Here is a 70,974-nt window from a genome sequence, read left to right as displayed (position 1 = left end):
TGAGGACCCCTCTCTGACTGATTTCCCTGGTGAACAGGAAGACAATCATCGCCTCAAAGCAGAGTAAGCAAGAGGCAAGAGGAAACGTGAACTTGTTTTCACTAACCTATTTCTCCCTGCCAGTCGAATGCCCCAGGCTATGGCCAACATGTGCCCCCACCCGCTGCAGGTGCACCACTTCTACCTTCCCAGCACTTCTGAATATTGACGTCATTAGTTCCTGGAATTCTTCTTATCCCCTTTAAGCCTTTCCTCATTTGATTCTGCAGAAGGGAGCCAGCAATCTGTGCCAGGTTTCCATCTTTGCAGGAAGCAGAAATTCTATTTGATTTCTAAAATTAACAAGGGAAAGGGGTATTTATTGTTTTAAAAGAGAGAAAATATGGGGAAACTCTGGTTTATCATTTCTTTCAAATACTCTATGAAAACATCCCAGAAAGATTGAACCTGATTAGGATCCAATTGAGGAAAATAGGCATGCAGCAAAGCTGGGAATCGTGTGCTGGGTGGGAAAATAAAATATTGACTACTGCTAGGGAAAAGAAAGTATTCTTTGTGAAGAATTCTTATAATATAAAAATTCTGAAATCCTATGTGGTCAAACATGTATGATGCCTCCTTAAGAGATATTTCCCTAGTCTTCAATATGCAAGGGGGAAGATATCAAAGTTCAGCACAGACGATTTTACAGAAAAATTGCAATCAATGTTAAACCCGATCGCCATTAGACTATAAAATTAAACTATGTAACATAATTGGAGGTTAATAAAATTTAAATAGATATTAGAAGTATTTTGATAGAAATTAGTGCCTAGGTTTTCTATAATTTCTCTTGATTGGCCCTATGTTTCCTTTTTTCTTTTCTGTTTCTGCTCTGGTGGCAATGTTAACTTTTAAAAAAAATTTTTTTTTTTACAGAGAATATACACTTGTAACTCACGAATATGAGTGAATATAGTCAAAAGTGAAAGTCGCTCTGTAACAATACTCTCTCTTCATGGATGCAACACAGCATACCTCTCAGAGATAACCATTTTTGACAGTTTTAGATTTATTTTCATATCTTAGTCTGTTTGGGCTACTATAACCAAAATACTATAGATTGAGTGGCTTATAAGGAACAAAAATTTATTTCTCACAGTTCTGGAGACTGAGAAGTCCAAGATAAAGGTGCATCATATTTAGTGTCTGGTGAGAACCCACTTCCTGGCTCGTAGACAGATGTCTACTTGCTATGTCTTCATATGGCAAAGGGGTGAGAGAGCTTTGTGGGGTCTCTTTTATTAGAGCATGAATTCTATTCATGAGGGTTCTGCCCTCTTTATATAATCACTTCTCAAAGGTCTCATCTCCAAACACCATTACCCTTTAGGATTAGGTTTCAATATATGAATTTTGGGAGAACACAAACATTCAGTCCTTTGTACTTTTATGCATACGTTAAACATTTTTATAGGTACTCACACATATGCAGAACCATTATATACATATATATATGATGGAATGGTGAATATATTCTTATATTAGTATATTTAGATCCATGTCATTATTTTAAGTCACTGAAGTTCATTTTGTACATATATTAATAAATTACATTTTTTGAAATATATTTTTAAATTTAAACAACTCAGTAGAATAATGGGCAAAAGATATAATTAACAATACTCAGAAAAAGCAGCACATAAGAAAAGAAACATTTGAAAATATTCTCAACCTCACTAGTAATCAGTGAATTACATACTGCCTATACCCCCCTCTCTCTTTTTTTTTAAAGATGTTATTTATTTGAGAGAATGTGTGTGCATAAGTAGGGGGGCAGGGGGGAAAGGCAGAGGGAGAGGAAAAAGCAGGCTCCCTGCTTAGCAGGAAGCCTGCCAGGGGCTTAATCCCAGGACCCTGGGATCATGACCTGAGCTGAAGGCAGACACTTAACTGACTGAGCCACCCAAGGCACCCCTGCATATACCCTTTTAATTAGCAAAAAAGAAGTCTTGGCAATACCACATGTTGGATTCTTTTGCACATTGCTAGTGGGAATGATATTAGTACAACTACTATCAAAAGCAAGTTGCTATTTTTAAGTTTTCTTTTTCTTTTTTTTTTTAAGTAGACTCTATGCCCAGTGTGGAGCCCAAAGTGGGGCTTGAATTTATAACCCCAAGATCAAGACCTGAGGAGATATCAAAGAGTCAGACACTTAACTGAGCCATCCAGACGCCCTTAAATTTTCAAATTTTAAATTATGGTACCATTGTACATTTGCATATCCTTCAACACGTCAATTCCATCCCTAGGTATCTATTCCAGGAAAACTTTCCCACAAATACAAGAATGCTTACAGCAGCACTTATATATGGGAAAAATATGGAAACAACCAACATATGTTAACAGAAGAATAGCAACACAAATTATGATACAGTCACCCAACAGAATATTGTACAGTAGGAAAAGTGGTGAAATATAGCTACATGGATGAATCTTTGAAATATTTTATTGAAGGACAAAACAAATCCAGAAGATAATGTATGTGTGATACCATTTTCATAAAATCAGAAACAAGAAAAATTAAATAGTTGTTTAGGCATATATCTACGTGTATTAAAACATTTTCATAAAGTAAGGAAATCGAAAGGCAATCTTCAGTATATTGGTTATCAGTTGTGGGAAGCAGAGAAATAGAACAGAGAAGAAACACATGGCTACAAACGATTGGGAATGTTTTAGTTCTTGGGTTGGGTATCAAGTTCATGGATGACCACTAAATAATTACATTTGTAACATATTCTTATATCATGTATTCCTTTGTATCAAAATTTTGTTTTGATGTATAGTTGACATACTGTATTATTACTCAGTTGTGGTGTCCAACATAGGGATTCAACATTTACTCATATTATGAAGTGCTCACCAAGCTAAATTTAGCTACTATCTGTCACCACAAAGTTGTTATATATTATTAACTATACTCCCTATACATACATTGTATCACATTGTCTTACTTATGTTATAACTGAAAGTCTGTACCTTTTAATCCCTTTCCTCTATTTTGCACACCCTTCTCCCATATGTAATGAATTACATTTTTATTTCATTGAAATGACACACAAAAGACACAATTAAATGAATCATACCCTTCTTTTATTCTTTTAAAATGAAAACATTACACATAAAATCTGAATAAGTAGTACCTGGTTATTGGTCCTAGTTGTATCTATTCTCTAAATTGCCAGGGTTTTGTTTTGTTTTGTTTTTGCTTATTCACTAAAAGAGAGAACAAATCCACAGATCCAAAGGCTAAGATGTGGGACGCCTGGGTGGCTCAGTGGTTAAGCATCTGCCTTTGGCTTAGGGTGTGATCCTGGAGTCCTGGGATCGAGTCCCACATTGGGCTCCCTGCATGGAGCCTGCTTTTCCCTCTGCCTCTCTCTCTCTCTATGTCTCTCATGAATAAATAAAATCTTAAAAAACAAAACAGAGTAAAAGGCAAGAAGTAAAGGCAATACATTTGTAACAGAAGCAAATGGACTCCTGCATCCTCGATCTTTAAGCCAGGGGAGTGGAGGAAAATATATTCAACAATTGCTCAGATAAGAGAACAGAACTGCAGGACTAAAATTAAGTCTTAAAAAAAAAAAAGAATTTGTAAGGGATTTTATTTTTAAGATCTTATTTATTTATTCACGACAGACACACACACACACACACACACACACACACACAGAGGCAGAGACACAGGCAGAGGGAGAAGCAGGCTCCATGCAGGGAGCCCAACGTGGGACTTGATCCTTGGTCTCCAGGATCACACGCTGGGCCAAAGGCGGTGCTAAACCGCTGGGCCACCGGGGCTGCCCTTGTAAGGGATTATATGGGATAGGCAGAAAAACATGCAAAAATCCTTTCTTTAAAGTGTTTTTTCTTATTTAGGGCTGGTCTAGTAAAGAAGAAAGGCTCTCCATTCTTAGAAATGAAAACAAAACTGGGTTCTTTAAGGCTAACAAGAAAGGGAAACAGAGTTCTGTGATGAGATAGGATAGGTACAAGTAACTCTAGGTACATTCTCTTCTCTAAAAAAAACCCTTCTTGATCTTCAAGTCTCTGCCAGTAGAAATGGACATTTTCAGCTTTTAGAGTATATACCCAAGGTCTGTAAAGATTTAAAGCTCATGCATTGAGAGAGAAAAGCTTTTTGAGAGAAAGGAGGAATTGGCTCCATAAAAAGCCTTCTCTCTAAGGAATGTGAGGTTTGATTGCTGAAGGAGAAGTTAATGTCAATGTAAAGATCTTGCACTGGGAGACAAGACTTCATATACCTACGGCAAAGGGTAGGAGGGAGAAAGAAATATATTTTTGATAGGAAAGAACAAATAACTTCAAGTGAAATTTCTTGAGAATGCTATCTTGGATTTCAGGCATGTTAAGGATTGCCTTATGGCATGGGGACTAAGTCTTGTTCCCTTATGGCTTTGGAAGGGGGCATTACTATTGCTGGTAGGGGATAATTTCAAGCAGGATTAAATTAACTGGGGAGTACAGAAGCAATTCTTACTCTATGGGGGTTAGATTTGCAGACCTCTGAAATCCTTTTTCAACACTGAGATCCAATATTATTAAAAGAAACAACCCCATACCCTCAAATCTCCTTCAGCAGGGTTGGCACTGGATTTGGGGGTGGGAGTGAGGTGGGGTTGCTCTGTGTGGCTGCGAGACTATTGGTAGGTTTTGGGGTGGAAGTGTTGTGGGGAAATATATCTAGCAGGGCCTCATCAATTTAAACAGTTTGAAAATATTTTGGAGAATTCATGGGCATGTGGGTAGGGGCAGGGTCAAAGAGCTCCCCCAATGAGAGAAAAACAGGAGCTGGTAGGAGCATGCTCCACCTAAATGGTACTGCACCCACTTGGTCCCAGGTACTAGGGGTACTTAGAACATTTCAAGGAAGGTCTTCAAACTGGGCATGCCCTGAGCTGTAAGGCCCAGGATAGAAGCCCTGTCTGCCCTGGTGTGAAGGCTATACTTACTGCTCTTTTGTCTGAAGTTGTCATTCTGGAGTTACTTAGAAGGCATGACATTAAAGTTGGTAGATGAATAATGCCAGAGGTAAATACATGGAGTGGGATTAAGATTAAGATTTGGGCAGCCTGGGTGGCTCAGTGGTTTAGCGCCGCCTGTAGCCCAGGGTATGATCCTGGAGACCTGGGATGGAGTCCCATGTCAGGCTCGCTGCATGGAGCCTGCTTCTCCCTCTGCTTGTGTCTCTGCCTCTCTCTCTGTCTCTCCTGAATGAATTAAAAAAAAAAAAATTAAGTAAAGTTGTTTATTCCATTATAAACTCTTCTTTTTTTTTTTTTTTTTTTTTGCCAAATTTTCTCCTCTATTCCTTCATTCAAATGAAAACTTGAGAGCATGTAATTTACTATGTACCAGGAACTGGAAATGATATATTATCAATGAAATTAATATTTAAAAACCTGTATAATGATGTAAGAGAAGACAGATTGAAAATTAAGTTGTTATTTCACTTGGAAAAAATTATACAATATAAAGCCAGAGAGTAATACATTCTCCAGTGTCTAATATTTCTAGTGCAGTTTCAAGGTGAAAGAGAGAAGATGCACACAGATTTTCTCAATAAGAGAACAAAATAATAAATATTTAAGGCTGATAAAAAAAAATTTGTACTCTTAAAGAATGGGTTGACACTATGTGACATGTCCACTATCAGAAATCTACTTGTCAATGGCACACAATGAGATGAGCACTGGGTGTTATACTACATGTTGGCAAATTGAATTTAAATTAAAAAGAAAAGAAAAGAAAAGAAAAGAAAAGAAAAGAAATCTATTTTAAGAAGTAAGTTTTATGTAAAAAGATAAAAATCAGCATTTTTCCACAGGCATGAGAAAGTAGATTCATGTGCAATCTCCTGAATAAAAAAATAAAATCTTATCCTGCAGGGGAGAGGTTAGAATGAAAACAAAGCATTGTTGATGATAATAAGAACATAGTTTCATGTAAATCTAAGAATCCTACTTAATAGTTTGTAAAGCAATTGACAAGGCAAATGACAACAACAAAAAAATCCAAAGTCTTGAACTCCAAGGTAAAAGAAAGAACGAAGAATAGAGAAGTTTAATTTCATGCAAGAGTAGTCCCCATATGCTATTATCTCTCTAATAAATCCTAACTTGTTTATTTTTAGGCTCTTTCAAAATTGGGGCCAGTGCCCCATCTCAGCTAGACTGCAGCTTGATGCTTTTGACCTTGACAGAGAAATTTCAGATACTAAGGGCAGGAGGCCACCAGAGGATTCCACCACATTTATGACCTTTGTGACTCCTGTTATCGGCTGAGGAGGTCTTTCTTAAAGCTTCCAGGGGCCCTTGGCCCAGATTCTATGAGAACATGGAAGAGAAAGGGCAACTGAGTGCCTGCAGGCATGACCTGGAGACTTTTTCAAGGAGTAGGACTGTTTTTCATTCCATATATTCCTTTGCTCAGAGCACATACTGTGGGCTCATGGAGATAGCCCATCATTTCCTCTACTTCATTTGGGTCTCCAAGAGGCATGTTTACTCCTGTCCTCCTAGATGTATGAAAAGATACAAGCATGTTTTCTCCATAAAGAAGGGCTTTAAAAAACAAAGTTGGAAAAAAAAAATCCACCTTCCTCTCTTTTGTGTCTGATGTACAGCCCAGCTTCTGGGAGGCGGTTTATGAACTTTGCAGTACCTTGTTTAAGAACAATAATTAGGAATGGTCTGTTGATCCCATCTGCTCCCCATTAGAAGAAGGAATCACTACATGGCTGGATGAGGATCTGGGTCCATGTCAAGGTATTTGCAGCTCCTATAATAGGTGTTAAAAGCTGAGCTAAAGAAGAAAGTAGTCCAGGAGAGAATCTTTCTAAGATAGGGCTAGAAGAAGAGGAAATAATATCATTTGGAAAACATAGTATAAGAGAGCAGACATTCACACCTCTCAGGCAGAGATATACAAAAAGAATATTTGTGACTGTTGAAGGTTTGGAGGATAATAAATTAATACCCATTTTCCCTGCATAGCTCTGACTGAGCTGAGGATAGATCAAAGGGATGAGAAGATAGATGGAGATAAAAATATCAGCTTCACTATTAAAAGAAAGCCAGACTGAGTGACATGGCTTAGATCTGTGGCCAAAAGAGCTTGCAAATTCTTTGAGTTAGACTTATCCAGAAGGACAACTGCAGAGAGTAGACCAAAATGTATGCTCTGAAAGTAGGCAGATCACTCCTAGTCTATTCTTCCTTGGTCTCTCTGCAGCATTTCAAACTCTTCATTATACTCCCACCCCACAAGAGATGTTTTTCTCTTGGCTTCTGGGACACCAAATTCTACTGGTTATTCTCTGATCTCACTGGCTGAATAGCTGGTTTGCTTTGCTGGTTCTTCCCCCTCCTCCAAGAACAGTGAGTGTTGAAATGCCTCAGGGCTCACTCTTCCCTCCCCCTCTTCCCTCTGTCCTCCTCCACACTCTCTGTTTGAGCTGATCTCCTTGAATATGGGCTCACAACTCCCAAATTTACATCTCCATTTAGGACTTCTCCCCGAATTCCACTGCCTAATTGTTTCCATTTGTGTATCCAGTTGATGTCCAATTTGGCACAGCCCCAACCAAACCATGATTTCACCTTTCATCCTAGTCTTCCCTGTCTTCCCTTCACTGTTTTCCCAGTTGCTCAGGCTAAAAGCCTCAAAGTCTCCTTAATTCCTCCTTTCACAGCTCACATTTAATCATCAGCAAATCCTATGGGCTCTATCTTTAAAATAAATTAAGAGTCTTACCACTTCTTCCCAATTCCTCTGTTACCATTCTTGTCAACTACTGTCAATTCTTTTTTCTTAATTAATAATTTATTTGATGGGGGGGGGGGCGAGTAGGGACAGAGGGAAACTTTAAGCAGACTCTCCACTGGGTACAGAGCCTAACTTGGGGTTTGATCCCACAACCCATGAGATCATGACCTGAATGGAAACCAAGAGTCAGACACTTAACTGACTGAGCCACCCAGGCAGCACCTCCCCCAACAATTCTCACTGGGATTATTGTAGTAGCCAAAAGCATTCACCACCCCCACCATCCCCACAGTCTGTTCTCAGAACAGCTAAGTGATCCGAAGGAATCCTGAAATCTAAGTCAAGCCAACACTTCTATGCTCCCAAACTTTCAAAGGCTTCCTATTTAACAAAGACTAAATGCCAACAGGTCTTCACTTGGTCCTACTATAGACTCTACATACTCTGTTTCTGCTTTGGCCATATCTGATCTCATCTCTTACTGATCTTTCTCTAGACTCACCCTTTCCAGCCATATTTTTGCTAATCCTCAACAGGCCAGGCTTCTGCCTTTAAGACTTTTCACTTGCAATTCATCCTGCCTCCCTAAATCTTTGTTCAAACATCATCCTCTCAGTGAGGCCTTCTCTAACTATCCAATTTTAAATTGGGCACCCTGCTCCCTTCATTGCCTGCAGCTTCCATACTTCATTTCCCCTTCCCTATTCTTTTTTTTTCTACATAACATATATCAACATTTGACACAGCATATATTTTATTTATTTATCTACCTTGTTCTCTGGATGATTCCACTGCTCCCACAAACACATATAGCAGAGAGCAAGGAGTTCTGTCTGTTTTGTTTGATCTTACCTCCCGACCATCTAGAATAGGGCCTAGAAAGTAATGGTCACTCAAATATTTGTTGACTGAATAATTTATGAATGAATGAATGAATAAATGAATGAGTCCCAAAGGGGAAGCAGCTATGTTAAGCATGCTCTCTTTCTTCTGAACTCACCAATCAGAAAACTCCCTTCTTCCATGATGCAGAAATCCTTCCATATGGAAATCTGAGCATTGGTGAATAAATGCCCCCCCAAAAAAGACAGAGGAAAATATAACAACTTATTATAAAACATCTCCTCAAGTAAGACCAGCACTAGTTTTTAAGATTGGGGAAGTGGTGGAAAGATTAGTTTCATGCAAAACCTTCCAGGTAAAATAAAAACAAAAACCAAACAAAACAGGACCTTCTAGATGAAGAATAAAACTCAAATTCCTAAGATTAACCCAAAAGATGAAATAAAATGAGACAATCTGTGTTAGGAGGGAGGACGTGACTTTATGCAAAATTTCATCCCTAAGCAACCCACCTATGGTCTTTAAAATTGTGGTAAGGAAATAAAAAGTAATTACTCAGATGAAAGAATAAAAATTCCCAAGTCTGGAAGATTATGATGTAAAAGAATAATACTCATGATAAGAAAGAAGAAAAATAAATGAATGTGATTTTATGAACTGGATAAATAAAGAGCAGCTTTATATAGCATTCTGGGAAAATTTCTCAGAGCCTTTTAAAATTTTTTATGATTATTTTTTGAAAGATTTTATTTGAGAGAGAGAGAGAGAGAACACGAGTGGGAGGGGCAGAAGGAGAGAGAGAGAGAGAGAGAGAGAGAGAGAATCTCAAGCAGATTCCATGCTGAGCATGGAGCCCGACTTGGAGCTCAATCCCAAGACCTCGAGATCATGACCTGAGTTGAAACTAATTGTCAGATGCTCAATCAAATGCACCACCCAGGTGCCCCAAGAGCCGTTAGTTCTTTTTTTAAAGATTTTATGTATTTATTCATGAGAGTCACAGAGAGAGAGAGGCAGAGACATAGAGAGAGAAGCAGGCTCCATGCAGGAAGCCTGATGTGGGACTTGATCCTTCCTTGATCCTTGATCCTGGGACTCCAGGATCACATCCTGAACCAAAGGCAGACACTCAATCGCTGAGCCACCCAGGTGTCCCAAGCCTTTAGTTCTTTAAGAACAAGCTCTTGAAAAGAAAATGAAATAAAAGAAGAATGAATGAAAATATTTGTGGTGGCAAAGGCAGAGTAGACGTATTTGTTTCACAACCTTTGCATGTTTGTGGTATGTATGTCCTTTCAGCTCTGCCAGTGTGATTACTCCTCTCAAAATCTCAAAGAACATGCTAGAGACAAACTAAGCATCACATCAAGTACTATGCCATATTAAACTCCAGTTTGACCAGATAAGCTCTCTACCAAACCCAGAAAGCCAGCCAGAAGTAAATGGTAATCAGGGTTTTATTAGATTATCTTAGATACAAGATTATAATGAAAACTATTTAAGAAATGAGCTTTAGATAAGATTATAATGAAAAATACTTAAGACATAATTTTTAGGTCAAAAGTTTCAGAAATAATTTTTAGGTTTAACACTATTCATTAAATTACATTATAATGATGTGCTTCAAATAAGGAAAACTAAAAGTGTTAACTATATAGGAATGAAAATAATGGATGTTATTTAATATAATGGTGTGTTAAGGAGAACTAGCTTTGTATAGTATATCTCATATGGGGTTGTTCACCTCCTCTTCGTGGCAGATTCAATATAGAGGGAAAGAGCTTATTTCCATATATTGCATGATGGTCTGTTGTCAAGGCAATGTTTCCGCATGGCCCAGTGGCATCACTCAGGGTGGAAGAGAGCCAGGGAGCCTGTGACTGTGTGTGACCAGTGCTCCAATGGATGCAAGCTGCCTGTGGCATGGTGAGCTGGCTGCCAATGGCAGACACATGTCAGGCAAGGTGTAGGTAAACTGTCCCATCTACAGTCAGGCTCCCAGGAGAAAACATAGGACTTCTGTAAGGTTTGTGTAATAGTTTGTGTAATAAGAGGAAAATCAACACCATCCATATTTTCTTTCTTAGCAGAATAGGAAGACAGGTAAAAAGTCAGAATTTGTGCATACACTGTGTCTGAAAGACTAAGCATCAGTAACTTAATCCACCATGACCTCTGTTACACCTGCTCCCTCTGTCTGCCTTCTTGCCTTTCTCCAATTTATTCTCCACATTGCAGCCAACAAGATCATATCACTTTTTGGTCAGTCTTTCAATGCCATGGCCTTCAAGTCTTCAGCACCACCTGGCTCCTATCCCCTCTCGCTCTCACCACTAGCTCTTCAAAACAGTCTTCCAGGTGCACTGGTTTCCTCCCTAGAACCAAGCTCCCCTCTGACTTTACACAGCCTTTACCCAGACAACTTTGACCATGCTTCCTTCAGGTCTCAGTTTCTCAGAGAGCCATTTCCTGCCCCATCCCCACCGCTGCAATGTTCTCCTTCATGTTCTCTCTCATAGTACTAGCTTCTTTTCCTTCTGAGTGTGTATCATGATTTGTAATGATACATTTTTGCATTAGTAGCTTAGTGTCCATCTTTGCCAATAGATTGTAAGGATCTTACTGGTTTTGTTCACTATTTTATTATATTCAGCTCTGCTGAGAGAACTGGCCAGAATGGCCCCTTGAGAAGGATATAGGATGGGGACTCCAGGAGCAGGGCACTTGGTACAGATGTCAACGTTTCTTTTTTTTTTTTTAATTTTATTAAAGATTTTTATTTATTTATTCATGAGACACAGAAAGAGGCAGAGACATAGGCAAACAGATATATTTGGTAAAATGCCATGTGTACCTTGTAAGTAACTCCATCCCCTCACCCCCCTTAAATCTTCAGGAGAACTACACAAATCACAATATACTTGGTTCTCTGGATTTTTTTGAAAGCCAGTGAAGGGCTGAGTTTTGGATCAAGGTTGGCAAGGATCCAAAACAATGTTCTCTCCTGTAGGAGTTCAGTGCTCAGTAAACGGTAACTGTTGGCAGGCCTATTTACTACAAGTACTTTGGTACACATAGGAATAAGCTACAATGAAGGCCAGAGGGATGGGAGCCAAGTTGTCCTGGGCAGGTCTGTCCTTAATTATACCGTCATTCTTAAATATATGTTCCAGTCAGAGACTTAAGAAAAAGCTTCTGTTTAAATCTCAGGGCCCAGAGGACATTTTATAATCTAGACTCTGGTAAATTCTGTAGACTGGAAGTCTATATGAATTTAAGCTGGATGAGCCTTGTGTTTTATTAAAGAACACTCTGAGAACATAAACCTGTTTGTCTTCACAATAAGCCACTCAACTCCTGATCATAGAATCAAGTTATCCGTGGTGAGAAGTGAATATACCACACGTGCCCGCCCTTTTAGAACTTCCTGATCCAAATGTAAGGCTGAATTTTTTTTTTTTTTTTTTTTTTTATGATAGTCACAGAGAGAGAGAGAGAGGCAGAGACACAGGCAGAGGGAGAAGCAGGCTCCATGCACCGGGAGCCCGACGTGGGATTCGATCCCGGGTCTCCAGGATCGCGCCCTGGGCCAAAGGCAGGTGCCAAACCGCTGCGCCACCCAGGGATCCCGTAAGGCTGATTTCATAAGACTCTCGACATTGGATTGACCCCCAAAATCATCTTTGCTGAGGACCTCTTTTGCTCTTTTCAAACTCCTTGCTCTCATTGCTATTTGCTTTTCTTTTTGCTTTTTAAATCTTAATATTGTTTTCTGATTCAATGTCTTCAGCAACAGTGTAGCAGACAGTAGTACTCTGAACCTGTTATGGGTCTGCCAATGGTTTCAGATTGGCCATGCCCTGCTGACAGATGTTGGAATAGCCCCCAGAAATCCATCTGTGGAGAGTTTGAGGAGCCTCCTGGGAGAGAGGCTCACCTTACACACAGTGGAAAGTCTTAACTCAGGACAAGCTCAGCTCAGGAACAAAGCTTTAGCCTCTAGAGGAGAAGGGTAATTCTTTTTTTTTTTTTAAGATTTTATTTATTTATTTATTTATTTATTTATTTATTTATTTATGAGAGAGAGAGAGAGAGAGAGAGAGAGAGAGAGAGAGGCAGAGATGCAGGCAGAAGGAGAAGCAGTCTCCATGCTGGGAGCCCGACGTGGCACTGGATCCCAGGCCTCCAGGATCACACCCTGGGCTGAGGGAGGCGCTAAACCACTGAGCCACGTGGGCTGCCTGAGAAGGGTAATTCTAAATAGAGCAGGGTTGAACCTCCTCTCCACTACCAAGAACTCAAGTCTATATCCTAGAAAGATGTAGGGTATCTACTATAGCACAGACTGAACGGATGCTCACTAAACGGTTTCCTTTTCTTCCTGGGCTCATACCTTCCTGGCATACATGTTCTGTGTCTGAGTTATGGACAAATAGATGTGGGCAGAAGTGACATATACCACCTCCAGGCCTGGCACATAAAACTTCTTGCATGACTGGGGATGCAAATAATCCAGCGGAGGAATCCAAGGACCTAAGGATGAAGAAAGAAGCCCTAGATGGAAACCCTGAATAACTGGGAGGAATAGAACCCCATTGCTGCCTATCTCTGTTCTCACTTCGACTGTGACATGAGCTCAAGTGAACATTTACCCTCTAAAACCATTGATATTGGGCAGCCTGGGTGGCTCAGCGGTTTAGCCGCCTTCAGCCCAGGGTGTGATCCTGGAAACCTGGGATCCAGTCCCATGTCGGGCTCCCTGCATGGAGCCTGCTTCTCCCTCTGCCTGTGTCTCTGCCTCTCTCTCTCTGTCTCTCATGAATAAATAAATAAAATCTTAAAAAACAAACAAACATTGATATTGTGAGGTTGTTTGTTAAGAGTACTAACCTTGCGCTGATTGACTAAGTAAAAATGGAAAGTTCTGCTTAATGAAAACAATGCATTTGACCCTGAAGAAGAGGCAGCATAGCATTTATATTTTTTCTAATTAAGAAACACAGAAAGAGGTAACCTTCCCTGCCCTGAACAGCTTTGCTAACATACAAAGTGGCATTGACTGCGGAGAGACAGAGGAAGAAGGAGCAGTTTTAAAAGGAAGTAGAAATGGCCAAGAGGCCTGGAAGTCTCAGTGGTACCAAGAGGAAGGGTGGTAGTAGCTGCTTGTGGACACAGTGGTACTGTTTCCAAGAGGAAGCGGTGAAAGCTAGTCAGAGGGTCAGAACCAGCAGAAGTGATGACAACAGTCACAGAATGTTACAGATTAGATGACCAGATGTTTTTTTTTTTTTAAAGCTTTTATTTATTCGTGAGAGACACACAGAAAGAGGCAGAGACACAGGCAGAGGGAGAAGCAGGCTCCCTGCTGTGAGCCCCATGCAGGACTCAGTCCCAGGACCCCAGAATCACACCCTGGGCTGAAGGCAGACGCTCAACCACTGAGCCACCCAGAAGTCCTTACATGACCGGATTTGATCATGAACCCATGTAGGACGCTTAGGGATTCTGAGCAACACTTGGGAGATCACAAAGGTAATCAGAACCAGCTGATATCTGTTCCCTCGACCAAGTATTAGAAAACTTGGAAGGTTGGGGAAGAATATTCCCACTGCAGACCAACATTAGAAAAAGAAAGGGCTCTTCTGGCTTCCCTTATGACTTTTAGAAATAGAATTTCTGCTCTTCATAGCAGGCACGGCAGTCAGCTTAGGCTTTCCGTGGGCAGCTCTCCCCAGCCACTGTTGTGTTACTCCTCAGGGAAGTAAGCCAAGTTGGGAAGTTCAGAAGCCCAGAGTATTTGCATTTTCCGCAGAGACCTCAGTGGGTGTTCCAGCAGTGAAAGAACTCACAGGCTGCCAGGTAACTGGAGAGGAACTCCTGGGTTTTTTCCATGTAAAAGGCAAGGATTTTGATTCATTTGGTGGTCTCTTTGAGTTTTCTTCCTCTCATTGGAAGAAAAGCACATTGAATTTGAGAAACACCGTTCTCAGCCAGAAGTCCTGTGTTAAGATGCAAAAAAATGTGGAAAGTGGAAGCACCTGGGTGGCTCAGCGGTTGAGCCTTTGGTTCAGGTCATGATCCCAGGGTCCTGGGATCAAGTCCAGCATCAGGCTCCCCACAGGAAGCCTGTTTCTCCCTCTGCCTGTGTCTCTGCCTCTCTCTCTCTCTGTATCTCTCATGAATAAACAAACAAAATCTTTTTTTTTTTTTTCAAACAAAATCTTTAAAAAGAAATGTGGAACGTGGAGATTTCTGGAAGGGCCAAGGAAAAAAAGAGGAGGGCCACTTAGGGAGCTGGGAGGCAAGGAGTCCTCAGCAGCTGCTTCCCCTTGAAAATCATCTGGGTAAACCTGGGATAATTATAGAGTGAAAATGTTACAAAGATTAAGCATGGAAAAAGCTGAGGGGCTGGAGATGACATATCTATGGGATGTGTGTACACTCACATGTAGTTATGTGCTTGCACATAAGTATGTATGTTTATCAGTGCTTTTGGTGGCTACACTATGTGAAACAAAATTTTAATCGAACTTTAAACTGTACAATTTTATTTTACTTCCATCACATAAGAATATACCTTTTCACTATGAAAAATGGGACAGATTTCCTCTTTTCTTCCTCTTCTATGTAACCTGGCTGTCCTCTTCTATGTAACCTGCAGTCACCCAGAAACACAAGTTCCTGTTCTTCTGCAGCTGAAACTGACCTATCCTACATCCTGCTCACTTGAAAGTTATTTTCCTCAGTCTCCATATCTCAAGAATGTGTTCCAATTAACTAATCTTATATCAGGCAAGCTACTACTGGCTTCCTGTGACTTGTAGTGCTGCTCCTTCTGAAGATGACCTACATAGATGTAAAATATGGTTTTTAATCATACCTCCAGAGAGGTGACAAACAGTAAAAATTTTAGGTATTATAGAACGTTGGAAGAATAAATGAATAAATTATTAATGCCTTATTATAAAATTTACTATTTGTTATTAAATTGTCAAAATGAATAAATTATTAATAAAAAGAAGAGCTAAGGCTTATAAAACACGGACTAGGTGCCAGGTACCTTCTAACACTCATTCAAAGCACTCTAAGTGCTTTGCATGTATCCATGTAATTCCCAGGACAACTCTGGGGAACAGGAGCTATTTCAACCCCCATTCTGCAGATGAGAAAACTGAGGCAGAGAGAGATTAAGCAAGCAGCCTTAGATCTGGCAGCTAGGAAATGGCAGAGTCAGGATCTGAGCTCAGTGGCCTGTACCAAGACTCTGTGCCCTGTCGGAGTCCCCGGAGTCCCTGACATATTTTCCACCGGCGGGGGGCGGGGGGGAAGAGTGTGATAGGATGGTTTTAAGAGTCTCTTGGTGTGTGCCTATTATAAATAAATAAAAATTAAAAAAAAAAAAAAAGGGATCCCTGGGTGGCGCAGCGGTTTAGTGCCTGCCTTTGGCCCAGGGCACGATCCTGGAGACCCGGGATCGAATCCCACGTTGGGCTCCCGGTGCATGGAGCCTGCTTCTCCCTCTGCCTGTGTCTCTGCCTCTCTCTCTCACTGTGTGCCTATCATAAATAAATAAAAATTAAAAAAAAAAAGAGTCTCTTGGATTACACCCCCAGGGTAGTCCTACTGGTTTCTCATGGGAATGAGGCAGAGTGCAAGACAGAGGTATCTTAGAACTTTTGCTTGATATTAAGTCCCATTATCTTTCTAGATCTGCTTTCTCTTCAGTGAAACAAGGAGGTTGGACTAAAGGGCCTCTAAGACCCACTCCAGCTCTAAAGTAACATCCTTAGCATTCCTGCACTACAATGCTGATCTCTTGGCGCCGGTGGGGAAGAAGCAGGTCGGTTCCTGTTCCTAGACCCTTCGAACTGGAAGCTCCAGGGTAGTGTCCAGTAGATACCTGGAAAGAACTAGCAACACAGCAAGAGGAGGTTCAGAGCTCTAGGAAACCTCGCCCTTTACCCAAGAAACATAAAAATACACTTACTGGGTGCCTGCTGTGTGCCGTGTGTCTGAAACAGGTTATCTCATTTAATCCTTACAGTGAGCCTGTGGACCAGGTAATGTCTCCATTTTAAAAATGCGGCTGAAGCTTAGTCATACCAAGGGACTCGCCCAGGACGGCCCAGCTAGGAAGGGATGCGGGCAGCATTCAAGTCCCGTCTGCCTGACTCCAAAGCCCACGCTCATTTCACAACCGGCGCCTCCTTTAATACCTGCGATCTCATTCCTTTCAAACGGCAAGCCTCCGGGGTAGTTCTTATTTCCCCATTTCGCTGAGCAGGAGCGTGAGAGTCAGAGCGGCGGGTCGGTCCCGAGGGGAGCGCGCACGTGGGCGCGGACGGCGCAGCGGGGGCCGCCCCCGGGCCGCTCCGGCCCGCAGCTCCCACCCGCCAGGTCGCAGCCCCGCGCACCGCCCGCGGCGAACTACACTTCCCGGCAGGACGCGCGCGCGCGCACGCGCACCGGGGCCTCCGCCATGGCGACTGTGCTGTCCAGGGCGCTCAAGCTCCCGGGTAAGGAGCCGCAGCCTCGCGACCACCCCGCCCCCCGCGCGGGCCGGGGGAGCCTGCGAGGCCGGGCTCCGGGGCGCCGCGGGTCGGGGCCTGGCCGCGGCCTAGCGCAGCCTGCAGGCGCACGGAGGCGAGCCGGGGCAGCCCCGCGGGCTGGGGGTCCGTCGCCAGCAGGGGGCGAGAGGGGCGCGCGGCCGGTCGGGGGTCGCGGGCGCGGGGCGAGCCTGGGAGACTCCAGGGAGGGACCGCTGGAGGCGCGCGGGCCGGTGGCCGCGGGCGGGGGCGACCGTCGGAGCGCGCGTGGCCGCCATCCCCAGGGGAGGGCCGGTGAGCCGAGCATCCTTCGCTGAGGAGCGGCGGCCCGCGGGGGCCCGGGGCGGCAGGACAGCGGGCCACCCCGCGGAGCAGCCTCTCCGCTTAGAGACCTCACGTGAGGTAGGTGAGGCAGGTGCTTGCCCCTTCTGGTTTACAGAAGAGGAGAACGAGAGTTACTCGGCCGACTGCCCAGTCCAAGGTCGCGCAGACGGTATTGGAAAAGCCTGGACCAGAACGTCGCGGGGGGGTGGGGGGGGGGAGGGTGTCTTTTGAGTCTAGATCTTGGACTTTTAATTCCTCTTGGCCAGCCTCTGGCTATCGAGGCCGAGCATTTAGGAGGGAGATGATTTGGCACCTGCAAACTGCAGATAAATTGTGGAATATTCTTCTAGGAGGCACTGGTGGTGATGACGACTTCAGAGCTAATTCAGTACTTTGGGCGGCAGCTCCAAGTTTAAAAAAAAAATTTTTTTTTTTTTTCCTCTTAAACCTCCGGAGTGAGACTGTGCTGCTACAAACTTGTTATTTTAATAAAAGTATATTTATTCTGCCCAAATAAAATTTAAAAGTAAAGGCTTTAAAAATGTTATGGTTCTTGGGGCACCTGGGTAGCCCAGTCTGTTAAAGGTCTGCCTTGGGCTCAGGTCGTGGTCCCAGCCTCCTGGGATCAAGCCACATGTCAGGCTCCCCCTGCTCAGCCGAGAGAGCCTGCTGCTTCCTCTCCCTTTCCTGCTCCCCTGCTTGTGTGCACGCGGGCTCTCCTCTCTCTGTCAAATAAATAAATAAGTCTTAAAAAAATAAAAATATTATGGTTCTACCTAAATAAATTTTAAACATTAAGCTATAAACATTTATTTGCTGATAGCTCCAGGTGATAGTGGGAAAAGCAGGTGTTAGTAGGAAAAGCAGTTGCTTTCACTGGCATCATTAGAAAGGGCTAGTTAGGTGTCTGGTGGATATGTAGCATGAGGCTGCAAGGGGATCATAGGGACCTTATTTGCAAGGAGCATCCAGTATGCTACATTGTGCCATGGATGACACTGGGTTGGATATGAATTTGCATTTCTGTCCCCAGACTTCATGACCTCAGACTTTTTTTCCCTCCCCACTAGGCTCATTAGAACTTTGGAAGAAACATTGATGATATCTATCTTGGAATACGTATGTAACATTGGGATGAAGTAGGGGATGTGTCCCTTTATCAGCAGGGTAAAGAGAGGACCTTTTATGTCCTTAGTGTAGGATGATGTTCTTCCCAAGGGGGTAATATCAGACAGATTTAGCTTTATTTTTTCTTTTAGATTCATTTTTTTTTCTTGGCATAGATAATTGTTCTTCTCTAAGGATAGGAATGCAAGAAAACCGCATTAGAAACTCTTGAGCTCTTTTTCGTTTTCACATCCTAAGGCTGTGGCATTATACCTCCCTGGAGTATTCAGTTGCAGTAACTTGGTCAGCTGACAGGGTAGGGAAAGTACAGTCTGGTCCTTGGGCCTGTGTTTGGACAGCATCTTGGGCCTGAACAGAGAGGTATGTTTGATACTTTTTAATGGCCATGTGTTCTTTTCTGTGATGTGGGTTGTATTTTTTTTTATTTGTTTTTGTTTTACTTTTGTCTGCCTCCCCTTTGCCCTTTCTCCCCACTGCCCAAAATGCAATTTTTCACTTTTATATTGGGTAGAAGTTGCTTTCTTACAGCACTTTTTGGATACCCTGTAATTGAGACTGTGAGGCTGCTATCCTGTGTGGGCTACTGTGTTATGTTACTTCAGTTAACATCCTTTCTCTCTCTCTTTTTTTAATTGAAGGCTAGTTGATATATCCTATTAATTTTAGGTGTACAGTGTAATGATTCGATATTTGTATATATTGCAAAGTGCTCACCACTGTGACATCCTCACTATTTCTCTGTATGAGGAAGCAGACTAGAATGGAGTGGCTAAGAGCACGAGACAGCTTTGGGTTCAAGTCTAATCTTTACCAGATTAGTTACTTAATCTCTTTAAGTGTTAGTTTCTTCATGTGTAACAGTACTGTTATTATGGAACTTTCACTATATTCCACATGCTCTACTGCATATTTACCTTATAGGCTTATTTGGCTCAGTAGAAGAAATGGATGTACTGAAGATATTTGTTTCCCTTTGACACATGTTAATTATTCAGTGTTAGCAGTTATTATCATCTTCATTAGCACAATGCCCGTTTATGAACCTTGTACCCAAAGGAAGGCCTGATGTGATCATGAGCTGATGACAGATGTCATCAACCTTGTGAAGAAAGAGCAGTTTCTTGGAGTCTGTTTCGTGGTCTCATATGCTTCCACTAAGCTCAAGATGGAAAAATATTTGGTTCACATGCATACAATGAAGTTAATTAGTAACAGAAGGACAATGTGACATTCATAAAGCAGCCCTTGGAACAACTTATCTTAAGTATATATATATTTTTAGTCCATTTTAAAGTTTGAAGGTCAATCACTGAAGGGAACATCCGAGCACAATATTACTGTAATGATTTGTTTTATTATGTGTAATTTGGAAACATTATATGCTCTTGGATAATCTAATCCATGAGGTGAATTATTTATCTTTAGTTGCAGTAGAGAGTATGGTATAGTGTATGTATAGTGTGTATTATATAATAGTATATACTATAGCATATTTTCCTAAACATTGCATCTCTTTCCTGTTTTCCTCTGTACCATTGTGGGAATGTTATTTAGCAGGCATCCTCAGTCTTCCCAAGAGGAAAAGTGATAGCTATGGAAAGTTCCTTTATATTGATATGTTATGAAAGTGGTATCCTCTCCTTTATTCTTTGAAAACCTTTCACTGAGGGTCACCTGGGTGGCTCAGTTGGTTAAGCATCTGCTTTCAGCTCAGGTCTTGGTCCCAGAGTCCTGGGATCAAGCCCCTCCCTCATCGGGCTCCCTGCTCATCGCAGAGCCTGCTTCTCCCTCTCTCTCTGGCCCTCCCCCTGCTTGTGCTCTTGCTATCTCTCTTTCTCTCTCTCAGATAAATAAATACAGTCTTAAAAACAAAACAAAACAAAACCTTTCATTGATTAAAAATGTGGGTGGTGGCTGAAATCGTTAAAGAGTGCTAAAGTGCCCAGGGCTTTGAAGTGTGGATTTGATGTCCAGCTCCTTAGCATGATCAAAGTTTTAGGCAAATTAGTATGCTTTGTACTTCACAATCACTTCTCTTTCTGTGAATAGATAGCAAAAATATTTGCTTAAGAGTTGTCTGATCAGATTTTGCAGTCTGGAATAATTAAGCTGACGTTTGTTTCTGTAATGTCTGGGAAAATATACTAATTTTTAATAATATATGTTACTGCAGGGAAGCTAGCCTGAGTTTTGTTCCCATCCTTAGTGACTTGACTTGATTTCTTTTTCCTTGGCTTGGGTGCTCATATGGTTCTTTTTTTTTTTTTTTTTTGTCCTTGAAGTTCATTCAGTACCCTTACTGCAATGTGTTTCAATATTGATTGTTCTGTAGGAGTTGTTCTTGGGATTCCTTTGTACCCTTTATTTTACAATTTTAGGTCTTGCTATGTTATGGGAACTTTTTTGGTATAGCTTTTTTCTGTTCTCTTCTTCAGTTCTGCACATACTGGATCACCTTTGCTCTCTCTGTCCATGCCTCCCTAGTCTTTTTAAAAGCTTTGATCTTTTCAGTGGGTGACACACAGCACAGACTTCCATCAAAGCCAGACTGCCTGGATTTGAATCCTTGCACTATGGCTTACTTGCTCTTAAGTAATTACTTAAACTGGGCCAGTTACTTAAACTTCCAAACCTCGTCTTGAAAATGGAGATAATAGTGTATCTAGAGTTGTTATGCAGATTTGTGGAGATAAGACAGTAAAAGGATTTGGAAGAGTGCCTGCAGAGGAAGTGCTTGGAACTGTCAGCCCATGTCAGTTCCATTTTATTTTGCTTGATTTTTCACCAGCCTGTCCTTTCTGTCTCTGACTCTTTTTAGCCACATCTGCTCTCTGCTCATCCCGCTAAGAATATCTTTTCTAAAATTGTTTTATTATTTTCTTCCTTTGTTTTTCTGGGCCCTGCTTGTTTACTTCTGATCATCCCTACTGAGTTGTCATTTCTTCTTGGAAATATTGTATTTTTTCCGTGAGCTCTTATTTCAGAGAAAAACTGTTCTTTAATTTCTTGGATTCCATAGGGAAGCATCTGGTCATTATTTCTTCCATTTCATGGCATCATTTGCCCAGCATTGGTTCCTTGGCAGATTTTGTTTGCAATGTTTTGTTGTGACTTCCTTCTTGAATATTTGTAGAACTTTGTAGTATCTTATAGAATGAGTACTCATGGTGGCTTCTTTCTGATTATAAGTCATATTTAATGGTCAGTTGTTTTACAGCTAGCTCTTGGCTGACATATAGACAGAGGTTAGGGCCAGGGGAGTGAGTGAGGGCAGTTAGAAGCTAGAATTTAATCTAATGGGACCCAGCCTGTCAGAGAGAGAGAGAGATCCCTCTCTTCAGGACTGATTGTGCTACAGCTACTTTTTGTAAGTGCCATGCTGACAGCCTGCTTTTTATAAAGCCTTTCTCATTTAATCTTACCTCCCCTTTGACTCTGTGGTGTTGAGTTGGGCTCATTGATGCCTCTGGGATGCCAGACTTCTATTTCTAAGCAAGAGATAGTGGTTTGGCTATATATCCATGGAAGAAGGGATGGAGGTAGTATAATTTATTGGTTAGGACTGTGGACTGTAATCAAATTGCCTGAGTTTGAATCCTTGCTCTTTTTCTTCCTAGTTCTATGATCTTTTGCAACTTACTTCTCTATGTTTTCATTTTCTTGTTGATACAATGGAATAATAATAATAATACCTGCCTTCCAGGGGCACCTGGGTGGCTCAGTTGGTTAAGCATCTGTCTTTGGCTTGGGTCATGACCCTGGGGTCCTGGGATCCAGCCCTACATTGAGCTCCCTGCTCAGCGGGGAGTCCGCTTCTCCCTCTGCCCCTTCCTTGCTCATGTTCTCTCTCTTAAATAAATAAAATCTTAAAAAAAAAAAAAACAAAAAAAAACTCCCTTCCAGGGTTGTCATGAGGATTAAATGAATTAACATGTAAGTGCTTAGACCAGTGCCCAGAATAGTAGGTAGAGTACTTTTCCGTTACCATCATTGCTATCATCATGGTTGTTGTCATTATTAACTCTGTGAACTGTGCTCATGGTTGGAGACTCAAGACAATGTGCCCACTCTTAACTGTGCTTCTTCAATTGGGTACAAGTTTTGCTGCATTTGACAGTAGTTTTCCATTAATTGTAGTTTCAGAATGTGGCTCTTTTTCTTTTTTTTTCCTATTTTTATTACCTCCTCTCCCTAGTTTTTAGGAAAGACACTGACAGAAATGCCTTCCTTTGCCATCATCAACTGGAAGCAGATAATCTTTTTTTTTTAAAAGCTTTATTTATTTTAGAGAAAGAGAGAAAGAGAGTGGGGGGTGGGCAAGGGGAGAGGGAGAGAACAGAATTTCAAGCAGCCTGCCTGCTGAGCATGGAACCCAGCCCGATGCAGGATTAGGTCACAGGACCCTAGGATCATGACCTGAGACAAAATCAGGAGTCAGATTCTTAATCAACTGAGCCACCCAGGCACCCCTACAAATTATTTTTAGTAAAGATTTTACCAAAAATTAGATTTAGTAAAGATTTTACTAGTTTCTGTAGCATATGCAGCCAAGTTCTCTGCCTGTGATCATGTGTGATATCATAAAAATGCATTTTCTTTAAACTTTTGTTAGCCAGTATTTTAGTAATTATTTTACTTTGTTTTAGACTGGTGTGGTTGTTGCAAGGTGGCAGCTGACTAGTAAGATTGAATTTAAAGTATCTATGCTAAATTTTTCACTTGATGCTAAAAATTCAATTGTACAGTTACATAAGATGGCTTGAGTGTGTGTAGAAAATACTTGGGAGTTCAAATTGAATCAGTTGTGTGGTGTGACTGCCAAGGAAGCTGGCAAGATATTGGGTCACAGATCTTGAATTGTAGTATACCCTCTGTTCTAGGGAGGGCACAGTTCTGCCCTCCCCTGCCCTGATCAGACTGCACCCTGGGGATTGTATCCAGTTCTAAGAACTATACTTTAAGAAGCATTGACATATCATATTGTGTCCAGAGAAGAGTGAACAGGATGTCGAGGATGTCTGTGAGGATGTCTGTCGAGAATATGTGAAAAAAATGCTTCTTCCAGTAATGAGTTGAAAGAGGTGGAAACATTTAACCTGGAGAAGAGAAGGATGGGTGGGCAATTGGGAGAAATAGTGCTAACAATAGTAACAGAAGCTGAAATTTATTTATTTTAGAGAGTGCAAGAGCAGGGGGTTAGGAGGGGCAGAAGGAGAGGGAGAGAGAGAATCCCAAGCAGGCTGCATGCCCATTGTGGAGCTGGACATGGGGCTCGAATTTACAACCCTGAGATCATGACCTGAGCTGAAATCAAAAGTCATTTGCTCAATTGACTGAACCACCCAGGCACTCCTAGAAGCTGAAATTTATTGAGTGCCTCTGTAAGCCAGAAACTAAAGACCATGCATGTTTTCTTATTTAATCCTCAAAAACAATCAGTGAGGTAGGAAAAATAATTATCCTATTTCAGAAATGGGAAGAATTAGGCTTACTAAAGCCAAATTTAATTGAGGTCACATGGTTAATAAGAGATGGAGCCAAGATTTGACTCTTTGTCTGCTTGTAAAGACTTAAATTCTTAAATACCATAGCATATGTTTCTTATGATTGGTATCTTCAAGTTTTGAAGGACTTGCATGTGGAGGAGAGATCCAGAAATTAGAACTAGGTAGAACAGATAATTGGCAAATGCCCAGAAATAGATTTTTTTAAGAAGATTTTATTTATTCATGAGAGAGACAGAGAGAAAGGCAGAGACATATGCAGAGGGAGAAGCAGGCTCCCTATGGGGAGCCTGATGTGGGACTCGATTCCAGGACCCCAGGATCATGACCTGAGCTAAAGGCAGAGGCTCAACCACTGAGCCATCCAGGTGTCCTCCAGAAATAGTTTCTTAAATCAGTGTATGGGACTGCTTTCTGGATTGGAGAGCTGTGAATTCCCTCATTCTGCTTATGTTCAGGTGTATGCTAAGTGACTACTTGGTGGGTGTTTGATTATGTGATCTTCAGCCTCCTCATACCCAGAGATTTGGGGCAGCCATCTACGTTTTCCTCTTTCTCAGATATATTCTTTTTTTTTTTTAATTTAAAAATTTTAAAATTGTGGTAAAATACACATAAAATTTACCATCTTAATTATTTTTAAATGTACAGTTTAATATCGTTAAAGGTATTCACATTGTTGTGCAACCAGTTTCCAGTACTTTTTCATTTTGCAAAGTTGAAACTCTAAAAGATAGCCCCTGCCTTTTGATACTTTGCATTATGTCACTTCACTTGTATGAAAGACCTACATTAGGACCTGTTTTTGCTAACCTAAAGAAATCAGAAGAGGATTTTTGCTTTTATGAAAAATGGCAAAAAGCGAAAATAGCATTCAGCGTTTGTTTTGCATCAAGTCCTCCTACAGATAGTGCTCACCGCCTACCCCCCCAGGCCTCAGCAGTGAGGCCCTGCCCAGCTCCTGGCCCTGGAGCCACACTCAGCATCTCAGCTTCAAGCCGCCAGAGCCTCAAACTGTGTCTGTGAGCATCTGTGTTTTATCTCCATTTATTCTGTGCATCCATTAGCAAGATGTGTCCTGAGGTATCAGAAAGGCCTGGGAGAGGTTATTGCTTGGATCTGGGAAAGCTCAAAAATTTTTCCATGTAAATTAATTTGCTTCTTTGCTTTATAATACTATATTAGCTTAGGAGGAGTTTGATAGGAATGCCCTACTTTTGGATAGTGAGGGAAACCTGTACCTATTAAATAATAACAACTCTCCATTTACCCCTATCCTCAGGCTCCGGAAGCCACATTCTATTTTGTATCTATGATTTTGACTAGTCTGGATAAAAATGTTATATAAGAATCATGTAGTATTTTTCTTCTTGTGATTGGATTATTTCACTTAGCATAATATCTCGTGGCATGTAGTTAGAATTTCTTTACTTTTTAAGGCTGGATAATATTCCACTGGATGTATATACCACAGTTTTGATCCTATCAGTTAATCCTTTTAGTTAAAAAAACTTAAAAAAAGTTATGATTAATATTATTACAGCAGTCTGGGGTTGTGTTTGCAAATTATTATAACTAAAGTTATATGGGCAGTTAGAGAGCAGTGTATCCTAATTAATAAAATAATTTGGTTCATAGAGTAGATATATAAAATATAGGAGCTTAGCTTGAACCTGTACTGATTTTACGGCATATCCTGGAAGTACTATTTTGAATTAAATTCCTAATAATTGGACTACCTTCTTACAATTTGTGCCTTTAAAAATCAAATCCAATATTTTTTGAATAAAATGAATAGCTTTGAAAGGGAAAATACATAGAAATTTCTAGTTAATAGAATGCCAATTTTCTCAGTACCTTCTGTTTTTTTTTTGTAAAATACTTAATGTTATAAAATATTTCTGTGTAATATTTATTTTTAATTATGTATCTATTGACTTTCTATGTACCCAGCATGAAGCTTTACACTAAAGATTTTACTTCCCATATTAGTTTCCATATAGTGTTTTATTGCTTCATTTTATGTCTTGAGTAAACAAGGCATAATATATGAAGTGATATCACCAAGATAACAGTGACTAGAGGCAGAGATTGACATCAAGAATTCTTCTTTTTTCCTTTTTAATTAGTTGGGTTGTGCTTTATTTTTTATATTTCTGCATAATAAAAGATTTAATAATAGAGTTTATATTAGTATTGCTTACCATATAATTTCCAAAACCAGAAATTTTTTCTTGGTTTTTGCTTGGTTATAGCATGAACAAAAGGCACAAGATTATTCAGTCACTGGCAGAGAGAGCCAAGGATAGGCTTGGGAGGAGGTGTGCTTAAGTTCTCCTGTAATCTTCACTTCTTAGCCACCCTAAATAAGTGTGTTTAAGTAAAAACAGGGTGCTGGTTGTGTAAGCAGCTTTGAGACAAGTCCTTTACCTCTGCCTTCCTGCTTGATCCCTCCCCTCCTAGAATACTTAGGATAGCATTTTTAAAGGTAAACACTGTTTACTGAAACATGTACTGACAGGGCATTAGAATCATAGGAAGCTCAGAAGTGAGTTTTTAGTAAGAAGTCTCCAGGTAATGTTTAGTGTTCAACTTTCTAAGTTATTTCCATGGAGACAATTGAGAAGCCACAAATATCCAACTGTGAGAAGCAGTGTATAGAGAACAACTATTCTAAGGTTTAGGCAAGTTCCAGGAAAGATTGGAACATCACAGATCTAAGAAAAATCAAAGGAAACATGCCCATTAGGCATATGGAAGGTTGATATAAGAGCCATGTCTTTTTCATTAGTGAGATTCACACAAATTAAGAGAGGCACTTTTTTTTTTTTCCAAACTAAAAAGGTATCTAATTTTCTTAAGCTCACGAAAGCAATAATTCTAGAACACTGATTTTGTTTTTCCTCTCACTCTTTTCCTTACCCATGGCCATCAAGATCTAAAACTTATAAAACGTAATTTGTTTTGTTTCTGTGTGTTCTTTTAGGTGTCCACAGTTGCCATGTAGTTGGTAATGGTTTCTCCTTCCTAGTTTGCCCTGACACTGTGTCTTTTCTGTGTTTCAGGGAAAAAGAGCCCAGACCTAGGGGAGTACGATCCCCTTACACAGGCTGATAGTGACGAGAGCGAGGATGATCTTGTGCTCAACTTGCAGCAGAAGAATGGAGGGGTTAAAAATGGAAAGAGCCCTCTGGGAGAAGTGCCAGAGCCTGACTCAGATGCTGAGGCCGTGGGGGCTGCAAAGCCACATCTTTCGGAGGTCACCACAGAGGGGTACCCCTCGGAGCCCCTCGGAGGCCTGGAGCAAAAGGCAACCTCTTCCATCGTGTCTTACGTGCGCACATCTGTCTTTCTGCTAACTTTGGTCATCTCCATGATCCTGGTGCTCGTATGTGCTTTCCTGATCCCCTGTCCCCCTAGAGATCTGCACAGCACTTGGAGCCACCACCTGAGCCCCCAGGGAGGTGAGTTGCAGGATTTCTCTCCCTAATTCTGTAAAAACCTTATGTTTACATGTAATCTTGTAAAACTTCTGATTATGTTGAAAATTCCCTCCAGGTTTTTACAAATAAATGTGTGTTGTATAGCATCTCTTTCCTGTGTGTGGAGGTGGGTAGGAGGTTAAGATTGGAAATAAAACAAAAAGATAGATTGATACAGCTCCAGAAACTTGGGAAGATCACTGCTCTGTTGTGTTTCTATTGGCGTTGGGCTTAATTAGATGCAGGAAAGACAGAACATTGGTTTGCTGGGTCCCTGCACTGCCGCCAACACTGTATTATGGGAGAGCAAAGCTGTGGGACAGGCTGTTTACTGAGAAAAGTAGGGCTCAAGTCCTGGCCAGACCAGAGGCCAGGGCTTTTGTAGGACCTTCAAGCATTTGTCGATTATAGGAGCCTGGCCAGTTTGAATTTTAAAATAATTTCTTTTCAAGTAAAAAAAAATGACTTGCTTTCTTGCAGTAAGTTTTGTTTCTTGCTCCTAATGATTGGGGTGGTGCCACCCAAGTAGTTCTAACTATTTTGTCTCATTCTGGAGCAGGTTTCTTTAGAATGCTTGCTCTGGTCCAAGAATGGGGATTCCATCTCCGATGTCAGTGCCGACCAGTTTTGTTTTTTATAAACTTCATCGGGGTGAAGGGGTTCAGAACATAACACCTGAAAATATGTCACTTTGGCACATTGTTTGAGTCGAAGGCACATGAATAACAGCAGATTCAGGAAGGGCACTCTGACCTTGACCTTTAATTCTTCCTGGAAGCAGGAGATGAAACTCCCATGTGCAAGATGCCCTCCAATACCAGGAGGACAGAAACATTCTTATCAACAGAGACTGGGAGTTGAGGCCGAGGGGAATCTGTTAAAACAGACCTTGTTAAAATAACTCATCTTCCTGTAGTCTCCTTGCAACCCATTGGTTCACTTTTCAGGGCTGCCGCTCATCGTTCAACAGGTACAGAAGCACTGAGGCCTCACCACTTCTGCTCCAGGCCTTTATCTTTCTGTGGGGGCTCCTGTGGACTTAGGAAATCTCATTAAATAAACTTTGCATGCTTCCCTCTTGTTAATCTGTATTATTAATCAGTTATCTCGTTATCCGTCCTAGCTAGAAACCCGAAGGGGGTAGAGGAGAAATCGTCCCTCCCCTACAGTCCTCCCAGACCCCAACATCATCTTGATTTACCTCTGACGCTCCCCTGATCCTAGTTGATTTAGCTTCTGATGAGTTCTGGGTTCTCACTGTTAGTTTCTCTCAAGGTGAAACTAAGTAGATGTGACTTATGATATGTTCCCATGACATAGTATATGTCTCCCTCTCTTCCTTCCTTTTTTGATGGCTCTCAGTGAGCTCTTATATTTGTATATGATATAAAGACTAGGAACAAATTGTTAACATATCCACCACTTAGTTTAAGGAATAGGACATTGGGGTACTTGGGTAGCACAGTGGGTTAAGCATCAGGCTCTTGATTTCAGCTTAGGTCATGATCTCAGGGTCATGGGATTGAGCCCTGTGTTGGGCCCCATGCTCACTGGGGAGTCTGTTTCAGGACTTCTCTCTCCCTCTGTCCTTCCCTCTCACTCTCCCTCCCTCTCTCTCTCTCTCTCTCAAATAAATAAATCTTAAAGAAAAAAAAGAAATAGGCCATTATAAAGACCTTTGAAACCCCCATGTGTCCCTCCTCGCCAAAGCCACCTCTTCCTGCCAGAGTTCTACTGTCCTGAATTTTGTGTCATTATTTCTTTACTTTTTGTTGAAGTTTTACCATATGGTAAAATAATTTTGCCTGCTTTGAATTTTATATAAATTTAATTAAGCAGTCTTCTGTGACTTGCTTTTTGTTTAGCATGTTTTTAAAAGTATTTTTTGAGATTCGTCAAGATTGATGCACTGTGACTAGAGTTTATTCCTTTTTACCACTGTCTCATTTCCCATGATATGAATATCCCATGATTTATTGATCCATTTTACTGTTGATAAACATTTAGGTAGCTTCTGTTTTTAAAAAAATAAATAATACTGTTAAGGTTCTTATGATGCAGTGTATAAGAATTTCTCTAGGGCGTTAAATTACAACTGGTATTGCTAGGTCATAGCGTGTGTGTCATAGGTCCTAGTAGTTTATGTTAAATTATTGTCCATAGTGGTTATACCAGCTACTCCCACCAGCCTCTTATGAGTTCTCTCCAAATTTGGCAGGCATCCTCTGACTCTACACTGTTGAGGGGCAGGATAGCACTGTTTACCTTGTCACTGCCCAGGCTGGAAGTCTGGGCTCACTGCCAGGCCTCTGCTACCACTAGTCTAGTGGGGGTGGGGGCTGCATCATTACTGCTGGGTGGGGTGGAATTCTAGGCTCCCTTATGTGTAGAGGGCCCTAGGCGGGGATGAAAGTCCTGACTCCCCCACCTGGCCTTCTCTGACATGACCTTGGTTGAGAGGTGGAGGGGTACCCTGTTTTATAGCTGGGCAAGGGTGGAAATCTAGGCTCCTATTTAGCCTTTGTTATGGGAGTAGGGGTGGGGCCATAGTTCTATCTGTGTGGTGTTTGGTTGGAGTAGAACCTTTATCATCTAAAACCTTTCTGTCTTGCTGTAGTGTTCCTTTTTTGGACCTTTGGCTAGGGGAGTCAACTTTTCTTGGGCCTTTTTTGGGCTGTACCTGTTGGCATTTCTGGGTTGCCAGCTTCTGTAGCACCTTGTCTGGGACATATGAGGCCAAAAGAAAACCCAGGGGAGTCATCACCTTGTCATCTTTAGGCTCTAATCCCTGGCCAGTCTACCTTCTCTCCACCTTCTAGAATAGTCTTAAGTTTTTTTTCTCTCTAATATGCAGGGAATTTACGTGTACTTAGAGGAACAGGCAGAGGAAATTGTGTATATGTTCTTATTTAGGAACTGGGAGTCTGCCTGGTTTTTATAGAGCTGCTAGCTGTGCTATGTGTCTCTTCCCTTTCTAACCCAGAGCAGAGAACTGGTTTGTGGTGACTTAATTCAAGCTTTTTTTTTTTTTTTTTTTATGTGTTTATCAGGTGGGGACCTGTCTCCATTGGAATTGGCTGATGTGAATGGAGATGGCCTGCGTGATGTACTTCTCTCCTTTGTAGCTTCAAGGAATGGGAGTGCAATCGGTAAGAGACATACATGTCTTTTAGAGGCTGCTACAGGAGAAGCTTATTGATTGGAGGGGCTGTGAGCTAAGAGAAAACATCAGAGTTGTCTCTTGAAGGGCACTGTAGAAAGGGATCTGGAGTGAATAGTTATCATGGGTCTGTCATACGTGACAAACTTTATCAGTAAGCTCCTGCATGTAAGTAAAGTTCATTTGAAGAAATAATGGAGAGGGGCACTTGGATGGCTCAGTGGTTAAGTGTCTGCCTTTGGCTCAGGTCATGATCTCAAGTCCTACCTCTCCCCCTTGTGCTCTCTCACTCACTCTATTTCTCTCTCTGTCAAATAAAATATTTGAGATTTGTAGCTGGAAGGAACTTTTGTGGTTACCAGTCCTGTGAAGAAATAGAGATCCAGAGAAGTGACTCGTCCACACACTTGTTATGAATAGCATTGGTTCTTAGGGTTCTTGAGTTTTTCCCATCCAATTTTCCATTGCTTCTTCAATTATAGGAAGTGTTGACACAATCCTACCTTCCCATCCCCAGTAGAAAGCTTCATGTTCATGTTTTTAAATATTTTTATACATACTGGTGGCCAGGTACTTTCTTTTTACTCCTTCTGTTTACTCCTCTCTCTCTGTTCTCCATCCTCTGTCTGCTTTGGAAGGTTGGCCAGTATTCATTTTGTCAACAGTCTCCCTTACCTCCAACTTCCAGTTAGGTTTGGCCAGTAGGGAGCACAGGCAAGAAATTGGAGGAAAGGAAGAGAGTGAGGAGAGGGTTTTTATTCCCTTGGCTACCTCCCCACTAGTGACCTCAGGCTGGCTACATCCTTGATCATAGTCACATCCTCTCTTAAGGTGGTCTTATTAGGACTTTCTTTTTCTAGATTCCAAGAATTGGTTCCTCTCCTATCTCTTTGGGCCTAGGAGTGATTACAGTTCTCACAGACTATACTATCCTCATGATTTTTCTACACCCTGACCACATCTTTATAAATTATCTCTTATTAGACCTATATAACTTAACCTAATTGAGTGTGCTGATATACATCAACTGCAAAAAAAAAAAAAAAAAAAAAAGGTTGCATTTTCAACATAGGTACATGGGGGCTTCCAGTTTGTCATGCTGCATCCATTAAAGTAGATTCAACCTTACAATCTGTAAACTGATACAGTAACTCTGGTTTGAGGCTGAGGATACCCTCATCACAACTTTTTAATCATCCAGGCCCTGGGATAAACATCTAGGTATGTTTCAGAGAATTCTAGGCTGCCTGCTTCTCTGATGTTATTAGAAATACCTTTCTGAGTCTTGTGTAATATGTGGAAGCAATTTAGAAATGGATACAGAGAGGCCTTCAGCTTAGAAGGTTGGTTTTTGACTTTAATTAGTTTTATATGATTGAAAATTAATTACATTTTTTTTTCTGCCTTTGATTAGCCTTTGAAGTAAAAAATTTCCCCATCCACTTTTAGATTTGGAGGTTTTTTGTTTTTTTTTTAGTCATTTAGTATTTGACACAGTTTGCTATGTATGAGAACTCATAGGACAAGGCCATGATTTTGGACACAATATGGACCAGCCTGATTTGGTTACAGATTATAAAAATAATAGAGTTAGCATATGGTACTTCCTGTATGCTATGCACTAGTGTAAGTACATATGTTACAAATGAATTTATACCTCAACATAATCCTGTGGGGTAGACTAATTTTATTATCCTTCATTTGCAGATGAGGAAACTGAGACATAGGGAGGTTAAGGAACTTGCTCAAAGTTCCACACCTGATAAGTGGTAGAACTGGGATCCAAATGGTGTAGCTGATAGACTGTCTCTGGAGTTCGTGTCCTTGGTCTTCCCAGACATTCTTGGAAAAATACTGAGGCTGTATTACCTGATTCCATGGGACTCTAGACCTACTGATCACTGCTAAGTTGTAATCCTCAGGTTTATTTTCAAAATATTTATTTTTTCTGCTTTCAGGGAGCACTTGCTAGCAATGATTAGAATTCAGGTATTTCTTTGCTCCCTGCTCTGTAGATGTTCTAGATCAGTTTCACTTTTCTGAGCATGCCTCTCTTGATTTTTTTTTTTTTTTTTGGTTCTCAACAGTGACTTTCCCATATTCTGGATTTTGCTCCTGTCTTTTTTTCAGCAAATGATTGGTTGCTGAATATGCTAGGTGCTTTGTTTGCACTAGGATACAGAAATCAGTGTGATAGTCTTTATCCTTTAGGACAGGACTATTTAGTGGGAGCCGAGGTGACAGGTAACCAAGTGTGCTGGGAGAGATGTGTAAGATGCACACAAGGTGGCATTCAGGACATCCACAGCATCTCCTCTAACCTGAGAAATGTGTTGAGCAGGTATGATAGGTACTCCGTTGTTCAGACTTGGTATCAGGAATATGGGAGGCTGTGGAATACACAGGTGCGACTTGCTGCCTTAGCACCATTTACTTTTGGTTTTCTGGCCTCCTGCTCACCTGTACTGTGTATCTTCTCTGCCTCTTTTCCTTTCTTGTGCTCTTGTGTGCTTTTAGGTGTCTCAAAGCCAGCTGCCATTCTTGTGTGCCTTTCGGGGATGAATGGCAGCACACTCTGGTCGAGTCCCCTCCCCGAGGAGGCCCGAGATATTACATGTTTGGATCTGATGCCAGGAAACGTGGCTGAAACCATCTGCCTTGTGACAGGGACGCATAAGATGTTCAGTGCATTCAATGCGACATCAGGTAAAGATCATTACATGAAAGTCTCTGCTCCAGTGAGCCATAGTCTTGGATCAGAGCAATCTTATATGGAAGGGACCTTTCCACTCTCACATGGTGGAAAATCTGATTTTACTGTTTTGGAAGGTGGATATTAAGGTAAACAGAGAGGATTTGAATAGGTTGAGTAATAGATCTACAGTTAAACCTGTTTGGTGATAGGATGGGGCTAAACTGAGTTACCCAAACAGAAACTACCCTGAGGCTTTTGGTTTCTAAGTAGTCCTCTCACTCTGTACAAAAGAAGCAGAGCTTTGGTTCTTCATATTTGATATAAATGGGGTTCATGTGTAAACTTGGTGATTAACCACTTAAAAAGGGTCCGGGAAGAAACTAAGATTTGTTGATATGTGTTGACTTGGCCTTTTAACTTCTTATTATATATAGACATCCATGATATGAGGAATGAAAAAGAATCAAATATAATGAAGGCCCCTGACAACACCATAAATGTACTGCTTGTTAACACTTTGGACTTGACCGGAGCTGAATACATAATAACCTTCCCAGTTTTAGAGATTGGAGTTTGGTAGTGGGGTAATTCTGAGTGAAAAAAAAATTGAAATGTGAGTTAACTCCAGAACTGAAGTCATTTTAAAGACTTCCTATGATTTTCCTGCTTATATAAACATGTAGAAGGAGAGAGAGTTGGTCTGGTTGGCTCCCCTGGCTGGTTCCTTCATAATTGTAATAATCTCTAACAAATCAGTTCCTCTGCCCCAGACAAGTGGGCTCCTCATTCTTGGAGAGACTTCAGCACCTCCATTTTATTTAAAAAACTTAGGTGTGAAGTTACCACATGGGTTTATTAATTAGATACTTGAGGATTTCAGCTCCCTTCATCCCCAGTAAGTTAAAAACTAAAAGAAAAGGTAAGGAGTTATTGTCATTTGTCCATTGAGTTTCTCTTTTCTGAACTAGGAGCATTGCATCTACCTTTTCCAGAGGCCGAAAACTGTAATTGTTATCAGCCTATTTGTCCTTCCCTAGGGAAAGCCATTTGGACTTTAAACCCAAACTATTTATCCAATGGTACCCTGGCTGCCCCAGGGGTGGTGCTGCCGGACTTGGATGAAGATGGCATTAGAGATCTTGTCATTCTGGCCATTGGGGAATTACAGGTATGCTCCATGTTAAATGGTCTCTGTTTCTCATAGGAATTGCTTCAACTTCAGTCAGTTCCTAGTTATTATTATAGATGCTGCTTGAAACCTTTTTACAAGGGCTTAGGTTTAAGCAAATTCTCTTTTGGAGATTATTTTTTTAATACTTTATTTACTATTAGAGAGCAAGCATGAGACAGAGACAGACAAATAGGGAGGAGTAGAGGGAGAAGCAAACTCCCCGCTGAGCAGGGAGCCCGATGCAGAACTTGATCCTAGGAGCATGACCTGAGCTGAAGGCAGATGCGCAACCAACTGAGCCATTCAGGCGCCCAACTGAGCCACCCAGGCGCCTCTTTGGGAGATTTAATGAATAAATTGCCATCATGAACTCATTTTCCCGGCAGTCTCATTATGTTCCCATTGATTATGGCATAGTGGAGCTTTGGAGCCAGATAGGTCTGTGTTTAAATTCCTGCTCTACTGTAGCTCTGTGGCCTTGGGCAAGCCATGGAATCCTCCAAGCCCTGGACATGGGAATGTTATATCTACTTACAGGGTTGTTGTTAAAGTTGGAGCTAACATATTTGAAGTGCCTTATTTTATTTTTTTACTATGTGTGTATTGTTATGTATACTTGACTTTTATATAGAACAATAAAGACAGTTCATAAAATATATATATAGACAACATTACAAGCTGAATAGGTAATAACAACAATGACCTAAGAAAGACTAATTCTAACACAGGCTGTGACAGTACAGTCTTTGAACCTAGTACGCTGGTCCTTAAATTATGGTCCTTGATTATGCTTTCTGGAGCTCCAGTGTACTGGAACTTGTTATTCTGTGCATGGATAAAATAATAGTAATTTTCCTTCCTGAATCACAGGAAAGAATATATTAGTGACCAGATTTATCTCAGTTTTAAGTTTTTACTCCTAACACTTTTCTTTGAGCTTGTGTCAAAGTTCCCTTAAGACTTTTTCTTAGACTTCCTATGTGAGTTTGCCAGGAAATGCTTGTGGATGAAAGAATTGAATAATCAGCAAATAATATTTGTGGAAAAATGTGGATGTAGATCATTTTGCTTTATTTGATAACTTATTTAATTTTAAGAGACCTTGTGTTTGCTGTTGTGATTTTTGCAATCCATGTACATGGGGTAGAGTTTTAAAAGCTGCAAGTAAAATTATTTAGAATAGAACGAAATCAGTGTTTTATAATTTTCTGCCAAGAGCACCATAAATGAACTGAAAGTGCTTCCCCAATCATAGGTTTTGAGGTGCACTGCTCTAGTACATCTGGTGATATACTTTATAAGATGAGAACAAAGAAGGAAGGTACATTTCTGAAGTCTAGTTAGTGTTAAGGTGTTTTCTGTTAGTTTTCCTTCCACTAGCTAGTTGATCTCAAAGTAGATTGAACCAAAAACCTTTATTTATATAATCCTTTTTTATTCCAGTCATTGTGAATAAAGAGACCAGGGTCTAGGGAAAATTTCAGTAACTATGTCCATCAGGGAGTGATTATCTGAAGGTCCCAAAGTGGAAAATATGGGGAGTTTGTTTTTAAGAGTTTAATGAAGTATGGTTAGCAGAGGCATAATAAGAAATTGAACAAGTTTATATATCCTGAGCAAGTTTAAAAATCTTGGTCTTCATACTCTAGTTGGCTTCTTAGCCAGTGGTGGTTGATAGACTAGAGGTTCAGGCTTTTATGGACCCTCCACAATGAGGCAGCCTCTGTGGAGGAATTGGCTTATTGCCTACTCCATGCCTTTTTTTTTTTTTGGTCCTAACTAAACAGCAAAAAAGTATACTATCCAACTTGCCTCACAGAATTTACTTATTTTCACATAGTATAGAGAAATGAATAGTCCCCTTTCTGTCTGAAAAGTGGTAGTACTAGAAAAATCTTAGAGAAGCGATGGGTTTAGAGCAGTAGCCTCACCTTTATACTGACCTTTTTGACCTCTAATGCTAACAACAAAGAACTTGGGGAACCTAGCTCTGGTTTACTCTAAGCTACAGTATGGAAGGCTATCTCTTCTGAAGGAATAGAACATATTAGGTCTATAACTTAGAGTAATTACATTCTTAGATCTGAGTTTTAAGTGAGGTGGGCTTGGGACAGCCAGACCTGGTTTGAGGTTAGAGAAACTGATCTGGTCTAGAACATTAGTGAGAAAGGGGATCCCTGGGTGGCGCAGCGGTTTGGCGCCTGCCTTTGGCCCAGGGCGTGATCCTGGAGACCCGGGATCGAATCCCACGTCGGGCTCCCGGTGCATGGAGCCTGCTTCTCCCTCTGCCTGTGTCTCTGCCTCTCTCTCTCTCTGTGTGACTATCATAAATAAATTAAAAAAAAAAATTTAAAAAAAAAAAAAAAAAAAAAAAAAAAAGAACATTAGTGAGAAGGACCTCAAAAACCATGTGGTTAACACTCTCACACTGTTATAATCTCTGGTACAGTATTCCAGACACATTGGCACCCATACTCTCCTTGAGTACTCAGGCTAATGGGAATGTCACTGATTTGTAAGATAGTTCATTTTATTTTTGGTCAGGTCTAGAATTTTCTGTCATTGGTGAGAATTCTGCTTTCTCATAGCTTCTACTCACTGTTTCCACTTCAGCTACATTGAATGAATCTAATCCTCTTTTTACATAAAAGTCCATTAGCCTTAGCCTCATCCCACTAAACCTGCTACTCGCAAGGCTAAATACTCCCAATTTCTTATACTGTCCCCTATGTAGCATGAAGTCTAGATCTCTCTTGCTCTTTTTCCCCTTTGCACTCCATTTTTATCCAGATCTCTTTTAAAATGTACCCATTATCTGAAAACAGTATTCTATTTGTGATATAACTAGTTATATCAATGTAAGGAAATTGTTACTTTGACATAGGCTTTATATTTCTGTTAATGCCGTGGAAGATTGTGATAGCCTTTCTAAGATTTAGTTTTTGTTTATAATCATTTAAAGCACCCACACCTTTTAATTAATTAATTAATGGCCCCATTTCTTCTTTCAGATTTTGACTCCTCTTCCAAGCCTAAAACTTCTTTGAATTTTGAGATTGTCATACAGCATATTAGCTATCCCTTTCAGCTTTGTGATAAGCTTGAGATAAGCTATTCATTCAAGTCTTTGTTAAGAATGATTAGTAGGAATGAGACAATAGTAGAGTGTTGTGATATTCCACAAAAACCTCCCTCTGAATTGGTATTGACTTTCACTCTGGGTACACTGGAAAACGTATCTTTTTATCTTGTCCAAAAGAATTCATGATGGTAAACTTTGTCGAAAGCTTTACTGAAATCAGGATGTTACCACAGTTCTTATATTTCCCAACTAATGACTCTATTTCTAAAAGAAAACCCTCTAGAGCAGAGGTTGGCAAACTGACCTGTAGGCCAAATTTGGGCCACTGCTTGTTTTTGTAAATAAAGCTTTTTTGGAGCACAGTCATGCCTATTCATTTATTATTATCCATGGCTGCTTTCACACTATGGCGGTCGACTAGTTGCTTCAGAAATCATCTGGCTTGCAAAACCTACAGTGTTTTACCATTTGACTCTTCACAGGACAGGTTTGCTGATCTCTGCTTGAGAGTAAGGTTGATAGTGGTCAGGCTAAACATGTTATGTTATGATGGGAAAGTCTGCCTGTATTTATTTTATTTTATTTTTTTATTTTATTTTATTTTATTTTATTTTATATTTTATTTTATTTTATTTTATTTTATTTTATTTTATTTTATTTATTTTATTTTATTTTATTTTATTTTATTTTTTATTTTATTTTATTTTATTTTATTTTATTTTATTTTATTTTATTTTATTTTTTATTTTATTTTATTTTATTTTATTTTATTCTGTATTGATTTTAGTTGGGACTGAATATAACTGGGGATTTCTGGGTATGAGAGTAGAGACCAGGGAGTCAGCGGTTCTGTAGTTAGCTCTCAGCTAGAGTTCTGTGTGCTTCAGAGAAATTGCCTGGGTTACCAAAAAGATGCTTTTTGCACATATCTGCCAAGGGATTGGGAATGTTGGCTTCATTTTCTTCCATTTTCCAGGGAAAAAATTGAAGCAGGCTTAGCTTTGTGCTTTCCAACTTTGAGAAGTGTTCCTGAACCCTTAACTAATCAGAAAGCAGTGACTTCTGGAGAAACTTACTTGATTAGGAAACGATATGGCATCTGTTGACTCTCTTTTCACTTCTTCAGCCAGATCTGTGCTTTCTGCTGGTGTCTGGCCGGACAGGGAGTCCAGTGGGCCGACCTGTGAAGTACAACATCGTGGGAGTGGGGAATCTGATTGGACCTCAGGTTTATGTCACCACAAATGGGGCTGTCTACATCCTGTTTGGCTTTGGTAAGAAGCAAAGCTAGTTTTGCTGCTGTTCTTCATCTGTGTGTGTGGTAGGCCTCTCTTTTGAGACAGAGTGAAAGCTTGGGAATTGCTGACACCAGCTCTTTTGCCACCTCCTGTCCCAGGGGCCCCTCACTCTCCCCTACCCATTGCCAGTTATTAACTCTGCTTTCTCCAGCTACCTTCTCCAAGGAGAAGCCTCTTTGTCCAGCATCTGCTTCATCCCTTCCCCAGTCCGTATTGGATCAGTCTGAATGGACTCTATGATACCCATCTGATCAGGCTCTGTGTCTCTCACTCAGATCCTCACCTTGGGAGATTTCTAGTAAATTCAGCTTCTCAGTGTTGGTTCTTCCTGTGGTGCTAGGAAATATCCAAGCTGTCGCCCTGCGGGACATTTTTGTTCAGGCCCAAAACCGAGACAGCTTACCACCTTCTCTGCAGATAGAAGAGCCAGAATGGGAGAAGCGAAGATCCATCAACCTGTCTGAGCTCATTGACATTTACAGGTAGGGCAGATGTCTGACCTTGTCACACAATTCAGTCTCCTGAAATCTTACGTGCCGTAGAGTCTCCAAGTTTGATTGGGCTGGTGAATAAGGGGGCGGAGGAGGTTTGGGGGGAAACAGTACTAGCCTTAATATACCAACTTCTTTTTTTTTTTAATATAATGAAATCTATTTATTCAATCTAGAAAGTTGAAACTTGGGAAGAATAGTTATTTTCATATCCAGTCAGCAAACATTATCTTAAAATGGTTACATTTTTCTATCATAGTTTCTCACAGATTATAATATTCTTTTTTTAAATAAATTAATTTTTTATTGGTGTTCAATTTACCAACATACGGAATAACACCCAGTGCTCATCCTGTCAAGTGCCCCCCTCAGTGCCTGTCACCCATTCACCCCCACCCCCCGGCCTCCTCCCCTTCCACCACCCCTAGTTCGTTTCCCCGAGTTAGGAGTCTTTTTCTTCTCCCTTCCCTTATATTCCCTTTCACTGTTATTTATATTCCCCAAATGAATGAGAACATACACCGTTTGTCCTTCTCCGATTGACTTACTTTACTCAGCATAATACCCTCCAGTTCCATCCACGTTGAAGCAAATGGTGGGTATTTGTCCTTTCTAATGGCTGAGTAATATTCCATTGAATATACCAACTTCTGATCTGGTGAATTAGAAACATTGTTTTCTTGGTAACATAATGTGCTGATAGCTGTGTGTTGGTGATCAAGATTTGTGATCACTCTGCACATGGATTGCAAAGAAGGATATTTGTTTTGCGTTCTGAGTCAGAGCAGGACAGGCTGAGATGGGGAGACCTTCAGGCAGGGAGAGAGATTTATGTAAAATACCTGCTTGTAAAAGCAGGCAGAAGTATCTGCCCTACTCTTTTTCTGTGTTTTTCTCTTATTTGAAGAATCATTTTGGCAGGAACAGGGCTAGCATCCATGAAATCTTATTTTTTATTCTTGTTTATTTTATTTTGTTGTTTTTTAAGATTTTATTTCTTTATTCATGAGAGACATGGAGAGAGACACAGGCAGAGAAAGAAGCAGGCTCCCTGTGGGGAGCCTGGTGTGGAACTCAATTCTGGGACCCTGGGATCATGCCCTGAGCCAAAGACAGACACTCAACCACTGAGCCACCCAGGCATCCCACTTGTTTATTTCTTAATCAAAAGCATGTCGTTTGTCACATGCAGTGGATTTTACCCATTTAACCCTAGGCTTATATAGTGATTGTCTTCATTCTTTTCTATCAGAAGTTTCAAATCATTTTCTAGCATTTTCTCAGACAGTATCACATTGTTTCAGTGAATTTGGCAGGTGTTAAATAGAATGGTCCCAGTTGTCCAGAAAAAGAATAATTGAATGCAGTGTAGAGCATGAGTTGCTGTCCCAGCTTAGCGACAGCTTCAGGCCTCCTGTCCAGGTCTCCACCCACCTTCCCTGTCGTTATCCTTGGCTCTGTTATCTTTCCCAGAGTATCCAGTGTGAGGGATATGGCTCTGCAGCACTTCTCTGGAGACTTTCTTTTGAACTTTCATGAATCTCATTTTAGAGAGCAGGTTTTCTTTCTTGCTTTACCGAGTGCCCCCCCCCCCAATAAGATAATGGTGGGAGATGAATATGAGAGTATATACGAATATGTACCCCAAGAGAAAGAGCCCAAACCTTGGAGGTGGGTGTGGATCTGGAATCTCATCCAAACTGGAGACTAACTGTTGGGATCTTGTTTAATTCAGTGATGGTGTTGAGCTACTCCAGATGGTGAAGGCACCTGATTCCAACTGCAGCAACCTCCTGATTACAACCAGACAAGGGCTTGTCCTGCTTCGGGGGCAAAATCTTACACGTTCCTGGACATTAAGCCTGCATAGCCTGCACAGGTTTGCAGTGTGTTCCTTCTAACGGGTACTCTTTTGATCTGCTTTCCCATGTTTAAAAATTGCCCAGAAGAATTTCTTGATATTTAGGATAATGCAGGAAAAGAAAGAGAGATAGAATATCCTGTTTTCCTCTCCTTCTGCTTCGATACTGAGCACTTTTGTTCTCATTTGCAGCCAGCCTACTCCCGGATATTTCACTGATGATCAGACCTTAGACTTCTTCCTCCAGATACAGGATGGAGTTGGGATGAAAAAGGTAAAACTTTGGGACTCAAATCAATTAAAACACTTGTAAAGTGTCTTTGTTGTGTCTGCCACACACTAGGCACCATGAGAAACAAAAAGAACCTAAAATATCCCTTCCTTCAGAGAACTCAGAGTCTAGCTGATGGATAAAATGAGAACTCACCATTTAGTGCTAAAACCTATAGCATTGGAAGCTTTTCCAGCTAACCTTCCTGTATGTGCATTCACTTTTGAATTCTTAACTTACAGTTAGGCAATAGAAGCCTTCTGAAGTGTCCTGGTGGGGAAAGGCAGGCATAAATAAACTTAGTACTTCAGTACATATCTTCCTAAGATTTCAGAGAAGGCAGGATATCTGGGGTGGCTGGGTTGTTATGGAAGACTTAATAAAGGAGGGAAAGATGATGAGCAGGAACACGAAAGCTGAATTATATTTATGTGAGGAGGAGTGAGTGGGAAGGCATGTTGGGTCAGGAACACTGACACCAGAGGCCCAGAGACAGAATGGTATTGTGTGTTCCAGGGACACAGAAGAAGTCTTTCTGATAGATAGAAGGTATGTATGTATGTATGTATGTATTTATTTATTTTTCTGATTTTATGTGAGGTTGCATACTATGAAGATACAATGATTGGATACACAGTTTTCAGTCTTTTTTTTAATTTATTAATTTATTTTAGAGAGAGTGTGCATGCATGCACACGAGTAGCGGGGAGGGGCAAAGGGAGACGGGGAGGGAGGATCTTAAGCAGACTGTATCCAGTGTGGAGCTGAACTGGGGCTTGATCTCAGAACCCTGAGGTCACAGTCTGAGCCGAAATCAAGAGGTGGATGCTTAACTGACTGAGCCACCCAGGCATTCTTATTATAGGAAGAATTAGAGTTTTTAAAATTTCTTTTTTATAAATGACCTAGCTTTTTGGTTTATCTTCACTGTAAAACATGTATTGTATATTGCACACTGTTCCCTATGAGCAAACTTGACAATCATCGCTTCTAACGTCTGCCAAGTTGCATGTCAGATGTACAGATGTCTTTGGAGACACAGCATTAGTGACGACAAGGTCCTGGTCTTGTATAGTTCACAGTCACTGGAGTGCCTTTATGCACACGGCTCTACCACGTCATGGTTAATGCTGTAAGGGAGGTCCACACAATGCCACAGGGGCAAGGAGAGCAGATAGAGTCAGGGGAGTCAAGAGGTGCTTCATGTTGCGGGCTACATGTTCAAATTATGAAAGCAGAGAAGTGGTTTGCTGGATTGATATATAAAAAGAAGCTGAGGGGTTTTCTGCCAGAGAGATCCAAGTGAGCTTAGCTTATGGAAGGCTCTGAAAGGAAGGCTGCAGAATTTAGGAGACATATTGGAGGCAGTAAGGTTATTTGGACATGAGCAGAGGACAGCTCCAATGATAAAAGCATCTCTTCAGGGAGAGTCTCTCAGCAGTGCTGTAGAGGAAAGAAGCAATATCTGATTGTGTTTCAAAAGAATTTCAGATAGTGACTGGAATTCTCATTGGCATTCCCAGCAGGATTAAGGGAGGGGGGTATATCTAGCTTGATTAAGAGCTGAGGTGCTGAGGGTTTGGACCTGGAATTTAATCTTGGCTCCACTCCTTATTGGTGACCTTGGCCAAATTACATAATTTCACCTAACTGCATATTTCTACATCTATAAAGCAGAGGTAATAATATCACTTGTCTTCATAGGGTTCTCATGACAGTTAAATATATGTGACTGGATGGTATTTTTTAGTGTGGTGCCTCAAGGCTTTTCTCCCAAGACCACCAAAGGGAATCTTGAACTGCTGGCTCAGGGGAGTTTGTCTCTCCAGGCGGTGCCAGGACCTTTTGTGCCAGTTGAGTCTAAGCATGGACGTAGAGGGGTGGGACCCAGAGGCTGGAAGAATAGGGAAGTGGTAGTCGACAGAGGTGCCGTCCTTCCTCTTTCCAAAGAACAGACACTAAGGAGAGGGGCCCTTAAGATGGGCTAGGGTGGGAGGGGAGTTTCTTGTGCATTTTGGCCAAGGAGAGGCTCTGTAAAACTGTGAGATACGATGTATTTGGGGTGAAAAGGAGACATGCTGCCAGGGATTATGAGCTCAGTCCCCTTCATAATCTGTGAGAGATGCATCTGAGGAGTAAATTTTCTCTTAGTTTGCCTGTTTCGATGTGCACTTTTGAATTTGAGACCACACTGGGGCTGAGCTCCATGTGTGTAACACCCAGGAGTCAAACCCATAAAGCTTGTAGCACAGCACATAGGACCTGCATCCATGGGGTCACTGTTCCCTTAGCAGGGGATGCATTGTGAGAGGGAAGGAGCAGGCCAGAGGCACTGCTGTGGGCAGCTAGGTACAGCTCCTGCCCTCCAAAGGGCTGCTCCCTCTGCACAACAACAGCCATAGACACTGAACAATATGACTTCCATCCTGTCCCTGAGCCGCCATTCTCTCCTCTGTGGAATGAGAACTGGATTGGATGATTTATAATGTTCCTTCCTGTTTGAGAAATTGGCAGTCCTTTAAACTCTATGAAATGGGGACAAGGGCCGCAGAAAACCAGATCTGGTCCCTCGTCACTATTTAATGCCCTCTGAATGCCCAGTTTGTTCACATGTAATAAGCTCAACCTATTAATACATGTGGGTTTTCATTCTTTTGTGTGTTTTCTTGGCCTGCTGCCTTTTTTTGTTTTTGTTTTTAAGAGACAGAGTTGGGGAGGGACAGATGGAGAGGGAGAGAGCAGGCTCCATGCCTGGTACAGAGCCCAATGTGGGGCTCCATCTCACAACCCTGAGGTTATGACCTAAGCCGAAATCAAGAGTCTGTCGCCGAACTGACTGAGCCACCCAGGCGCCCCAACCTGCTACCTTTCTGAAGGTGGGCTCTACTCACTGTCTCCTCTTTGCAGATGATGGTGGTGGACGGGGACTTGGGCTCCATTACCTGGAGTTACAGCGTTCCTTGTCACATGAAAGAGACGCCAACCACCTCAGCAGTTACTTCAGACCAGAAATCTGTCTTCCTCTTCTGGGCTGAAGGGATGTCCACTGTATCTCCCAGTTCTGTGAGTTAGCCTTGGGGGGCATGGGTGGTGTGGGGGTCCTTATGTCACTTGTTGAGATGACAACTGCTCTGCGGGACTGACTGGGTTTAAAGTCAGTCCCGCTAGTGGAGGGGCTAGTAGAGCACCCACGCTTCCAAGTGGGTATGGGTGAAACCCAGTGACACCTGAGTAGGCGAGGCTGGAAGCTGCTTCCTCCTGAGCTCTGCTTGCCCTGGCCTTGCCTTTCAGCCCAGCATTGTGAAAGCTGACAGCAGCCCCTGGGTACTGGCTGCCAACAATGGGAGTCTAGATGAAAGATAAGCCCTCTCAAGATGTGAGGTACAATTTCCAGATGTGATGTGGTTTATGTATACAATGGAATATTACTCAGCTATTAGAAATGACAAATACCCACCATTTGCTTCAACGTGGATGGAACTGGAGGGTATTATGCTGAGTGAAGTAAGCCAGTCGGAGAAGGACAAACATTATATGTTCTCATTCATTTGGGGAATATAAATAATAGTGAAAGGGAAAATAAGGGAAGGGAGAAGAAATGTGTGGGAAATATCAGAAAGGGAGACAGAACGTAAAGACTGCTAACTCTGGGAAACGAACTAGGGGTGGTAGAAGGGGAGGAGGGCGGGGGGTGGGAGTGAATGGGTGACGGGCACTGGGTGTTATTCTGTATGTTAGTAAATTGAACACCAATAAAAAAAAAAAACAAAAAAAACAAAAAAAAACAATTTCCAGATGTGTGCTATAGTCAAAGAGAAGTAACTGACTGGTCTGGAATGGGCAGAGAAAGTTTCACAGTGGATAAGACTGGGCTTCAAGGTGAATAAATTGAGTCTGTAGAAATGATGTGGGGCAGGCAGGGATGGTCAAGCAATTGGAGAGGACATTGACGAGGCTGAGGTTGAAAGTTCACCTGGGGGGAATTATGGGAAAGAAGGTCCAATGCCCAGAAGGCAGATTTTAGAAAGTCTTAAATGCTATACTGAAGTATTTTAATGGGGTTGATGAGGCAGGGCACCATCTATAATAGGTGCCTGGGAGTTTTTGGTAAGGCCTACCCTGAGTTGGTTCAATGAAACATATCTTAACCAGCACCTGCTATGAGCCAGGCACCATGTTCTCCGTAGGGACATAAGGATAGACTAGAAACGGTGCTTGTGCTCTAGAGGAGAAGCCAGATGGTCCCCCGATGCTGGGGGGACACAGAAGGACTTAGAATCCTGAATTCATCAACCATGCACTCTTGGACAAGCCACCTAACTTTTCTGAGCCTATGTTCCTTATCCATCATTGAAGATGCTAATCTGTTCCCTCATTTTGAGGACCAGATTTACTCAGAATCCAGATGATAGTCTTAATTTGGCCCATGCCCTAACATGTGCCCATGGACAGTTTACTTGACATTTTAACTTCCTGGTTTTCTCATTTAATAAAATGAGGGGATTGGAGCAGGTGACTCTCAAATGTAAATGTCTATAAATAACATAAAACAAAAGCATGCTACAAATGCACAAATAAGAGATTTAGGTGGAAACACAAAAGGAAGGGGATATTTTGTCTGGGGCAACTAGGGAACTTTTCATAAAAGAGGTGGCATTAGGTGGGGCATCTAAGGACGAGAATTATTTTAATGCATGGAAACAGGATCCAGAGGATCATTAGACAGTCTAAGGGGGAAACAGGATTGACAGAGGTTAACTAGAGTACAGGTAACAGTCAGACTTTCCTGAAATGTGGGTGGGCAGGTAAATAATTGTAGGAAGAGGCTGGAAAAGGCAGGTTTGGGTTAAATGGTGTAAGACCTTGGTATTCAGGCTAAGGAATTTGGGCTCCATTCCCTTGGCAGTGAGGAAGGAGTTTGACTCTTGTCATGTGCACAGAGCCAGAGATCTGTCCTGTTAGGTTTGGGGTCCTGGGTGTATGTGGAAAATGCCCTCTTGTGCTTTGTGGCATATGCTGGGAGTGTGGCTGCAAGCTTCCTGCCTGTGTTTCTCCTTACTCTGTGGACTTCTTATGCTAAGAATATGGGATTCCATTTCCTCCACTAGTGCGGGCCCAGGATGGTCCCAGGGGAGGGGCGGTACTCAAGTTTGGTAGAGCTCTTGTATGTGGTTATTTTTATGCTTTAACAACGATATGGCTGCACACGTGTGTGAAAGCCAAAGGTCATTCCTGCACAGAGGTCATTCAGGTAAAAGCAGCTCTAGTGTGCATTGCTTCCGCTGTAGGGACTTTAGAGACTGACACTTGGGCCTTGGAGTTTTTGTTTTATAATTAGTGATTCGCTTCTGTCTGGTCAAGGCTCTATTTATGTCAGGAACTGAGATTTTTGTGATTTTAGCTTGATACTTGCAATTGGCTTTAATACCCAGTGAAAGGAAATGTCAAAGCCCCACCTACTTCAAGAGATGACCCAATGTTCTAATATTCCCACAGGCAGAAGACTGGGAGCCTGCCCTTGGGGCATGCATATTTCTGTTCTTTTTTTTTTTTTCTCATAAGGGAGAAAGCATTTTCTAGCTCTAGTGGTTTGAAGAAATTAGTGATTAGTCTGTTTTGAGCTCTTTGGTATATATCTCGTTTATGGGAGTTTCTCTCAAACACAAGCTTATAGTTGAGGTCAAGTCATAGCATCTGAGAGGAATGAGTTATCACCACGGTCTCCTCTGCCCTCTTTATCTGAACTGTCACATGTGGGAATCTAGAGTTACTGTGTTTTACCCTTTTGCTTGTCATTGTCAGGATGTCATCCCAGGAACTGGGCCACCTAGCCTTCACCACCTTTACCTCCTGCATCCAGCATTCCCTTCTATTCTTCTGGACCTGGCCAATGCCACAGGCACAGTGACAGCTTCAGAAGGTAAATCCCCTTGATGGGGCTGTGTACACATATGAGGGAGATGTGCTGGCTGTGTGTGCGAGGATACCATTGTCTTACCAAGGGAGGGACATGTGCCTTTAAACAACAGTGGGAGTGGGGGGCCGTTGAGCCACTCCCATGCATCCCTGGTATCCAGGGCCATTGACTTTGGGAGGAGCATCAGGCTCACAGACTGAGGAACCAACCCTCTGAGTAGGCTGAAAGCGGAGGGCAAGTGTAGCCTCGTTCTCAAAGGATTCTTAAGAAGCAGCCACTCCTTCAGCAGACATTCACTGGGCATCATCTATATGTTGGGCACTGTGCCACGTTCTCAGAAAACCAGTAAGACTAGTTGCCTGACCCTCTAGGAGCTTAGGATTTAGAATTAACTGTGAGGAATATGATGGAGGTAGCATGTTGTCTCCAGGATGTTGGTTTAGGATCAATGGAGACTTTCTTTTAACTAGTACAAGTAAACATGCCCATTGCATAAAAATGGCTGCCAAGAGGAAAGTCAAGGAAAAAGAAAAATCACACAGAATCTGAGCACTCATTACCACTATTAACATTTTGGAAGTATTCTTCAACTTTATATACATATGTAAATAATACTATATAGCAAAATTTGGATCAAATATTAGAGACCCGTAATTCAGGCACTCAAAACTGGAAACTCAACCACTGCTACCTCCTAGTCTGGAACTGTCTGATGGTCTCCCCTGAGATCTTTTGCTTCACTCTGGCCTAAGGGAGTCTGTAATTCTTGCTGGGTGGATTATGTGGGGAAGAAGATAAGATTGGCCACTTTTCCTTGACTTCTTTCTGTGTTCTCTTGCCATTCAAAGATTTGCTCTCTGTGTACAAACTCATTTGCCTTGAAGTTAAAGCCAGTACTTGTGGCTCTCAATTTGCTGGGATATGTTGGGAAGAACATGTGATCTGGAACTTGCAAGCACAACTGCCCACTGGCTTTGTGTGTGGTGGGGGGCTGGGATGGGGGAAGTGTCATCCTATAGAATCCTGAGATTGAAGCTCCATGAGTTGTTTTTCAGTATTTTAGCATAAAATACTATTCAGTGAGCATTAAATAGTGGTAATAGGAATTGACACCATTTCTATTACACCACCTGGTTTAAGGATAAGGCAAACTAAGTACTGGCTGGGCAGATAGCTTCTTTGACCATGTCCAGACAGCCTGGGAATTCTCAGAAGTTCTAGCCTGTTTTACTCCCTTTTCTACCAGATTGAGTTGGTGTATCCTTATTTTCTGATCTGGGGCTTTTTAGAAATGGCTTCAGAAAAGGAAAGGTCTACATAGAGACTGAGAGGAATGTGCTGCTTTGCCGGCATCCTGTCATTGCCCACTGTGTACCCTTTGCCTAGCTCAGGGCCCTGCATGTGGTAGGTGCTCAATAAACTCCACATATGAATTAATGAAGGAGTAAATGAGGGAATGCATCTAGTTGCTGAACCAAGCCACTTTCCCATGAACAGAAGTTTTCTGTCTTTGTTAATTGCTCTTGTTTTTGTCCTTCCTCAGTTGGAATTAACGACCTCTGGAAAGATGCCTTTTATGTTACCAGGACAACAGGGCCGAGCTCCGAAGGCCATCCAGCACCTCTGGTGGTCAGCAAGCTTAGTCTACGGTGGGCGCTGATGGAAGGCCAGGTGGTCGAACTCGAGGACACCACCCCCAAAATTGGCCGTGGGGAGCTGCGAAGATTCCTCTCTAGGATAAAGTTTGTTGATCCTCCCCACCAGGTGAATCTCTTCGGAGAGATACCTGTGATTACTACTAAGGGTTTGGGGCAAATGCTACCAACTCCAGTTTTGTTCTCTAGAAAGTAGGGGGAGTAGGAGCCTTCTTGATTTCCTGAGTGTCAAGAGCCAGTTGTTCTTCAAGAACAGCACTATTTTCTTAGGTGCTTTTTGACCATTCAGAAGTGGTACTCAGTTTTTAGCTGGGAATGGTACCATCCACCTTAGGGAACATTTGGAAATGTGGGGTCATGGTTTTTATTGTCTCAGTGACTGGAGAGGGTAGATACTACTGGTATTTTCTGGATAGAGGCTAGCGATGTTAACATCATGCAGCACTTGTGGCAGTGATATACTCCAGAGAATGATCTTTCCAAAATGCTAACCTCCCAGCCCTCAAATACTATGGTCTAGTTCAGTGTTCCAAGAATTTATCATGGGATGCCTGGGTGGCTCAGTGATTGAACATCTGCCTTTGGTTCAGAGCATGATCCCGGAGTGCCAGGATCAAGTCCCACATCGGGCTTCCTGCATGGAGCCTACTTCTCCTTCTGCCTATGTCTCTGCCTCTCTCTGTCTCTTGTGAATAAATAAAAAATCTTAAAAAAAAAAAAAGTTTATCATGGAAAAAAACAAAGTCTCTGGATCTTTTTGGAAGGACTTAAGAACTATTGGGGCTAGACAAAGGACAGAAAAGTAGAGGAAAAGCCTGACCTTTGGGTTTCTTTATCATGAAAAAAGATGAAAGTTGCTGATGCTTGCACTCTTTCCCCTAGATATAGTCCGATGGAATCTTCAGTTTCAGAAGAAATGAACAGAGTGGTACTGTCTCTCTCCCATGAGTGTAACGTCAGTTCTTTGGAGAGAAGGAAGACTTCAACCTCATTTCACCACCTCTGCATTATTGTTGCAAAACACTTTGGAGGGCACATTGGGAGTTCTTTGATGACAGCACGATCCATTTGGCTGGGGTATCTGACCTACTTTTTCAGTCCCTACATAAACCCCTCTGGGCACTCCATGGATAGTTTGGAAATGTGAATATTAGGTTTTATTTTTTGTATGTCTAATTTATAAGCTCTTACTAGGGAATTCTGGTGAAGGTCTTCCCTGGAACATTTTGTTTTGCGTTATGCTACATGTGTGTATGTATTGGTATTGTGATGACATTTTCCAGATGTTCTAAGCTCCAGGGGACCTGAACACCACCACCCCCACCCCATCCCCCACCCATTTCTTGTCCTCCTGAAATACATCTGGTTGGTTTGGTCGTCTTGAAACTTCCAGGTGCCCTGCCTCTGATATTCAGGGCCATTTGTCCTTTCCCTTCTGTGTTCTCTCACCACCTGTACCTTAGCTTTTTCCCCAGCCAGGCAGCACGGAGACAGACAGTGGGAGCCTCCCTCCTCACGAACTTTCCAACTCTACACACTTGACCATAACGACCACCACATTCCTGTCAGAAGGGGAGCTAGAGAAGCACAGTTTATGACCACCCTCTAACAAGGTCCCCGTTATTATGTGGTTTTGATTGGTCTACCCATCATGACCTTTTCCCTGAAGTAACTTCGGAAATGCTTGTGTGTGTGCTGTCCTTATGTCTGTGAAGTTGGGGACGATTCAGGCAGGTAGCCTTATCCCTGCCTCATTGCCACTCTGATTTCCTAGCAATCTTTAATTGGCCATCCTCTGTACTGCCTCCCATTTGCTCTATTTTATTCAGAGATATTTTTGCTTTGCTTGCACGAGAGCAGAGTGGTTTCTGGATTTTTATTCTTGCTCCTTGAGTCCCGTATGCAACCACTTTGCCTGCAACATCTCCTTGTAGAACCTTTGAAGTGCTATATTTTGAGAAAATTCCTACGTGTAAGTACTGTAACTTTTATCATTGGTTAAGTTCTTTAGAATTACCTCCACTGCTTACTTCTGCCTTCTTCCGTAAATATTTTACTTCCATTAAGTTCCTTCCTAAACTTCTGGGTCATTGTTTATATACCAGAAAATGCCATGTTAGCCAGTAGAGAACTGCTTTTCTTCTTGAGTAATTTTGATCATACCCGAGTACAACTCAGGTTTTGTCTTTACTTGGGCCAGTATCTTTTAGCTTGCATTAATAGAGGGAGTCCAGAAAAATTTAGGGAATATAGAAATTTAGGGATCCCAGATTTGAAGGGGTATGTATTACTTGCCCAGTGGTAGGCATTATAACATAACAGAACAGTGGTAGCAAACAGCAGATTGGCCTGCCAGGTTTCTGGACATCCCCTGGCCTCAAGCCCCTGAAAGCAAATTTGGTTTCAACACTTTGAGAAGCTTGTGTGGGTCTAGCTTTTGTAAACTTGGGGCAACAATTAGAGGAGACCCGAGAGGATGGGGATGATTCTAGATTCACTTCTAGAGTCTGAATCTCTTGGGTAGAAGAGTCTGGGATCTTGTTTGGCCCAGTAGAGGATTCTAAGGACTAATTTTTAGTCGACTGAATAGCTAAAACTTGACTTGTGCTCCTGTGGCCTGGGCTGAGCCATCTACACCTAATCTTCCTTCTTCCCCATGTTGAGGCTTTCTGGGAAAGCCACTTTAGGTAGAGGAATAAAATTCAAAGTCATTGACTGAGGACCTGGTCTGAGCTGGGGGGGGATCCTTTTGGGTAGGAGATTGTGTTTATGCTGGATGAGTCCCAGAAATAAGATGAAGCTAGAAGAATGTCAGTCACTAAATTCTTCATGGTGTGTTAACAACCTAACTTCACATAGTTTGTTTTGAATCTCTTTTTGCTAGACATGGGACAGGCTCTGGGCTTCTCTTCCCTCCTGCAGCCAGGGCAGAGGGTTGAAATGGTGGCTGAGGACCAAGGAAGCTTCATCCGAGCAGTGTGGGTGCTAGTCTGTCACGTGTCCCTACACTTCCTTCTCCTTGTAGGCACCCACTCCACCAGACATCTAAGATAGGAAGAGCGCCTTCCTTCCCCCCACTCCAGCAAGGCCAGTGTGACTGCTCTATCCACCCTAGACAGCATCTTCCCCTCCCCTAGATGGTCTCTACTCCACTTTCCAGTGTGGTATGCTGATATCAACCCCTTTTGAATGTGAACTACTACTTTTATTGCCCAGACTACAGAAGAGCCAGCTGGTATATTGTCAGGAAGCACTATTTAAAATGTGAATTGTTGCAGAATAAATACTATGTATAGGAAACACATTTGTGTGTCATTCTCATTCTTCTTTGGCCATCATGATGGTTTTCTCTTATGGGAAAGAGGAAGGGCAAGTGGATGGATGAGTTGGGGATCCAGAGAGGAGATATGCCATGGCCTTGTTCATTGGGGAAGTGTCCTTTACCATAAATTCCATCTAAATAACTTCAGTGGACCATTTCTGGAAGTGGACCTGTCCCTGCATGCTATGGGAGGCTTCTTGTGTTTAATAGTCTCCTGGTAGCTTCTAGGTTAATACTTAAGCTCTCACTGGTATCTAGTCTGTGGGGCACTGTAATAGGCAGTGTGGAGGACATCTGTCCTGCATGTCCAAGCTCCCAGGAGGGCCTTGGCTTTCCATTCTGTGACTTCTAGGAAAATTAAAGCACACCATGGAAGGTTGAGCCACAATGGATGACTATTGAGTTGCCCACCTGCATTCCTCCAAACCCCAGATAGAGGACCAGACTGATAAGCCCCTAAAAGGTAGGAACTCGATTTTACTTCTCTTTGTCTCCATTGTTTAGCCCAGAACCTGGCACATAACAAGCAACCAGTAGAGAAGAGGTGATTCTGAACGCGGGAGATAGGGGGGTGGTGAGATGGGACACAGGAAGGGAAAAGAAGGAAAGAGCTGGGAAGGAAGAGGGAATGATGGCCTCTGGGCACGCACCCCTTTGGACTTGTATTTTCAGAGACGCTTGCTCTTACCCTCTGAAAACCATGCTCAAGACACAGACTTTGGCTTCAGTACATGTTGATAACAAGTGAACATGTAAGATTGGGTTCAGCCTGCCCTCTAAACCCGACTACTGCTAACACAATTCTTCCTCTACAGATGACCCTGCCACCTCTTCCTTTAGTCCCTGGCTAAGTCCTTGTTGGAATCCCTTGCGGTGTAGCTCTGAGTAGAAGTCAACTCCTTCAGAGACAGAGCGGATGGGCTGATTGTGGTACTGGTGGTAGCTGGTCAAAGTACCCCCCGTGTGGGCCGCGCATGACAGACGCTGAAGGGAACACTGGTGGTGGTGCGGCGGGAAGCTCAGCTTTCCTTTGAAGCTCTTACTGTGCTTACACTTGAACTCCAGCACCAGCTTGGTGTATGTGTTGAAGGTGGTGACTGCTGATGCCATGCAGCAGGTGAAGGAAACCCAGGCCACGCTAGGGAAGAACAAAAACACTAGACAGTCAGAATCTGACCTACTTATAGGTCTGAGAGAAAAACACCACAATCCCTCACTAGTAAACCAGTAAACTAGGCCGATGTCCCTTATGGATTCGGGGACCTGAGTGTGCTCCCTTCTACCATGTTGCAGGTAAAGAGCTATGCTTAAGAGGTCTGAATTTGGTCTGCCTTAGTAGGATATGTTCTGAATATTTTCTAATCAAAGAGAATGACTCTTGTAGTATTACATGTCTGACTAGGAGTTTAACAGATTCGTTTTCACTGGATTGCTTAGCTATCAGCACTGTGCTCTTTTATTCCTGATGTGCTTGTTCAGGCACACACACGCACACAGTTTTCTGGACTATGGTTTCCCAAGCTGTGGTTATCCTTGTAATCCCCCAAGATTCATAGACCTATAGCTCAGTCATATAGAGTAGCCCAGTGAAGCACCCCACACCTACCTGAGACACACACACACACACACACATTCTGCCCAAGATTTTCCTTCTCTCAGATCAGACACTGGGAGTGAACATTCCTCTTCCATCTTTTTTGTTTTGAGTTGGTCTTAGGGGCCACAAAGTTGAGCCTCTATCTTGCAGGCAACATTCACTACAAATCTGGAGGTATTATATGTTGTACTGGTGGAATTTGCCTATTACAAAAACAATGTGGTTCTTGGCTTGAGGAAGTTTAGAATGGCTGGAAGAGAAGCTGGAGATTTAAGAGAAGCTGGATGGATTCAACAAAGAAAAAAAACCACCAGGGAACTATATCAGACACATTCCTAAAAACTTGGAAAGTCAACCCCTAAATCTCTCACCATGATTCTGGGAAGCCCAGGAAACAGGAAGTTGTGTGAGGTTAGTGAGGAATTTCATGAGGTCAAGTGATGGGTAAAGCCAGGCCACACGCTGGCACTGCATGTTCCCGTGTGCCGCCTCTGACAGCCTGAGCAGACCGGGCTGGGGATGCTTCTGATGAGTGTGCTGTAGTCTGAGCTCTGCAGGTGTAATGCCAAGAACAGCGAACGAAAGGTGCAAAACGATGGGTCTGGAAAATAAGTTCTGGCGGCTGGTAAATAGCCCAGAGACGCCTGAATCAAACAGCACATATTCTATCATGAGAAAAGGGGATAGGATCTCATGACAGACATGGGTAGTCGTCCATATTGCCTCCGTTAGCTTGGAAACTCCAGCTGGAGGCATTGTCTTCTCAGCACTGTTAAAGTACTTAGCACTTTGTCCAGACAGCAGTGCAAGTCCAAGCTGGCACCGTGAATAGGATGTGTTGCTCAAGGGAGAGAGTGAGGAACTCTGAGACAAAGGGGATATTTGCTTCGAATATGTTTATTTTCTCATGGTTGCTGCTTCTCTCTTTTTAAGAGAAACCGAAAGTAATTGCTTCCTTCGTTCTTTCAGGGTTAGAGAATGACTGGTGGGGGAGGGGTGGTTATTTCTCACAGTTTGGTGGAGTAAGAATGGAAGTAGGAAGAAGTTACTCTTCATTATAGAAGAGTCAGCCATTCACAGGGAATGGAATTCAAATCTCAAGGCTAATTCTTCGTTTCTCTGTCCTCCAATACCTTGAACCATAAAATGTATAGAATACAGAGAGAGCATCACTTGCACAAGCCACGCAGAATCAGTCTTATTTCCCATGGCAAGATATATATCAGGTGAGGGAGCAGCTACTACAGTTGTTGCTTTGGAAAGACTGGACAAAACAAGCCAGAAGGATCTTCTCTGTACCTCCACAGGAGGTGGGGAAAGAACAGGTGTGGCCTGATGGGCCAGCCATTGGGTCGACAGATTCCTGGGCTGAGCGACGAAGAGAAGACAGAAGGACACTGAGCAAGCATCTAGTCAAGGGCAGAACATCTAATGCAGGGTGGCTGGGGAGGGGCTAGAAGGTTCAGGAGATGGTGAGCACTTACTAGAAGGCCCAGCCATAATTCCAAGCATGTGGCCTCCAGTCTTCTGGACCCAAGTTGGCAGTTGCCTGGAAGACTTGTGAATACATCATATGGGCCACCATCCCCAGAAGGCCTACAGAGGGAACAGGAAGGCAGCACCCTCAGACGCTGGCATTGCCCTCTCTGGGGAATGTGAGTTTGGAGCAACTTTCCTCATTTTGCATCGGGTACAGCCTATGTTGAGATGCTCCGTTTCCCATCTGCCACCACACGTCCAGGGAGACTAATCTGCAAAGGGGGCTTCTCCTTGAATGCATAGCCTTGCAGTAGGTTGCCGCAGGCTTTAGGTGGCGAGCTAAGGGGAAAGTTTCTGACTCAATGCTGCACTTAGGGCCTTTTGACTTCCCACCCATGCCCTCAACATGAGATTTATTTTTGATCTATCTTTATATCTGCATCTCTTGCTCTTACTTGATTCCATGGAATCTTAAAAAGCTCTGGGTATGTACAATGGAAAAAAGTAAACCAAACTGTATTTCACCTACTGAGAAACCTTGCAAAGAAGATGAACCTATAGAGAAATCATTTTTCCAAGTACATGATGATCTAATATAAAATTTCATTCCAACTCCGATGTACCTGCAACATGTCTCCTCCATCCGTTCCTTATCCTGCCTCCTCCTTCCTGCCCTCCCGATAGACACACGAGCCTAGCAGAGGTGCCTCAAAGGTGAAGGCACCCACTCTCTCCTGTCTGGGAGGCACCCACCTGACAAGACAGAGGAAATTGCCGCGAAGGCACTCAGCTTGAGCCCGTAGCCCGGGTTCCCAGTGAACAGCAGGTCCGTTAGCAGCAGGAGGAAGCTGACGAATTCAAGTCCGATGGAGAAGAACTGGGCTCCCAGTGATAACCATAGGATCTCTGTCAGAAACCAGAGGAAGAAGAGCCCTCACCCTGACAGTTGGATGACTGAACACTGAGCAACCAGTGCCTGTCAGGAGGGAAAGCCTTGCAGAGTCAGAGAAGAGGAGAATGGGACAGAGCTGGCACCAGAGGGGGGCTTTCCCTAATGTGGGTCCTTTGCTGTCACCCCCAGGGCTCTCTGCTCTGCTCAGTACCTGATAGAGAATCAAGGAAACTTGGCTGACTGGAAATAGGTGAGGAGATTCGAGAGGAAATCTTCTAATTGTCACAAAATCTTGGGGCGCCTGGTGGCTCAGTGGTTGAGCGTCTGCCTTTGCCTCAAGGTCCTGGGATCGAGTCCTGCATCGGGCTCCTGGGGATCCTGCTTCCAACCTCTGCCTATTTCTCTGCCTCTCTCTCTCTGTGTCTCTCATGGATTAAAAAAAAAAAAAAATCTTAAAAAAAAATCTTGCAGGGGCATGACTTTGCTGTGGGTCATTTTTGCTCTCTTTTTTCCTGATTGATTAGAGCAATCACTTCTGTTTCTCCCTTTCCTTTTATCACTCCCTCTGTTAAAATGTATATATATTTTATTTAAAAGATATGTGAGAAAAAAAAGCTTTCTAAGCTTTTCAACATGGTTACTTGGCAACATGAGGAGGTTAGAGCTGTTGGTGTTTTTTTTTTTTTTTTTTCTATTTGGGAACTTTATTTGTTCCTGCTGTTCCCTTATTTTTTTTTCTTTTGCATTCCTGCATATAAATGAGAACTGGCTCTGGAAGGAATGTGTCACCCCTGGGACTCAGAAGAAGAGAAAAAGAGAGGACAGTACAATATAGAGCACTGTTGGGCCAGAGGGGCCCAATTCAATGGCAACTAAATTTGTTACCAAACCCACATACTTGCCACAAGCCCCAAGGGAGGGTGGGGGAGGAAAGCCTTCTCCATCAACTGCTTCCCTCCAAATCGGAGAGTGGGGTGACATGGGCCTTGCAACGTGGCAAACTCCAGTAGTCCTTTCTCACCTCTCTCGGTTGGTGGTGTGAGTTCATTGAAAGTTCGGCACCTCTCCCCTGAAACACAGACAAGGTATAACCTCAGGGAGGGATGAAAACTTCCCCAGTCCCACACCTGGCACCATTTCAGTGGCTCAGACCAGACATCTCTCTTTGAAAGCAGGAAAGAATGCATCGTGGATGGATGGATGGATGACATAGGCAAGAATCACTCAGGATTAATTTCTCTGTCCCCGGTTCCTGACAGTGAGGAAGAGGACATTACCCGGAGAGGGCTTCTGCAGGGAAATGTTCCCGTTTCTCATGTCAGGAGGGTTAGCAGTCCTAATGTTAACCAACACCTTTTGCTGCCACCTACCACTGGTCTGAATGGCTCTCAATTGTCTCTAGGACTGAGGTGGGAGCTGCACTAAATGGCACATTATTAACACATAGAAATACACACACACACACACACACACACACACAATTTATATTCCTCTTCGTCTCCTTTTTCCCTTAGCCCAAATAGGGAGAAATAGGCTAATTGTACTCAATTCTGGGCTTCAGGAAAACTTCACTACCTGGTGATCTCTGAATGCTCGGAGCAAGGAGGAGAGGGTGTCCTTAGGCTAAAAACCCTAGGAATGCAAGTTAAGGAAGGCACAGTGACACAGCCCCCACTTTGTCAGTAAAGCATTGAACTGCAGGAGACCTGAGAGGTCAAGCGTGTCTTTACTTGATCTAGTTACCTTCCTGGGGCTTCGGTTCCCCTACGCTGGAAATATAATGGTGATACTTAGAACAAGAAAATCCTTTGGGTGGGATGGGGGAGGAAGGGGCTTTATAGGTGATCTACTCTGATCCTTCCATCTCACCGACAAAAAAATCAAGGTCTCTAGAGAGGATGCTGCTCATATATGGTCGCAGCTGGGCAGAGCCAGGGTTTTTCCTGTAAGAATCATCTCTCCTCATTTGGTCTCCAAAGTCACCAGAGTGGGAATTCTCATGATGTTACAAGTCTAAATGAAACCATCTAAGGACAGTGCTATTTAAAAAGCAGCATGTCTACTAGACGGTCAGGAGGGTCAAAGCAGGTGGACTGTTGGTCTTATTTACTGGGAGCCCTAGGCCGAAGGGATGGGATACAGAGGTGGGAGATGCTGAGCCTTCCCACTGGTTCTTGTCCTTGTTAGGTCCTCTGGGGAAAGAAATCAGGCATCTGGGCTGAGGAACCCACCTGGTTCTTCCACAATTTCCTCACAGGATAGCCACATGCCGCTCCAGAAGGCATGGAAGGAGAAGCGGTCATCCCCAGCCTCCCAGCTGTATTGCACCACCTCCTGGGATGATGCGTCGGTGCTGCTCCCATCCAAGGGCACCGGCACGTCAAAGCACTCGGTTGCCAGACCTTTTCCGCACACGGGCTTGGGCACCTTCTGTGTGCCCACAAACCAGGAGTTGCTGAGCAGGGATGTTGTGGAGAGGCTGAGTGATAGCATGTTGAGGATGGCAGATAGGAGTGTCCGTTGACCAGAGGAGCCCTTCGAGAACTCCATCTGTAAGACAGAGAGCTTGATTTCAGAGCCTCCTTGGAGGGCTGGAAATCCTTCCCTGCGGCTCCCTGAGCACAAGCCACGCTCCTCCACCGCAATGGGCCTACCCCCGGAACTTTCTCCAAGGAGTCCTGTGGAGGCTTAGCTTCAGGAATGGCCTGGAGTAGGCACCATGGTGTTTATTTAACTGGACCTCATTATACTAAAATGCTTATTGAGGGTGATCTGAATAAGTATCAGAAAATAGCCTGAGTCAGAATGTGATTAAACCACTGAGCTAGTGTCTATCAAGTTGAGGGAAGGAATTGGGGCCACTCTAATGCGCTTACTGATAATTCTTTTTGGCTTTGTCTCAATGAGAGGTAGTAGCACTGACTTGCTGAGGTACTTTTTAATCGTAACAATGGAAGTTTGTGGTGTCCTCTCCTCTGTATTACGGAGTCCTCTGAGAGAAGAGTAAAGGAGGATGTGGCCTATCAACCAAAGTTAAGCTGGGTCACCCCAGGTAGGGAGCAGCAAGGATTAGGGCTTTCAGGATTGAAGAAGGCAGTGGACCAACTGGGCTATGGGGTGGCTGAAACCCCTGGAGAGGAGGTGAGGCTATAGGTTCTGAGAGAGGTTGTGATGTGGGTTGAGGTTTCATACACAGCCACAGAGATGACTGAATCTCAAAGAGGAGGTGGCTACATGGCGTCCATGGAGACTGGAAACCCAGAGTCATGGTCATGGAGCCCCCCAGGGAGGGTGCCCTTGGTCAATGAAGAGGCGCTTAGAGGGGCATCTCCATGGCTTGATGTCACAGTGGTGCCTGGCTCCCAGAGGGGACAGTGTGTGGCAGCAGAAAGATCTGTGGCCCCATGGCTCTGGCTGGAGTCTCTGACCCCCCTATCATTTTAGCCTAAGAGAAGAGGAAAGTCAGTTGAAAAATGACCACTGTTAGATGTTTGGACCTTGGTGAGTGGTGACTTGGAGCCAGATGGAACTTTAGAAAAATCAAGTAATCTGACAGGTCTTGCACTTTGTGTAATGGAGCAGTTTATACTGTTATATTAATACACACTGAAGGGAAAAAAGAAGCCCATATTTAGTTGCTGACAGATGCTTCTTAAAGTAAACCATCTTGAGCTTTCCAGGGGATCTCTCATATCAGAATTAATCAGACCTAAATCTGCTCAGCTTAAGAAACGTAAATAAAACCATAGCTAAATGGGACAGGCCCATAAATCTGCCTCATAATCTCCAGCTTAACATTGTCTGCATTTAACAGGGAACTTTATCTTAGAAATATAACAGTTTGTTTTTCAGAATTTCCAGGACTGAAACAGTGCATACCACAGACAAAGTGCAGATTATTTATGGCAAAAAGAAATAAACAAAGTTCATATGCATGTAAAAATCAATATATAAGACACATGATAAAACAACTTTGGGAAAGCAATCTGCTAATATGATTTTTTAAAAAGCACTCAACGAATTAAATCCACCAAGAATTGTCGGTCTGTGCAGGACCTAGGTGACCTTGGTAAAGAAAACCTTAGCATCTGGAGGGAAGAAGATCTCCTATTAGCCCGTATGGAAGTCACACGTTGCCCCTGTTCCCCCCACCCCCAAAAGAATGTTTCTATCTTGCTTTTAACTGTGAAAATCCTATTGGTTTTAGCCACAGTTCCACTACTGTAAGTTATTCTTTCTAATTTTTTTTTATCTATTGCTTGAACAGGAAATGGACTTCCAGATAAAGCATCATTAATCATTCTGTATCAAGACTGACCTAATGATTTAGGCAATTCTACATTTTAAACAACTTCCTTTTCAATCTAACATGGCTTAGAAATTTGTCTACTATCACATCAGATTTTTACTCTACCCTCAACTTGTTTCAAGTTACGCATATTTGTAAATTGGTCTGCAGATTATTCATAGATAAGAATAATGAACCCTGGACCACAGTACAACCACTTTGTGGCACCAAAGTGATAACCAATTTAAGGAAGAAGTGATCTGAGAAACAAAGGATGAAAAAAAGCTTGAAATAAAGATCAAAGAAGCTGCTTCCAGAAGAAATGTCCAACCAAGGACACAGGGAGCCTTATTCAAGAATTATCTTGACAATTGAATGGGAATTAATTCAAGAGCCTTTTCAACACTTATAGTTCCTTGCCCTTCATCATGTTTTATTTCTCCCTAAACGTGTCCTTTCTCTCTGGGATCCAGATAACCTCTTGAATTGGAAGATCAAGTCTAATTTTGCAATGATCTCTTTAAGGTGATCATGAAGCAGCAGCAGCTATAAGAAAGGTTGTATCTTTGCATATGCTGACAAGCCCAATGCCAAAGTGACTCTTTACTCTCTAGAAAAGGGACAGAGAGTGGCTTCCCAGACACTCTGGCTCAGATCAATAGGAAATGAATGCATAGGTGCCAAAATGTCACTAATTCTCCCATCAACATAGGTTAACAGAAAAACTCAGAATTAACATAGATGACAAATTGATGAGACAGTCACAACTCTTAATCAGGTGCAAAATAGCTATGGAACGTGTGTTCTGAGCAATAAGAGGGGGAAGCTGGTTACCTTGGCCATGGTCAGTGTCTTGCAGCTTGTCTGGAAGGATCGTAGGATGTCATCTGCGCCCCAAATCCCTTTGGTTTAATGTTGACAGAATGAGACTGCCTTCCCACCCTCCCTTCCGATCCCTCCTCTTCTATCGCCTATTTTTTTGGAGTGTCTCATGATTAAATGCTGCCTTGCAGGGAACTTGGGCATTTAATAATTGACGATGCAATCATGGCCCAGCTGTTCTGGAAGATTACACAGGAGAGCTTGCCAGTGGGGATCTGGGATTAAGCAAAAGCAGCAAGGACCTGCATTCACCGAAGGAAGTTTCTTTAAAAAGTTAAGATTCAGTTTCCACCAAACTGCCATTCCCTAGGAAGCTGGTGGGAAGGGCTTGGGGTTGATTTGAAGGCAGATACAGAAACTATTACAGGGGCGCCATTACTACAAAAGTTCCCATTCCTTCGTGTAGGGTTTTCCATCCTTTTAATAAGCTCTGTTATCTGCAATGTCAGGGTTTCGGAAAGCCATGGGTATGAAACAGCTTCCTTGTGTCACGGGTGATCTTCACCGTCCAGTTAACATCGTTAGTGGGGGTTATTAACAACGTCCCTCCAATGGAATCCAATGGGATACTGAGACAGTCAGAGAGTGTTGGGTGGGGTTGGGGGCGAGGATGCAGATGGACTAGAACTGGAGAGAACTCTGTGTCTCTCATGAATAAATAAAATCTTCCAAAAAAAAAAAAGAACTGGAAAGAAATGATCTCCAGGGTCAGCAATGCTAGATTTTATCTGCCATTTCTCTCCCAATCTTCAGGCAGAGGAATAAAAATGTTTGTTTCTAAAACTCAAAAAAAAAAAAAAGTAATCTGACAAATGAATAAGGGACATATCTTCTTGCTGCCAGTCACCTAGAAGTACAAGCTGTTCTTATGTCCTCAAAAATCGTACTGATTAACCGGATGACAAGACTGGAACACATTCTGCAGCTTCTTTTGATTCTCTGAATACCCCATGGGTTTTTGTCCTCTGTGCCTTTGCAGATGCTCTTCCTTCTTTCTGGAATGTCTTCAGTCTCCTTTTTATCTGGCGATCTGCCTCTCATCAAGATTAGTGTAAAAGTCACTCCTTCTCTGAAAATGTCTCTTTTCTCCCAAAGAACAGTTTCCTCCTCTCCGTCCTTCCATACTGTAACCCTCTTGTAATACTTCCCATGTTTCATGATACTTGTCTCAATCATAAAGTCCTGAAAGGCCACTCCTTTACTGGAGCAGCAGATCAGTTCTCAGATCTGACTGAGCACCAGAACTGTCTTTGAAACTGAGGAAAATATTCAGATTCCCGGGCCCCTGTCCTGAGATTTCATGGTAGGGATGAGGCCCAGGACTCCTTCGTTTTAGAAATTAAAGTGCCATCAAAGAACACCCGCTGTTTGGCTCATTTGGGGCTTATGTTTAATGAAACCCTCACATTCGGCCCGGTCCTCCCCTACCTCTCCCAGACTGACCACCAACCAAGTCATGGTTTTCCCATTCTGTATTTGTGCAGTTAGTTGGTGGAATCAAAGGCAGGCTCCCCTCCGAGTGAATGAGCCCACATTCTAGCCAGATGAGTCTCCTCTGGATCTTGCTCCCTACAAGATCTAGGGGTCTCGTCCTCTTCTAGCGCTGATATAACAGCACATTTGATGCACGTGTGCTTATGCACAGTCACAGGTGTGACTCCTATATCACCCCAACGACTCCATTCATCGTGACAAAGCTCCCCCTCCTTTGGGAGAAGGGAGAAGGATTTTGTGGTCACTTTTCACATTTGACTTGGCTGTCACTTGCCTGACTATACAGCTTTTGTCCTGACGCTGGGTGGCGCTCTCTCCTTATATTTTTCTCTCTCTGGTCACAGGCTGCCCCCAGGAGTCCGCAAATGTGAGTGTAGGTGGCGGCTCCTCCCTGTGGGATGGCTTTTTTTTTTTTTTTTCTTCCTTTGGCTTCTTCCCCACTCACACATCTATAGAATGCCTTGTGTCAGCCGTAGGGAATTCAGGGCTTGGAATGAACCCTGGGAGCATCTAGCCACTCCCTCGAGGACATCTCGTAGGATTATTTCCTGTAGCACATTTTTTTTGTGACCAGTTCCAGCTTTCAGTGACTCAGAGAACCTCAAATACTTCCCCTGGGAAATGCAACTCTATGATATCAGAAAATAGAGTTAGCCAATGCTTCCTGAGGAGTTTGGTGCACATTTTTCTTTACTGAATTGTTATCCTCATTCCCTTTCCACCCCACAATAGTGAACAATTCTTTTCCCTTCTCCGCGCTTACACCCCTCAAATACTTGCAAACACTTCTCATATCCCGCTTGAGTCACCGTTTGGCACAGTGTGATGTCTTTGGTTTTTATTGCCTCTGCTCATAAACCACACCCCTGTGCCTTAGTAGGTTGAAATTCGCCTTCTCCAGGGAAAAGGGGATGTGAGTGGCAGAGTCTTGAGGTTATGTGAGGGGGCCTGGAGGTAGACTGCAAGTAAAGCAAGCTAGTGTCACTTCAGTCTCTCAATGACTCGGACCCCTTCCAAGAAGACCTGCACATACTCATCCGTTTGTATTATTTTCCTTAAAGAGAGCCTCCAAAGTTATATTATTTTAGGCCTCCCCAAAGCTTGAATCTATCTCTTAGGAGGCCGTGTGTTCTGGATGCCTGGGCTGTGGCTGGTGGACTACTTAGCTGTGATCTATCTTGAGGACATGTCCCCTCCCCATGGACTCTGTGCCACAATGTCTAATTTCCTTTTTTTGACGAAACATGAGTTTCTCTGCCTGGCATCCCACTCACTTCCTTTCATTATAATTTAGGCATGTTAAATATTTTTTCTTCTCCTTCCTCTCTTCAACAGAAAAAGTAATTGCTCGTCAATGCAACATGAGTATAATTAGCTTGGGCTCAGAAAGCTCATGACTCAGGACAGACACAAAGATTCCATATTTCAAAACAGTATTTAACTTTGGTATGTTGGACTGTTACCATGTCAGGATGATCCCCGCGGGGACCTATACGTGACTCAGCACTTATGACATCACAAAGCCAAGGTTTGGGACTAACCTATACTTGCTAGGCCCTCAGTGACTGTACCCCCGCACTGTAAAAACCATATTTACTAAGTACACACAGAGAGAAACAATGGTCTTGAGACACCCACATAAACTTCGTAAACAGGAATCCAATTTATTGTTTTGTGAATACACTGTAGATTAGAGGTGATTAAAGCAATGGGTAAGAAAGCTGAGCCAGAGCAGATTGCAAAGCATATCACTCGCCTAATGGCAAAGCCTGGGGCTAAATGATCTAGGGGTTTGTTTCTTCCCCATCATCAAGAGTGCCATCTCCCAAAATAGGTTCATTTGCTGCCTCTCACCCTCCCACCCCTATGGGGCAGTAGTATCTCCCTCCTCTGCCCAGGAGTCAGATTTCTGACCCATGCCTCATTAACTAATTCCTTTCTGTTACTCAGCAGTCAAAAACCTGGAGTGGAATGTAAATGTTTCTGCTGTCTCGGGCTCTCATCTACATGCCCCCTGTTCTTTGTTTCTGCCTGTTCCACCGCGAGCCTTTCTCATGCAGCTCCAATGACAGGCAGGCTTGACTTGGGAGTTGCTTGCAGCTGTGTCTTATTCATTGCTGATGCTCAGAACCTAGCACTTTCTAACACGCAGGAATGAATGAATGAAGTTTGTAATGGAAACCAGGCTCAGAATACAATTAAGCAGCCTATGAGTGAAGAGAAGATACGAATAGAGAAAAGTGTCTAGTCTTCTATTGTCAAAGGACACACGAATCCTCCTGATTCACACACATAGGAGCAGCGAGAAGGTAGGAGGAGGTTCACAGGTCCACAGACACACCCTGTGCCTTTCTACACAGATGTGCATCGAACAGATCCTCTGCCAATACATTTCCTCCCACCTGTGGAAACATTCCTGCTTTTCGATGAGCAAACCCCAGAAAACAGCAATGATCTCATGAACAAGTATTATCTTTGGTTCACAGAGACCAGGGTACAAAACAGATTGCTTAAAAGCCAGTGACCGATTGAAAATGCCATGTCCTTTCCCAAGCTCCGTGATTCCCTACTGATTAGAACCCTTTCGGATGACATATCCCCAACCCATTTGGGATTTCCCAGCTCCACAATTTTTGCTTCAGTGCCTCATGTTTGTCTCATTCACTGATGAAGATAAGGAAGGTCTTCATACAGGACATTTTGGTTTTCCTGCCAGCCTGGAAGGGCAGAACAATGCCACCAAAATGCCCATGCTGAGTGTCCAAAATATTAACATTAGGACACTTAGCTGTGGGATCTCTCGGTTTCAGGTTAAGCTCCTCTGCAACAGTGTTTTTTTTTTTTTTTTTAAGATTTTATTTATTTATTCATAAGAGACCAGAGAGAGGCAGAAACACAGGCAGAGGGAGAAGCAGCTCCCCGTGGGGACCCCGATGTGGGACTCCATCCCAGACCCTGGGATCACGCCCTGAGCCCAAGGCCGGTGCTCAAGCGCATCTGAGCTCCCGCAGGCGCCCCTGCAACAGTGTGGAGTCCCCTCATGGCCCCCCCACAGGGGCGTGGAGAACCAGAAGGGCTCTTTCTGTCTAACATGGGTCCAGAGTTCTGGGAACACTTCGACTTCTGTTCAGTTGGAAGCCCTGAAGAAAAGCGCTTTGGGGCCTCTCCTCTCGGTCGCCTTTCCCTTTCCGTTGTTAGTGGAATTGTTAGAGGGCTTTTGCTAATGCAGTCATTTCCAGGAGAGGAAGCCGCCTTTTCTTCCCTGCCCCGAGCAGCTGGAGTGAATCACAGGGGCAGCCACATCTGCGCATCCTGTGGGGCAATCGCTCACGCGCGGGTGACCGAGCCCTGGGGCCTGCCGGGGCCGAGGGGTCCCGGGGGCCGGGGCGGGGTCTCCTGGGTGCTCGGGCACGGAGCTGGGCTGCCCCCGTCCACTCAGCCCGCGCTCCCTCCGCCCCTCCCGCGGCCGCGTCCCCGCGGGCTCCCCTCGCCCCCCTCCCTGGCTGAGTAACACGCCCGCCCCCGGGTTACTACGGCGCCCGGTCGCCTAGCAGCGGGCGCGCGTTGCCATGGCGACCCGAGCGCAGCGCGTCTGGAATCGCTCGGCGCGGCCCCGCCTCCGGCCCGAGCGCGCGCCGCCTGGGCCCCAGGGCTGCGCTGGCCAGGCTGGGGGCGGTGGGGGTGGGGGGGACGCTGCCCCTCGGCTCAGCCTCGAGGCCTGAGGTCCAGGAGTGCGGCTGCAGGGGAACCCCAAGGCGGCATTTCCCAGCCCCGCCCTTCCCCTAAAGGCCCAGCAGACCCTGGTTGCCGGGCTCTGAAGGAAGACTGCGTTTGCCTCCTTTCGTGGATCGGAGACGGACACCCAGAGACCACGAATCCTCGAGCAGATCTGGGTTCTAGTCTCTGCTCCACCCGCGACCGCACTGATGATTTTGGCCACGTTGCATAACCCATCGGGGTGATTCAGAAGCAGGGAGAAAGGGTGGTCCTTCACGGCTGTGCTGCGAAGCGCCGAGAGGCAGCGGGGAAAGTGTAGAGGAAGGGGGAGGCACTCGGCCAGCTCCAGACCCCTTGCTGGACTCCCCCGGTAGTCGTCACCATCAGCCTGAAGGAGAGGTGGCCGCTTCCTTCTAGGAGGGAGCATTTGCCTTGCCCAAGGCCACAGCGCTAGTAAATGGGAGTCAATATTCAAAACCTCTTGGTTCATCCTCAGGCTGCCAGGCAGGAAAGGGGAAGTGCAGCCACTTGAACAAAAGGCAGGGATCGCACGACAGATTATGGAAACACACAGAATGAGGCAATGGATTAAGTGTTTCATACTTCAGATATATACTGAAAAATACTCCCTCATTCTCTCAGTCTCTCCTAAATAGATAATAGAATTTACTACACTGGGCTGTTTCTATCACGTTCTTACCCATTTCTGTGGGTTCTCCTATGTATGCTCTCTTCACTTTGGGTGCTGTCCTTCTGGATCCCTAACTACCAGACAATGAACAGCACACCGCAGTGCTCTGTGTGCGTGTCTGTGTGTTATTTCCCTGTCTGATTGTAAGCTTCATTTTTCTCTCCTGAGAAAGGCAGGAAGTATGAGAGTGAACAATATTTTCTTTTTCCGTAACTCTCTGAGCTGAAAGTTGGCCGTTCCCAACTATCTCAGATGGGAGGCAAGTCATTTCCAGATGTGGGTTCTCCTACACAAGCCAAGACACATCTTTTGCTGCCTGAGGGTCTCTCTGGATCTGGAAGGATACTTGAAGATTCTCTGAGACCAGAAAGAAGCAACTAGCACAACTAAGGATGTGTTCTCCTTAGTTCCAGTAGATTTTAGACCATAGCTGGCTATCAGCAGGACCATGGAGGGGGGCCTGCCTCACCATTCCCTGGCAGAGAACTTAATATCTGCTCTTACTGTCGTGGTTGCCACCACCACTGGGCCTTTTACCAGGAACCAGATTTTGGCAACAGGAATCATACAGAGGGGAGGGAGAAAGGAGAGCTAGAGGGTTCTAAGCAGTCTTGGGAACAGTGAGGAAAAGTCTGATGAAGAAGGCAAAGGAAGAGGAAACAAAAATTTAGCAGAAGAAGATGAAAAACCAAAGGCCGAGGTATGACATCACCAGGTTGATCAATAAAAATGGGGCTTGAGGAACAGATTTCTATTCCCATTTGTATAATCTTACAGTGTGTTCTCCAGTTGGTGACTTTGTATAACCCGTATTACAAATCCAACATAAAGGATACGATACAGGAAATAGTTACGAGAGTCCAAAAATCTTGCTGTGAGGAGCATCGGGTATTTGTTGTATGAAAGTGTCCAGTCACTATCTTGTACTCTGAAACTAGTATTACACTGTATGTTCATTGGAATTTCAATAAAAACTTAAAGAAAAAAAGTGGAGTACCTACCTTCTGGGTGAGACAAACATTTTGAGTCAGTTGAGAGGGATTGCTCATTCACTTTTGAAGCTCTGAGGCAAAGGTGTTTCAGTTTCTCTTCTGCTTGGCCTTGATCAGTTGCGTGGAATGAATATCTAGTGGGGAGATGAATCAGGCCCCTCCTGCCAGCAGAGGGGTGAGGTGGTGTGAGGTGGGCTGGAGAAGGTGTGAAAGGTTATGCTGCAGCCAGGACATCAGTTTGGGAGGGGCTGGCTGACACAAGAGATTTTCTCTGTGACATCACAGTGGCAGGTAGGGCTCTCACTGCTGCCCCCACCCCCGCTGCCTCTCGCCCTCCTCAAAAGAACAGGGGTGGGGGTGTGGGGGTGGGGGATGCCCTCTGGGGTACCTGTCAGAGGCCTGGATGTCTTCTGAGTCATCCAAATCATAGCTTCTGTTACTGTGTGTAAGAATCACCAGGGGATCCTTGTAAGCTAGCAGATTCTGAGGGTTTGTGATGGTTCCTATGTGATGCTGCCCAGACCACACTGAGTTGTGAGACTCTAGACCAGTGCTGCCAAAGAGAAATAGAATATAAGCCATACGTGTGATTTAAAGTCTTCTAGTAACCAAAAAAAAAAAAAAAAAATAAAAAATAAAGTCTTCTAGTAGCCACATTAAAAAAAGTAAAATGGACCACGTGTTGCAGCACAGCCATGATATCTTCTGTAGTGGTATAATTAAAGTAAAATGTAGTCCTCCTCAAAAGTTCAATGGAAAAAGAGTTGACACTGCTTCCACTTTTAAAATTTAAATTAAAGTGAAATAAAATTAGAAATTCAGTTCCTTTGTTGCATTAGCCACCTATGTGGCTCAATAGTCACATGAGGCCATTGGCTACTGTATTGTATGACATAGCTCTAGAGCATTCCCAGAAAAGGCAATAATGTACAGAAATTGCTTTTGGAAACCTAGTCAATGTTCACTAACACAATTTTAATAGTACATAATGAAGATTTTTTTAAAAAGATTTTATTTATTTACTCATAAAAGATACACAGAGAGAGGCAGAGACATAGGCAGAGGGAGAAGCAGACTTCCTGTGGGGAGCACGATGCGGGACCCAATCCCAAAACCCTGGGACTGCCACCTGAGCCAAAGGCAGATGCTCAACCATTGAGCCACACAGGTGCCCCCATAATGAGGATTTGGGAGCTATTTACACTGAGACATATAACTCTGAGGCTTGAAGAGAGGGGTAGTGTCTTCTCCAGTATTCCAGCTAAGAGGCTGGCTGGGGGCTTTCTGTCCTGTGAGACATGTCACTCAGATGCACCCCTGAGCTTTGCCTGGGTGTCCCTCACTGGGATTCCTTACCCTTCTTTGACACCTGACCTAAATCCTATACAACCTTCAGGATACATGATTCCAGTTTCAATTCAGTTCAGAGTCTTCTCCTGTTATTCTAGCTCTCACCTCTTTTTCTTCCCTTTGATCTTGCATAGCGTGTATGGTCTGGCTGCATGACGGGGAGCTTCTTACTAGCTAAGATACATAAGGAAAAGTCTAAGAGAGGACATCAGATCTAAAATTATCTATCACTAGGGACACCTGGGTGGCTCAGTGGTTGAGCGCTGCCTTTGGCTCAGGGCATGATCCTCAGGTCCTGGGATCGAGTTCTGCATCGAGTTCCCCACAGGGAGCCTCTTCAACCCTCTGCCTATGATTCTGCCTCTCTCTCTGTGTTTCTCATGAATAAATAAATAAATAATCTTAAAAAAATAAATGAAATTATCTATCACTAACTTGAACAGAGGGAATTTACATGTCTTGTGCTTGCATGTTTCAACTTGATCAGATGTCAGTTCTCTCTAATTTACAAATTTAACGTGACCATAATACAAATACCAGTGAACCATTTTAAAGAGCAGGACAAGCTGATACTAAAGTTCATTTCGGAAAACATGCACAAGACTAGCTAGGAAATACTGGAGAGAGGGAGCTCTGAGTAAAGCAGGCTATATGCCTCTACAGGGAAGACAGTGTGGCACTGCGGAAGTCCAGAAATAAACATAGCTAAGTAGAGACATCTAAGATATGACAAAGGTGGTATCTATAATTCCTGGGGCAAAGATGGTCTTTTTTAACAAATGGCAGTGGGTCAGACTGGATAACTATTTAGAAAAATTTAAATTGTACCCACTTTTTACACCATATACAAGAATAAGCTCCAAATGGACTGTAGATGTGAATGTAGAAAATGAAATTATAAAAGTGCTAGAAGAAAGCATGAGCAAAGTATAATCTGGGTGGCAATAGAGGCTTTCTGATGATGGCTAAAAATCCAGATACTAGATAAGAAAAGATAAATTTGACTATG

General features: G+C 42.9%; 2 protein-coding genes across 5 annotated transcripts; one reads left to right on the top strand and one right to left on the bottom strand.

Annotated features, from left to right (window-relative positions):
• The first annotated feature begins 16,953 nt into the window (after nucleotides 1-16,953).
• Nucleotides 16,954-52,565, top strand: FAM234B (family with sequence similarity 234 member B). Of its 2 annotated transcripts, none has more exons than XM_077871004.1 (13): nucleotides 16,954-17,192; nucleotides 27,244-27,642; nucleotides 30,711-30,809; nucleotides 33,338-33,526; nucleotides 34,553-34,683; nucleotides 38,895-39,042; nucleotides 39,407-39,548; nucleotides 41,293-41,436; nucleotides 41,611-41,692; nucleotides 44,597-44,752; nucleotides 47,492-47,609; nucleotides 49,150-49,370; nucleotides 50,144-52,565. In XM_077871004.1, the coding sequence occupies exons 1-13, from the start codon at nucleotides 17,156-17,158 to the stop codon at nucleotides 50,147-50,149; spliced, it is 1,872 nt and encodes a 623-aa protein (XP_077727130.1). In that variant the 5' UTR covers nucleotides 16,954-17,155; the 3' UTR covers nucleotides 50,150-52,565. The 2 variants fall into 2 exon arrangements, 1 of the variants encoding a protein (XP_077727130.1); XR_013364282.1 differs by having other exon boundaries at nucleotides 17,041-17,192; nucleotides 49,193-49,370.
• Nucleotides 52,566-53,300: 735 nt separating this feature from the next.
• On the bottom strand, nucleotides 53,301-68,868 carry GSG1 (germ cell associated 1). Of its 3 annotated transcripts, none has more exons than XM_077871002.1 (6): nucleotides 68,625-68,868; nucleotides 58,783-59,101; nucleotides 57,573-57,620; nucleotides 56,413-56,565; nucleotides 55,665-55,776; nucleotides 53,301-53,721 (listed from the first exon to the last, which is right to left on the bottom strand). In XM_077871002.1, exons 1-6 carry the CDS (start codon nucleotides 68,670-68,672, stop codon nucleotides 53,376-53,378), a joined length of 1,026 nt encoding a protein of 341 aa, XP_077727128.1. In that variant the 5' UTR covers nucleotides 68,673-68,868; the 3' UTR covers nucleotides 53,301-53,375. The 3 variants fall into 3 exon arrangements, with proteins under 3 accessions (XP_077727128.1, XP_077727127.1, XP_077727129.1); XM_077871001.1 differs by having other exon boundaries at nucleotides 57,450-57,620; nucleotides 68,625-68,865; XM_077871003.1 differs by lacking the exon at nucleotides 53,301-53,721 and adding an exon at nucleotides 55,407-55,548 and having other exon boundaries at nucleotides 57,450-57,620; nucleotides 68,625-68,867.
• Between the last annotated feature and the right edge of the window lie 2,106 nt (nucleotides 68,869-70,974).

Source organism: Canis aureus, chromosome 25 (assembly GCF_053574225.1).
Source record: "Canis aureus isolate CA01 chromosome 25, VMU_Caureus_v.1.0, whole genome shotgun sequence".
Taxonomy (NCBI): Eukaryota; Metazoa; Chordata; class Mammalia; order Carnivora; family Canidae; genus Canis; species Canis aureus.
This window is presented reverse-complemented; position numbering and strand designations above follow the sequence as displayed.

What these genes read in the sequence shown, in the direction of transcription:
- FAM234B (XM_077871004.1), top strand. Translation starts at nt 17,156, where the DNA reads ATGGCGACTGTGCTGTCCAGGGCGCTCAAGCTCCCGG. An exon ending in TGGCCATTGGGGAATTACAG is followed by an intron (nt 34,684 to 38,894) that starts GTATGCTCCATG and finishes TCACTTCTTCAG; the next exon opens with CCAGATCTGTGCTTTCTGCT. An exon ending in ATGGAGTTGGGATGAAAAAG is followed by an intron (nt 41,693 to 44,596) that starts GTAAAACTTTGG and finishes TCCTCTTTGCAG; the next exon opens with ATGATGGTGGTGGACGGGGA.
- GSG1 (XM_077871001.1), bottom strand. Translation starts at nt 68,672, where the DNA reads ATGAGCAATCCCTCTCAACTGACTCAAAATGTTTGTCTCACCCAGAAG. An exon ending in GGAAATTGTGGAAGAACCAG is followed by an intron (nt 57,621 to 58,782) that starts GTGGGTTCCTCA and finishes TCTGTGTTTCAG; the next exon opens with GGGAGAGGTGCCGAACTTTC. An exon ending in TCCCTTGGGGCTTGTGGCAA is followed by an intron (nt 56,566 to 57,449) that starts GTATGTGGGTTT and finishes GGTTTCTGACAG; the next exon opens with AGATCCTATGGTTATCACTG.